The following is a 72,089-nucleotide window of genomic DNA, read 5'->3' on the forward strand; positions in this document are numbered from 1 at the left end:
GCAAACTATCATGACCCATGGATTTATTGGCCTTCAATCCCATCAATTTATCAAACACAATTTCCCTTCTGACAAGGATATCCTTCAGTTCCTCCTCCTCACTAGACCTACTCTTCCCTATTACATTCGGTAGGTTATTTGTGTCTTCCTTCGTGAAGACAGAACCAAATTATTTGTTCAATTGGTCTGAAATTTCTTTGTTCCCCATTATAAATTCACCAGAGTTCGACAGCAAGGGGCCTATGTTTGCCCTCACTAATCTTTTTCTCTTCATATAATTATAGAAGCTTTTGCAGTCAGTTTTATGTTCCCTGCAAGCTTTCTTTCGTACTATATTTTCCCCATATTAATTAAACCATTAGTCTTCCTCTGTTGAATTCTAAATTTCTCCCAGTCCTCAGGTTTGTTGCTTATTCTAGTCAATTTATATGCCTCCTCCTTGGTTTCACTATCCTTGATTTCCCTTGGTAGCCATGGTTGAGCCACCGTCCCTATGTTATTTTTACTCCAGACAGGGATCTACAATTGCTGAAGTTCATCCATGTGATCGTCAAACGTTTATCATTGTTTATCCACCGTCAACCCTTTAAGTGTCCTTTGCCAGTCTATTCAAGCCAATTCATGCCTCATACCGTCAAAGTTAACTTTCCTTAATTTCAGGATCGTAGTTTCCGAATTAAGTGTGTCACTCTTCATCTTAATAAAGAATTCTAACATATTATGGTCACACTTCCCCAAGGGGCCCCGCACAACAAGATTGCTAATTAGTCCCTTCTCAATACATATCACCCAGTCTAGGATGCCCAGGTCACCAGTTGGTTCCTCGACATATTGGTCGAGAAAACCATCCCTATTACACTCGAAGAAATCCTCCTCCACTGCATTGTTACCATTTTGGTTAGCCCAATCAACATGCAAATTAATGTCGCCCATGATAACTGCTGTATCTTTAGTGCACACATCCCTTATTTCTTGGTTGATGCTGTCCCCAACCTAACTACTACTGTTTGGTGGTCTGTACATAGAAACATAGAAAATAGGTGCAGCAGCAGGCCATTCGGCTCTTCGAGCCTGCACCACTATTCAATATGATCATGGCTGGTCATTCACCTCAGTACCCATTTCCCGCTTTCTCCCCACACCCCGTGATCCCTTTATATGTAAGGGCCACATCTAACTCCCTCTTGAACATTTCCAATTTTCTGGCATCAACGACTCTCTGCGCCACGGAATTCCACAGGTTAGCAACTCTCTGAGTGAAGAAGTTTTTCCTCATCTCAGTCCTAAATGGCCTACCCCTGATCCTAAGACTGTGTCACCTGCTTCTGGACTTCCCCAACATCGGGAACATTCTTCCCGCATCTAACCTGTCCCATCCCGTCAGTATCTGATACATTTCCACGAGATCCCCTCCCCTCCTTCTAAGCTTCAGTGCATAAAGGCCCAGTTGATCCAGTCTCTCCTCATATGTCAGTCCAGCCATTCCTGGAATCAGTCTGCTGAACCTTCACTGCACTCCCTCAATAGCAAGAACGTCCTTCCTCAGATTAGGAGACCAAAACTGAACACAATATTCCAGGTGAGGCCTCATCAAGGCCCTTTACAAATGCAGTAAGACCTTCCTGCTTCTCTACTCAAACCCGCTTGCTATGAAGGCCAACATGCCATTTGCCTTCTTCACCGCCTGCTGTACCTGCCTGCCAACTTTCAATGACTGATGACCCATGACACCCAGGTCTAGTTGCACCTCCCCTTTTCCTAATCTGTCGCCATTCAGGTAATATTCTGCCTTCGTGTTTTTTCCACAAAAGTGAATGACCTCACATTTATCCACATTATACTTGCATCTGCCGTGTATTTGCGCTTTCTCCGAACCTGTCCGAATCACATTGCAGCCTCTCAGCATCCTCCTCACAGCTCACACCGCCACCCAGTTTAGTGTCCTCTGCAAACTTGGAGATATTACCCTCAATTCCTTCATCCAAATCATTAATGTATATTATGAAGAGTTGGGGTCCTAGCACTGAGCCCTGCGGTACTCCACTAGTGGCTGACTCCCATTCTGAAAACGACTCTTTTATCTCGACTCTCTACTTACTGCCTGCCAACCAATTCTCTATCAACGCCGTTACATTATCGCCAATACCATGTGCCTTGAAGTTGCACAACAATCTCTTATGTGGTTACTTGTCAAAGGCCTTTTGAATGTCCAAATACACCACATCCACTAGTTTTCCCTTGTTGACTATCCCAGTTATCTCCACAAAAAATTCCAGAAGATTGGTCTAGCATGATTTCCCTTTCATAAATCTATGCTGACTTGGACCTATCCTGTCACCGCTTTACACATGCGCTGCTATTTCATCCCTAATTATAGATTCCAACATTTTCCCCACTACTGACGATAGGGTAACCAGTGTTTCACTACCCGTTTTCTCTTTCCCTCCTTTTTTAAATTGTGGTGTTACATTTGCTCCCCTCCATTCCATAGGAACTGATCCAGGGTCGATCAACTGTTGGAAAATGATTACCAATGCATCCACTATTTCTTGGGCCAGCTCCTTAGGTTCTCTGCGATGCAGACAATTAGGCTCTGGGTATTTATCGGCCTTCAATCCCATCAATTTCCCCAGAACAATGTCCCACCTAATAAGGATATCCTTCAGTTCCTCCTTCTCACGAAAGCCTCGGTCCCCTAGTACATCCGGAATGTGATTTGTGTCTTCCTTCGTGAAGGCAGAATCAAAGTATTTTTTCAATTGTTCTGCAATTTCTTTGTTCTCCATTATTAATTCACTTGAGTCCGACTGCAAGGGACCTATGTTTGTTTTCAGCAAGCTTTTCTCTTCACATATCTATAGATGCTTTTGCAGTCAGTTTGTATGTTCGTGGCAACCTCCCTCTCGTGCTCTATTTTCCCCGTTCTAATAAAATCCTTTGTCTTCCTCTGCTGAATTCTAAATTTCTCCCAGTCCTCAGTTTTGCGCCTTTTTCTGGCCAATTTGTATGTCACTTCCTTGGATCTAACACTGTCCTTAATTTCCCTTGTTAGCCATGGTTGAGCCACTTTCCCTGTTTTAATTTTTACTCAAGACAAGGATGTACAACTGTTGAATTCATCCATGTGATCTATAAATGTTTGCCATTGACTATACACCGTGAACGCTTTAAGTATGATTTGCCAGTCTTTTCTAGCCAATTCACGCCTCATGCCATCGAAGTTAGCTTTCCTTCAGTTTAGGACCCTAGTTTCTGAATTAACTGGGTTATTCTCAATCTCATTAAATAATTCTACCATATTATGGTCACTCTTCCCTAAGGGGCCTCGCACAACACTATTGCTAATTGTCCCTTCTCATTACACATCACCCAGTCTAGAATGGCCAGCTCTCTAGTCGGTTCCTCCACATATTGGTCAAGAAAACCATCCTTAATACACTCCAGGGAATCCTCCTCTACCGTATGCTACCAGTTTGGTTAACCCAATCTATATGTAAATTAAAGTCGCCCATGATAACTGCTGTACCTTTATTACACACCTCCCTTATTTCTTATTTTATGCTTTCCCCAAACTAACTACTCCTGTTTGGTGGCCTGATCACAACTCCCACTAGTGGCTTCTGCCCTTTGGTATTCCACAGCTCCAAACATACCGATTCCACATCATCCAAGCGAACGACCTTCCTTACTGTTGCATTATTTTTTTCTTTGATCAGCAACATCACCCTGCCTTCTTTTCCTCTCTGTCTATCCGTCCTAAATGATGAATACCACTCGATGTTGAGTTCTCAGCCTTGGTCACCCTGGAGCCACGTCTCTGTGATGCCAATTACATCGTATCCATTAACTGTTATCAGCAGTTAAATCGTCCACCTTATTCCGAATATTCCTCGCATTGAGGCACAGGGCCTTCAGGCTTTCCTTTTTAACACACCTTGCCCATTTAGAATTTGGCTGCAATGTGGCCCTTTTTGTTTTTTGCCTTGGGAATCCCTGCTCCCCACTTTTACTATTCTCCTTTCTATCTTTTGCCAATTTCTTCCTTTCATTTTTCTCCATCTCCCTGCATAGGTTCCCATCCCCCTGCCACATTAGTTTAATTCCTCCCCAACAGCATTAGCAAACACTCCCCCTAGGGCAGTGGATCTATACCTGCACAGGTGCAGACCATCTGGTTTGTACTGGTCCCACCTCCACAGAACCGGTTCCAATGTCCCTGAAATTTGAATCCCTCTTTTCCGCACTACTGCTCAAGCCACGTGTTCATCTGAGCTATCCTGCGATTCCTATTTTGACTAGCACGTGGCTCTGGAAGCAAACCTGACATTACTACTTTTGAGGTCCAACTTTTTAATTTAACTCCAAGCTCCCTAAATTCTTCTCGAAGTATCTCATTCCTTTTTTTACGCATATCTTTGGTACCGATATGAACCACGATAACTGGCTGTTCACCCTCCGTTTTCAGAATGTCGTGCGCTCGCTTGGAATCATCCTTCACTCTTGCACCAGAGAGGCAGCATACCATCCGGGAGTCTCGGTTGCGGCCTCAGAAACGCCTATCTATTCGCCTTACAATTGAATCCCCTATACTATCGCTCTCCCACTCTTTTTCCTGCCATCCTGTGCAGCAGAGCCTGCCATGCTGCCATGAACTTGGTTGCTGCTGCCCTCCCCTGATGAGTCATCCCCCTCAACAGTACTCAAAGCGGTCTATCTGTTTTGCAGGGAGATGACCACAGGGGACTCCTGCATTACCTTCCTTGCACTACTCTTCCTGTTGGTCTTCCATTCACTATCTGGCTGTGGACCCTTCACCTGCGGTAACACCAACTCACTAAACGCGCTATTCACGTCATTCTCAGCATTGTGCATGCTCCAGATTGAATCCACCCGCAGCTCCAGTGATGCAATGCACCGTCAGGAGCTGCAGCTGGATATACCTCCTGCACACGTTGTCGTCAGGGACACAGGAATCGTCCCTGACTTCCCACATAATACAGGAGGAGCATAATACGTGTCCGAGCAGTCCTGCCATGACTTAACCCCTATATAAACTTAAATTGCAACAACAATGCTAAAGGTTACTTACTGATCGAGAAAAGTAAAAGAAAAACTACTTACCAATAACCAGCCAATCACTTACCCGCTTGGCTGTGACGTCACCTTTCGATTTCTTTCTACTTCTTTTCTGCCACCCCGCTGCAGCCTTTGCAGGCCGCTGCCCCTCCAGCCCCAGAACTCCCGCCTCTGCTGGACTCTCCGACGCCTCATCGACTCTGTGCCTTTTGTAGGCCGCTGCCGCTCCGACCCAGGAAATATCGCCTCTCCAGGACACTCCGACGCCTCACCGACGCCCCGGTCAGCGAGTTATTAGGACTTGAGATCCGAGGCAATGAGAAACTAGGCAGCGAGATCTAAGGCAGCGAGACCTTCGGCAGTGAGATCCCGGGCAGCGAGTCCCTGGGCAGTGAGAACCTATGCAATGAGACCCGAGGCAGCGAGACCCTGGCAGTGAGACCTTAGGCAGTGAGACACTGGGCAGTTAGACTCTAAGCAGCGAAACCCTATGCAGCGAGACCCTGGGCTGCGAGACCCACTCCAGCGAGACCCTCGGCAACAAGTCCCTAGGCAGCGAGACCCATGCAGCGAGACACTAGGCAAGAAGACCCAGGGCAGTGAGACGCCAGGCCACGAGTCCCTGGGCAGCAATACCCTGGGCCGCGAGATTCTGGGTTGTGAGATCATGAGCAGTAAGTCCCTCGGCAGTGAGACCCTGGGCAGCTAGCTCCTCACCAGAAAGACCCTGGACAGCGAAATCCTTGTCTGCAAGATCTAGGCAGCAAGACCCTGGAAAGTGAGATCGTTGAACCCGATATCCTGGGCAGTGAGTTCCTGGGCAGCCAGAACCTGGGCAGCGCGACACGGGGCATCCAGACTATGGGAGGGAGAGCCTAGGCACCGAGACGATGGGCAGCGAATCCCTAGGCAGCAAAAAACTGTGCAATGAGACCCTGGGCAGCGAGAGCATCGGCAACTAGACCCTCAGCAGCGAGACGCTAGGGAGCGATACCCAAGGCAGCGAAACTCTAGGGAACGCGACCCTGGGAGCGACAGCTTCGGCACCGAGATCCTGGGCAGCTAGACCCTGGGCAACGGGACCCGAGGCAGCGAAACCCGGGCAGCGAGACTCTCGGTACCGAGACCTTGGGAAGCGAGACCCGAGGCACCGAGGCCCTGGACAGCGAGACACTGAGCGACGTGAACGAGGCAGTGAGACCGTAGGCAGCGAGACCCTGGGCAGCGAGACCCTAGGCAGCTAGACACTTGGCAATGAGATCTTGGGAGCGAGACCCTGGGCAGCGAGAGCCGAGGCAACTAGATCCGAGCCAGCGAGACCCTGGACAGCGAGACCCTGGGCAGCGACACCCTGGGCAAAGAGACCCTAGTCAGCGAGCCTGTGGACAGCGAGAACCGAGGCAAAGAGAACCTGGGCAGCGAGACCAGAGGCAACGAGAGCCTGGGCAACGAGAACCTAGGCAGGGCCACCCGAGGACCCGAGACCGTAGTCAATGAGACCCTGGCCAGCTAGACCGAAGGCAGTGAGACCCTGGACAGTGAAAACATGGAAGGCAGCCCCGAGGCAGCGTGAGGACTGGCATCGTGTCCCTGGGCTGTGAAAGACTGGGCAACAAGACCCTGGGCAGCTAGGCCCTAGGACCCGAGACCGGGTGCTGCGAGACACTAGGCAGTGAGTCCCTCGGCTGCGAGACCCTCAAAACCGAGACTGTCGGCACGGAGAGGCTTGGCAGCGAGTCCCTGGGCAGTAAAAGGCTGGGCAACGAGGCCCTGGGAAGCGATTACCTAGGTCGACATCCTAGGCAGCGAGACTCCAGGCAGCGAGAGCCTAGGCAGGGAGATCCGAGCCAGCGAGACCTTGGGCAGCGAGTACTTGGTCATCGAGACCCTAGGCAACGAGTCACTGAGCAGCGAGACACTAAGCAGCGAGATCCGGGACAGCGCGATCCAGGGCAGTGGGACCCTCGGCAACGAACACCTGGGAAGCGAGACACAAGACAGCGAGAACCTGGACAGGGAGACCCTAGGCAGCGAGATCCTGGGCAGCGAGCCCCTGGGCAGCCAGGGCCTCGGCAGCGAGAACCTGGGTAGCTAGACACGAGACAGCGAGACCCTGCGCAGAGAGTCATTGGGAAGCAAGTCCTGAGGACCCGAGACACAGGCAACGAGGTCCCAGGCAGCGAGATCCTTGGCAGGGAGATCATAGGCCGTTAGAACTTGCGCAGCGAGAACTTGCAGCGAGACCCTTGGCAGAGAGATTCTAGACAGCAAAACCCGAGCCAGTGTGACTCGAGGCAGCGAGATGCTGGGCAGCGAGAACTTAGGCACTGAGACCCTGGACAGCGAGACTGTGAGAACCGAGACTGTCAGCAGCGAGAGGCTTGGCAGCGAGTCCATGGGCAGTGAAGCACTAGGCAACGAGGCCCTGGAAAGCGAGTCCCCAGGACCCCACATCCTAGTCAGCGATGCCCCGGGCAGCGACAGCCGAGGCAGGGAGATCCAAGGCAGCGAGACCTTGGGCAGAGAAACCCTTGGCAGCAAAATCCTAGGCAGCAAGACACGTAGCAGTGAGATCCTGGGCAGCGATACCCAGGGCAGCGAGAGCCTGTGCAACGAACCCCTGGGCAGCGAGAGACAAGTCAGCGAGAACCTGGACAGGGAGTCCCGAGGCAGCGAGACCTTGGGCAGCGAGCCCCTGGGCAGCGAGACGCTAGGACCTGAGACCCTAGGCAATGAGACGTTAGGACACGTGACCCTGGGCAGCGAGACCCTAGGCAGTGAGACCCTGGGCAGCAAGACCTCGGCAGCGAGACACTGGGCAATGAGACACTGGGCAGCGAGACAATAAGCAGCAAGATCCTGGGCAGAGAGACCCTAGACAGCGTGTCACAGGGAAGCGATACCCTGGGCACCGAGGCACGAGGTCGGGAGATCCTAGGCAGTGAGAGCCTGGGCAGCGAGACCCCGGGCAGCGAGACCACGCGCAGCGAGACCCTAGGCAATGAGGCACTAGGCAGGGAGACCCTAGGCAACGATATCTCTGGCAGCGAGACCCTGTGCAGCGAGAACCGTGGCAGCGAGACGCTCGGACCTGAGACCCTTGGAAGCGAGGTCCTAGGCAGCGAAACCCTAAGATCCAAGACCCTAATCACTGAGACTCAAGGCAGCGAGATGCTATGATCAGAGACAGTCGGCAGCGAGAAACTAGGTAGCGAGACCCTGGGCAGTGAGAAGCTAGGCAGCGACACCTTCGGAACCGAGACCCTGGGCAGCAAGAACCAGGACAGGGAGACCCTAGGCAGCGAGAGGCTTGGCAGCGAGTCCCTGGGCAACGAGGCTGTCAGAACCGAGACGCTGGGCAGCGAAAACCTGGACAAAGAGACCATAGGCAGTGAGAGGCTTGGCAGCGAGTCCCGGGGCAGCGAGACAGTAGTAACCGAGACCCTGAGCAGCTAGACCTTGGGCAACGGGACCCAAGGGAGCGAGACGCTGGGCAGCGAGACCTTGGGCATCGAGACCCAAGCAGCGAAACCTGGGCAACGAGCCCCTAGGCAGCGAGCCGCTAGGCAGCGAGACCTGAGGCAAGGAGAGCCTGGGCAGCGAGACCCTAGGTAGGGCCATCTTGGATGTGAGACCCTGGTCAATGCAACCCAGGGCAGCTGGAACCTGGACATGTAGGTCCGAGGCAGCGAGAGGATTGGCAGCAAGTGCCTGGGCAGTCAAAGGCTGGGCAAAGATACCTTGGGGAGCGAGGCCCTCGGTCCCGAGACCCTGGGCAGCGAGACCCTAGGCAGCGAGACACTAGGCCACGAGACACTAGGCCACGAGATCCCGGGCAGCGTTACCCAGGGCAGCGAGCCCCTTGGCAGGGAGACCCTGGACAGGGAGATCATGGGCAGATAGTCGCTGGGAAGCAAGTCCCTAGGACCGAGACCCAAGGCAACGAAGCTCCAGGCAGCGAGAGCCTCTGCAGGAAGATCCTAGGCAGCAAGGTATTGGGCAGCGAGAACTTGGGCAGCGAGACCCGCCGAAACGAGATTCTCGACAGCGAGAGGCTTGGCAGCGAGTCCCTGGGCAGTGAAAGACTGGACAACGTGGACCTGGGATGCAAGTCACGAAGATCCGACATCTTAGGCAGCAAGGCTGCAGGCGACGATAGCCTAGGCAGGGCGATCCTAGGCAGCAAAACCCTAGTCAGCGAGAACTGGTCAGTGAGATCCTAGGCAGCAAAACCCTAGGTTGCGAGACCTTGGGCAGCGAAATGTTTGGCCAGGGAGAACTTGGTCAGCGAGGCCCGAGGCAGCGAGACCCTGCACAGCAAGACCCGAGGCAGCGAGACACTAAGCCATGAGATCCGGGGCAGCGAAACCCAGGGCACCGACACACTGGGCAACGAACCGCTGAGCAGCGAGACACAAGACAGTGAGAACCTGGACAGGGAGACACTTGGCAGCGGGAACGTTGACAGCGAGCCCCTGGACAGCGAGACGCGTGGACCTCAGACCCAAGACAATTAGATGCTACGACACGAGGCCTTAGGCAGCAAAATCCTAGGCAGCATGACACTGGGCAGAGAGACACTGGGCAGCAAGCTCTTGGCAGCGAGACACTGGGCAGTGAGACACGAAGCAGCAATAATCTGGACGGAGAGGCCCTGGGATGCGTGTCCCTGGGAAGCGACACCCTGGGCAGCGAGACACGAGGTTGGGAGATCCTAGTCATTGAGAACCTGGGCAGCGTGACCCCGGGCAGCGAGACCACGGGCAGCGAAACCCTAGGCAATGCGACCATAGGCAGCGAGCCCCTAGTAAGGATATCCTAGACAACGAGATCTCGGGCAGCGAGACCGTGTGCAGCGAGAACCAGGGTCGCGAGACGTTCGTACCTGAGACGCCTGGAAGCGAGATCCTTGGCAGCGAAATCCTAGGATCCAATACACTAGGCTCTGAGACTCAAAGCAGCGAGATGCTATGAACAGCGACCCTGGGCAGCGAGACCCTGGCCAGCGAGGCGCTAGGCAGCTACGCCCTCAGAAGCGAAACCCTGTGCAGCTCGAATCTGGACAGGGAGACCCGAAGCAACGAGGGGATTGGCAGCGCGTCCCTGGGCAGTGAAAGGCTGGGTAGCAAAATCCTAGGTCGCGAGACTTTGGGCAGCGAGATGTTGGGCAGCGGGAACTTGGTCAGCGCGACCCAAGGCAGCAAGAGCCTGGGCAGCGAGATAATGGGCAGATAGTCGCTGGGAAGCCAGTCCCTAGGACCGAGACCCAAGGCAACGAAGCTCCAGGCAGCGAGAGCCTCTGCAGGAAGATCCTAGGCAGCAAGGTATTGGGCAGCGAGAACTTGGGCAGCGAGACCCGCCGAAACGAGATTCTCGACAGCGAGAGGCTTGGCCGCGAGTCCCTGGGCAGTGAAAGGCTGGACAACGTGGACCTGGGATGCGAGTCACGAAGATCCGACATCTTAGGCAGCAAGGCTGCAGGCGACGAGAGCCTAAGCAGGGAGATCCTAGGCAGCAAAACCCTAGTCAGCGAGAACCAAGCAGTGAGACCCTAGGCAGCAAAACCCTAGATTGCGAGATCTTGGGCAGCGAAATGTTGGCCAGGGAGAACTTGGTCAGCGAGGCCCGAGGCAGCGAGACCCTGCACAGCAAGACCCGAGGCAGCGAGACACTAAGCCATGAGAACCGGGGCAGCGAAACCCAGGGCACCGACACCCTGGGCAACGAACCGCTGAGCAGCGAGACACAAGACAGTGAGAACCTGGACAGGGAGACCCTTGGCAGCGGGAACATGGACAGCGAGCCCCTGGGCAGCGAGACGCGTGGACCTCAGACCCAAGACAATTAGATGCTACGAAACGAGGCCTGAGGCAGCAAAACCCTAGGCAGCATGGCACTGGGCAGCGAGACCCTGGGCAGCAAGCTCTCGGCAGCGAGACACTGGGCAGTGAGACACTAAGCAGCAATAATCTGGACGGAGAGGCCCTGGGATGCGTGTCCCTGGGAAGCGAAATCCTGGGCACCGAGACACGAAGTTGGGAGATCCTAGTCATTGAGAACCTGGGCAGCGAGACGCCGGGCAGCGAGACCACGGGCAGGGAAACCCTAGGTAATGCGACCATAGGCAGCGAGACCCTAGTAAGGATATCCTACACAACGAGATCTCGGGCAGTGAGACCGTGTGCAGCGAGAACCAGGGTAGCGAGACGTTCGCACCTGACGCCTGGAAGCGAGATCCTAGGCAGCGAAACCCTAGGATCCAATACACTAGGCTCTGAGACTCAAAGCAGCGAGATGCTATGAACAGAGACCCTGGGCAGCTAGACCCTGGCCAGCGAGGCGCTAGGCAGCGACGCCCTCTGAAGCGAGACCCTGTGCAGCTCGAATCTGGACAGTGAGACCCGAGGCAGCGAGGGGATTGGCAGCGAGTCCCTGGGCAGTCAAATGCTGGATAACGAGACCCTGGGCAGCGAGGCCCCAGGACCCGAGACCAGGGGCAGCGAGACCCTAGGCAGCGAGATACTAGGTCGCGAGATCCTGGGCAGCGTGACTCTGGGCAGCGAGACCCTGGGCAGCGAGACACCAGGCCGCAAGACCCAAGGCAGCGAGACACTAGGCTGGGAGACCCTGGGCAGCGAGACCCTGGGCAGCGAGACCCTGGGCAGAGAGTCGCTGGGAAGCAAGTCCCTGGGACCCGAGACCCGAGGCAGCGATGCCCCAGGCAGCGAGACCCGAGGCAGGGAGTTCCGAGGCAGCGAGAACTTGGGCAGCGAGAACCTGGGCAGCGAGACGCTGGGTAGCCAGACCTAGGCAGCAAAACCCTGGGCAGTGAGACTCTAGGCAGCGAGATGTTGGGCAGTGAAAACTTGGGCAGCGAGACCCTCCGACCTGAGACTCTCGGCAGCGAGAGGCTTGGCAGCGCGTCCCTGGGCAGTGAAAGGCTGGGCAGCAAAATTCTAGGTCGCGACACTTTGGGCAGCGAGATGTTGGGCAGCGGGAACTTGGTCAGCGAGACCCAAGGCAGCAAGAGCCTGGGAAGCAAGACCCTAGGCAGCAAAACCCTCGGCAGCGAGATACTAAGCAGCAAGATCTGGGGCAACGAGATCCAGGGCAGCGAGACCCTTTGCAACGAACCGCTGGGCAGCGAAACACAAGACAGCGGGAACCTGGACAGGGAGACGCTAGGCAGCGGCACCCTCGGAAACGAGTCACTGGGCAGCGAGAACATGGACAGGGAGTACCTAGGCAGCGAGAGGCTTGGCAGCTAGTTCCTGGGCAGCCTGGCCCTCGGATCCGAGACACTGGGCAACGAGAACATGGACAGAAAAACCCTAGGCAGTGAGAGGCTTGGCAGCGTGTCGCTGGGCAGCGAGGCCCTAGAACCCGAGACCCTGGGCAGCGAGACCCTTGGCAGCGAGACACTAGGCCGCGAGACCCTGGGCAGCGAGACCTTGGGCAGTGAGACCCTGGTAACCGTGACCCTGGGCAACTCGACTTTGGGCAACGGTACCCGATGGAGCACGACCCTGGACAGCGAGAAGCTGGGTACCAGGACCCTGGGCAACGGGACCCTAGGAACCGCGCCTCTGGGCAGCGAGACCCGAGGCAAAGAGAGCCGAAGTAGCGAGACACTAGGCAGGACTAGCATCGGATCCGATACCCTAGTCAATGAGTCCCTGGGCATCTAGACGTAAGGTAGCGAGACCCTTGACAGCGAGAACCTGAACAGTGAGACCCTAGGACCCGAGACCCTGGGAAGCAAGACCCTAGGCAGTGAGACACTTGGCCGCGAGACCCTGGGCAGCGAGACTCTGGGCAGTGAGGCCCTAGGCCGCGAGACACTAGGCCGCAAGACCTTGGCCAGTGAGACACTAGGCCGCGAGACCATGGGCAACGAGACCCTGGGCAGCGAGAGGGTAGGCAGCGAGACCCTTGGCAGCGAGACCCTGGGCAGGGAGACCCTGGGCAGAGAGTAGCTGGGAAGCAAGTGCATAGGACCGGAGAACCGAGGCAGCGAGGCCCAAGGCAGCGAGAACCTAGGCATGGAGATGTGAGCCAGCGAGATCTTGGGCAGCAAGTTCCTGGGCAGCGAGACCCTGCGCAGCGAGACCATGGGTACCGAGATCCTGGGCAGCGAGACCGTGGGAAGCGAGTCCCTATAACATGAGACTCTAGGCAGCAAGACCAGAGGCAGCAAGACCCTGGGCAGCGAGACATTGGGCAGATGGATAGTAGGCAGCAAGATCCTAGGACCCGCGACACAAGGCAGCGAGTCCAGAGGGAGCGAGAGCCAAGGCAGCGAGAAGCTAGGAACCAAGACGCTAGGCAGTGAGACCCTGTCCATCAAGACCCCGGGCAGCGAGACCATAAGGAATTGAGACCGTAGACAGTGAGACCCTGGGCAGCGAGATCCTGGGCAGCGTGACTCTCGTCAGTGACATCCCAGGCAGTGAGACCCTGAGCAGCAAGACGTTAGGCAGCGAGATCCCAGGTAATGAGAGCCTGATACAAGGAGCCGAGATCCTTGGCAGCGAGACCTTGGGCTGTAAGACCCGAGGCAGTGAGATACTAGGAAGCGAGACCCTGTGCAGCGAGAACCTAGGACCCGAGACCCTAAGCAGCGACACACTAACCAGCGAGACCCTAGGCAACGAGACCCTAGGACCCGAGACACAAGGATCGTGACACGAGGCAGTGAGACCTTAGGCAGCGAGATGCTTGGGACCGAGACAATATGAAATGAGAACTTTGGAAGCGACGCACTGAACAGCGAGATCATGGACAGCGAGATCCTGTGCAGCGTGACCTTCAGACCTGAGACCCTAGAAGCCAAGAGCCTCTGCAGCGAGACCCTGGGAGGCGAGACCTTCGACAGCGAGACCCTGGGAGCGAGACGCTAGGCAGCGAGACATTGGGCAGCATAACCCTGGGCAGCGAGATCCGAGGCAGCAAGACCCTCGGCAGTGAGACTTTAGGCAGCTAGACACTGGGCAACGACACCATAGGCAGCGAGACCCTCGGTAGTGAGACATTGGGCAGTGAGACACTTGACAGCGAGATGCGAGCAGCGTGACCCTTGGACCCGTAACGCTAGGCAGCCAGATTCTCGGCAGTTAGACCCTCGGCAGCAGGATTCGAGGCAGCGAGTCACTCGGACATAAGACCATATGAAGTGAGAACCTGGGAAGCGAGACACCAGGCAACAAGACTCTCAGCAGCGAGACACTGGCAAGGAGACTCTGGGCAGAGAGAGCTCCACAGCGAGAGCCTGATAAGCTAAACACTAGGACCCGAGGCCCTAGGCAATGAGACCGTCGGCAGCAATACCATGGGCAGCGAGACCCTAGGCAGCGAGACCGTGTGCAGCAAGACCATAGGCATGGAGAACCTGGGCAGCGAGTCATTAGGACTCGAGACCCGAGGCAATGAGACCCTGGGCCGCGAGACCCTGCGCAGCGAGACACTGGGAATCGAGACCCGAGTCAGCGTGACTCTGGGCAGCGAGACTCTTGGCAGCGAGACCCTGGGCTGCGAGACCCTAGGCAGTGAGACCCAGGGCTGCAAGATCCTAAGACCCGAAACACTAGCCAGTGAGACGATCGGAAGTGAGACACACAGCAGCGAGACTATTGGCAGCGAGACGTGCGGCAGCGAGACCCGAGGCAGGGAGATTTTGGGCAGTGAGACATTTGGCAGCGAGACGCAGGGCAGCGAGACGTTGGGCAGTGAGACCCTAAGCAGCGAGACAATGTGCAGCGAGAACCTCGACAGCGAGACGCTATGCAGCGTGACACTGGGCAGTGAGACGCTAGGCATCGAGGCCCTAGGCAGCGAGACACTGGGCAGCGGGACCCTAGGCAGTGAGACCCTGGGCTGCAAGATCCTAAGACCCGAAACACTAGCCACTGAGACGATCGGAAGTGAGACACACAGCAGCGAGACTATTGGCAGCGAGACGTGCGTCAGCGAGTCCCGAGGCAGTGAGATTTTGGGCAGTGAGACATTTGGCAGCGAGACGCAGGGCAGCGAGACGTTGGGCAGTGAGACCCTAAGCAGCGAGACAATGTGCAGCGAGATCCTCGACAGCGAGTCCCTATGCAGCGTGACACTGGGCAGTGAGACGCTAGGCATCGAGGCCCTAGGCAGCGAGATACTGGGCAGCGGGACCCTCGGCTGCGAGACCCAAAGACCCAAAAACCCAGGGAGCGATACCCTAGGCACCGAGACCCTAGACATCGAGGCATTCGGCAGCGAGTTGCTCGGACCTGAGACCCTAGGAAGCGAGACCCTGGTCAGTGAGACCCTGGGCAGCGAAACCATGTGAAATGAGAACTTTGGAAGCGATGCACTGGGCAGCGAGACCATGGGCAGCGAGACCATGTGCAGCGAGACCCTCAGACCTGAGACCCTAGAAGCCAAGAGCCTCTGCAGCGAGATCCTGGGAGGCGAGACCTTCGACTGCGAGATCCTGTGAGTGAGACTCTAGGCAGCGAGACATTGGGCAGCATGACGCTGGGCAGCGAGATCCTCGGCAGCAAGATTCTCGGCAGCGACACTTTAGGCAGCTAGACCCTGGGCAACGAGACCCGAGGCTGCGAGACTCTAGGCAGTGAGACATTGGACAGTGAGACCCTTGGCAGCGAGACGCGGGCTGCATGACCCTCGGACCTGTAATGCTTGGCAGCCAGATTCTCGGCAGTTAGACACGAGGCAGCGAGACCCTCGGCAGCGAGACACTCGGACGCAAGTCCATCGGGAGTGAGAACCTGGGAAGCGAGGCACCACAATTGAGACTCTCGGCAGCGAGACACTAGACAGGGACAACCTGGGCAGTGAGACCTCGGCAGCGAGAGCCTGATAATCTGATCTCTAGGACCCCAGACCCTAGGCAACGAGAAACTAGGCAGCAAGACCCTGGGCAGCGAGTCATTAGGACTCGAGACCCTGGGCAATGAGACCCTAGGCAGCGAGACCCTGCGCAGCGAGACACTGGGAATCGGGACCCTCTGCAGCGTGACTCTGGGCAGCGAGACTCTAGGCAGCGAGAACCTGGGCTGCGTGACCCTAGGAAATGAGACCCTGGACTGCAAGACCCTAAGACCCGAGACGCTAGCGAGCGAGACGATCGGCAGTGAGACCCACGGCAGCGAAACAATAGACAGCCAGACCCGAGGCAGCAGAGACCCTAGGCAGTGAGACTCTGGGCAGAGGGACATTTGGCAGCGAGACACTGGACAGCGAGACGTTGGGCAGTGAGACCCTTGGCAGAGAGACAATGTTCAGCCAGACCCTAGACATCAACACGCTCGGCAGCGAGACAATGTGCAGCGAGACCCTAGAAAGCGAGACACTAGGCCGCGAGACACTCGGAAGCGAGACCCGAGACAGCGATACATTGGGCAGCGAGACACTCGGCTGCGAGACCCAAAGACCAAGAACCCAGGGAGCGAGACCCTAGGCAGCGAGACCCAGGGCAGCGAGAATCTAGGCAGCGAGACACCAGGACCTGAGACCCCAGTCAGCGAGACCCTATGCATCGAGACAATAGGCAGCGAGATGCTCCGACTTGAGGCCCTAGCAAGCGAGATCCTGGTCAGTGAGAACCTGGGCAGCGAGACCATGTGAAATGAGAACTTTGCAAGCGACGCACTAGGCAGCGAGAGCATGGGCAGCGTGACCCTTTGCAGCGAGACCCTCAGACCTGAGAACCTAGAAGCCAAGAGCCTCTGCAGCGAGACACTGAGAGACGAAACATTCGACAGCGAGACCCTGGGAGCGAGACACTAGGCAGCGAGACATTGGGCACCATGACCCTCGGCAGCAAGATCCTAGGCAGTGAGACCCTAGTCAGTGAGACATTGGGCAGTGAAAACCTTGGCAGCGAAACGCGGGCAGCATGACCCCAGAACCCGTAACGCTAGGCAGCCATATTCTTGCCAGTTTGACCCTAGGCAGCGAGACCGGAGGCAGCGAGACATTGTGCCGCAAGACCATAGGGAGTGAGAACCTGGGAAGCGAGACACCAGGCAGCTAAACTCTAGGCAGCGAGACACAGGGCAGGGATACCCTGGGCAGTGAGACATCGGCAGCGAGAGCCTGATAAGCTAGACCCGAGGACCCGAGACCCAAGGCAATGAGACCCTAGGCATCAAGACCCTGGGCAGGGAGACCCTGGGCAGCGAGTCATTAGGACTCGAGACCCTAGGCAATGAGACCTTATGCTGCGAGACCCTGCGCAGCGAGACACTGGGAGTCGAGACGCTAGGCAGCGTGACTCTGGGCAGCGAGACTCTAGGCAGCGATAACCTGTGCTGCGAGACCCTATGCAGTGAGAGCCTGGGCTGCAGGTTCCTAAGACCCGAGACACTAACCAGCGAGACCATCGGCAGCGAGACCCACGGCAGCAAGACTATAGGCAGCGAAACCCTAGGCAGCGAGACCGTAGTCAGTGAGGCCCTAGGCTTCAAGACACTCGGCAGCGAGACCCTCGGCAGCGAGACCCTGGGCAGCGAGTTCCTAGAACCCAAGACACGAGGCAGCGAGACCCTCGGAAGTGAGACACTAGGACGCGAGATGATAGTGAGTGAGACCCTAGGCAGCGAGACCCTGGGCAGCGTAGACCGTGGGCAGCGAGACCCTAGGACACGAGACACAAGCATCGAGAACCTACGCAATAGGATGCACGGAACTGAGACCCTAGGAAGCGAGATACTGAGCAGCGAGACTCTAATCATCAATTCCCGAGGCAGCGATACTCTCGGCAGCGAGACCCTGGGCAGAGAGCCACTAGCCAACGAGAGCCTGGGCAGCGAGACCCTAAGCATCAAGAGCCTAGGCAGCGGATCCCTCGGCAGTGAGACCCTGGGCAGCGAGCACCAAGGCAGGGAATCCCTACGCATTGAGACCCGAGGATCCGAGGCCTTAGGCAGCTAGACCTTGGGCAACAGGACCCGAGTCTGTGAGACCCAAGGCAGCGAGAAGCTGGGCAGCGAGACGCCAGGCATCCAGACCCTGGGCAACGAGACCCGATGCAGCGATAAGAGACCCTCGGTAGCGGGACCCTAGGCAGCAAAACCCTGAGCAGCGAGAAATTGGGCAGCGAGACCCTGGGTAATGAGACCCTAGGACCCGAGACCCTCGGCAGCAAGACACTGGTCAGCGTGACCCCAGGCAGCGAGATCATAGGCAGCGAGACCCTCGGCATTGAGACGCAGGGCAGAGAGACCCTGGAAAGAGAGTCCCTAGTACCAGAGACCCGAGGCTGTGAGAGCCTCGGCAGTGAGTTCCTAGGCAGCGACACCCTCGGCACCTAAACTTTAGGACCAGAAACCCGAGGCAGTGACACCCTAGGCCGTGGGACCCTGGTCAGCGAGATCACAGAAACATAGAAACACAGAAAATAGTTGCAAGATTAGGCCATTCGGCCCTTCGAGCCTGCACCGCATTCAAAAAGATCATGGCTGATAATTCCCTCAGTAATCCTTTACTGCTTTCTCTCCATACCTCTTGATCCCCTTAGCCGTAAGGGCCATATCAAACTCCCTCTTGAACATATCCAATGAACTGGCATCAACAACGCTCTGCAGCAGGGAATTCCATAGGTTAACAACTCTCTGAGTGAAGAAGTTTCTCCTCATCTCAGTCCGAAATGGCTTACCCCTTATCCGAAGACTTTGTCCCCTGGTTCTGGACTTCCCCAACATAGGGAACATTCTTCTCGCATCTAACCTGTCCAGTCCCGTCAGAATCTTATACGTTTCTATGAGATACCCTCTCATCCTTCTAAACTCCAGTGAATAAAGGGCCAGTTGATCCAGTCTCTCCTCATATAATAGACCAGCCATCCCTGCAAGCAGTCTGGTGAAGATTTGCTGCACTCCCTCAATAGCAAGAACGTCCTTCCTCAGATTAGGAGACCAAAACGGAACACAATATTCCAGGTAGGCCTCACTAAGGCCCTGTACAACTGCAGTAAGACCTCCGTGCTCCTGCACTCAAATCCCCTAGCTTTGAAGGCCGACATACTATTTGCCTTCTTCACCACCTTCTGTACTTGCATGCCCACTTTTAGTGACTGATGAACCATGACACCCAGGTCTCGTTGCACCTCCCCTTTTGCTAACCTGCCGCCATTCAGATAATATTCTGCCTTCGTGTTATTGCCACCAAAATGAATAACCTCACATTTATCCACATCACAACTGCATCTGCAATGCATTTGCCCACTCACCTAACCTGTCCAATTCAACCTCCAGCCTCTTTGCGTCCTCCTCGCAGCTCACACCGCCACCTAGTTCAGTGTCATCTGCCAACTTGGAGATTTTACACTCAATTCATTCATCTAAATCGTAAATCTATATTATAAAGAGCTGAGGTCCCAGCACTGAGTCTTACGGCACTCCACTAGTCACTGCCTGCCTTTCTGAAAATAATCCGTTTATCCTGACTCTCTGCTTCCTGTCTGCCAACCAGTTCTGTATCCACTTCAGGACATTACCCCAATAACATGTGCTTTGAATTTGCACACCAACCTCTTTTGCGGGACCTTGTTAAAAGCCTTTTGAAAGTCCAAATAAACCACATCCACTGGTTCTTCCTTGTCCAATCTGTTAGTTACATCCTCAAAAAATTCCAGAAGATTCGTCAAGCATGATTTCCGTTTCATAATACCATGCTGACTTGGTTCAATCCTGTCACCGCTGTCCAAATGCGCTGCTATTTCATTCTTAATGATTGATTCTAACATTTTCCCCACTACTGATGTCAGGATAACCGGTCTATAATTACCCATTTTCTCTCTCCCTCCTTTTTTTAAATGTTGTTTACATTAGCAACCCTCCAGTCCATAGGAACTGATCCAGATTCAACAGACTGTTGGAAAATGATCATGAATGCATCCACTATTTCTAGGGCCACTTCCTTATGTACTCTGGGATGCAAACTATCAGGTCCCAGGGATTTTTCGGCCTTCAATCACAGCAATTTCCCAAGCACAATTTCCCGGTTGATAAGAATATACTTCAGTGCTTCCTCCCACGAGACCTACTGTCCCCTAATGCATTCTGTAGGTTATGTGTGTCGTCCTTCGTGAATGCAGAACCAAATTATTATTCAATTGGTTTGCGATTTCTTTGTTCCCCATTATAAATTCACCAGAGTCCGACAGCAAGGGGCCTATGTTTGCCCTCACTAATCCTTTTCTCTTCACATATTTATAGAAGCTTTTGCAGTCAGTTTTTATGTTCCCTGCAAGCTTCCTTTCGTACTCTATTTTTCCGTTCTTAATTAAACCCTTAGTCTTCTTCTGTTGAATTTTAAATTTCTCCCAGTCCTCAGGTTTGTTGCTTATTCTAGTCAATTTATATGCCTCCTCCTTGGTTTCACTATCCTTGATTTCCCTTGGTAGCCATGGTTGATCCACCGTCCCTATGTTATTTTTACTCCAGACAGGGATCTACAATTGTTGAAGTTCATCCATGTGATCGTCAAACGTTTATCATTGTTTATCCACCGTCAAACCTTTAAGTGTCCTTTGCCAGTCTATCCAAGCCAATTCATGCCTCATACCGTCAAAGTTACCTCTCCTTAATTTCAGGATCCTAGTTTCCGAATTAACTGTGTCACTCTTCATCTTAATAAGAATTCTACCATATTATGGTCACACTTGCTCAAGGGGCCCCACAGAACAAGATTGCTCATTACTCCCTTCTCAATACACATCACCCAGTCTAGGATGCCCAGGTCACCGGTTAGTTCCTCGACACATTGGTCCAGAAAACCATCCCAATTACACTCCAGGAAATCCTCCTCCACCGCATTGTTACCAGTTTGGTTAGTCCAATCAATGTGCAGATTAATGTCGCCCATGATAACTGCTGTACCTTTAGTGCACACATCCCTTATTTCTAGGTTGATGCTGTCACCAACCTCACTACTACTGTTTGGTGGTCTGTACATAGAAACATAGAAACATATAAAATAGGTGCAGGAGTTGGCCATTCGGCCCTTCGAGCCTGCACCACTATTCAAAATGATCATGGCTGATCATTCACCTCAGTACCCCTTTCCCACTTTCTCCCCACACCCCTTGATCCCTTTAGCCGTAAGGGTCACATCTAACTCCCTCTTGAACATTTCCAATGAACTGGCATCAACGACGCTTTGCGGCACGCATTCCCACAAGGTAACAACTCTCTGAGTGAAGAGGATTTTCCTCATCTCAGTCCTAAATGGCCTACCCCTGAACCTAAGACTGTGTCCCCTGGTTCTGGACTTCCCCAACATCGGGAACATTCTTCCCACATCTAACCTGTCCCATCCCGTCAGAATCTGATAAATTTCCACGAGTACCCCTCTCATCCTTCTAAACTTCAGTGGATTAAGGCCCAGTTGATCCAGTCTCTCCTCAAATGTCAGTCCAGCCATCCCTGGAATCAGTAAGGTGAACCTTCACTGCACTCTCTCAATAGCAAGAACGTCCTTCCTCAGATTAGGAGACCAAACTGAACACATTATTCCAGGTGAGGCCTCATCAACGCCCTATACAATTGCAGTAAGACCTCCCTGCTCCTATACTCAAATCTGCTAGCTATGAAGGCCACTATGCCATTTGCCTTCGTCACCGCCTGCTGTACCTGCATGCCAACTTTCAATGACTGTTGAACCATGACACCCAGATCACGTTGCACCACCCCTTTTCCTAATCTGTCGCCATTCAGATAATATTCTGCCTTCGTGTTTTTCCACCAATGTGAACAACCTCACATTTATCCACATTATCGTGCATCTGCCATGTATTTGGCATTCTCCTAATCCGTCCAAACCACCCTGCAGACTCTCACATCCTCCTCACAGCTCACACCGCCACCCAGTTTAGTGTCATCTGTAAACTAGGAGATATTACCCTCAACTCCTTCATCCAAATCATTAATGTTTATTGTGAAGAGTTGGGGACCCAGCACTGAGCCCTGCGGTACTCCATTAATGACTGCCTCCAATTCTGAAAACGACTCGTTTATCCCGACTCTCTGCTTCCTGCCTGCCAACCAATTCTCCATCCACGCCAGTACATTTCCCCCAATACCATGTGGCTTGATGTTGTACAGCAATCTCTTATGTGGTACCTTGTCAAAGGCCTTTTGAAAGTCCAAATACACCACATCCACTGGTTTTCCCTTGTCGACTCTCCCAGTTCCATCCTCAAAAAATCTAGAAGATTGTTCAAGCATGATTTCCCTTTCATAAATCCATGCTGACTTGGACCGATACTATCACTGCTTAACAAATGCGTTGCTATTTCATCCCTCATAATAGATTCCAACATTTTCCCACTACTGATGATAGGGTAACCGGTCTTTCACTACCCGTTTTCTCTTTCCCTCCTTTTTTAAATTGTGGTGTTACATTAGCTACCCTCCATTTCATTGGAACTGATCCATGGTCGATCGACTGTTGGAAAATGATTATCAATGCATCCACTATTTCTCGGGCCAGCTCCTTAAATAATCAGTATGCAGACAATCAGGTCCTGGGGATTTATCGGCCTTCAATCCCATCAATTTCCTACCAGTAGAATTTCCCACCAAATAAGGATATCCTTCAGTTCCTCCTTCTCACGAGACCCTTTGTCCCCTAGTACATCCGGAATGTGATTTGTGTCTTCCTTTGTGAAGACAGATTCAAAATATTTGTTCAATTGGTCTGCCATTTCTTTGTTCCCCATTATTAATTCACTTGAGTCCGACTGCAAGGGAACTACGTTTGTTTTCACCAATCTTTTTTTCTTCACATATCTATAGATGCTTTTGCAGTCAGTTTTTTATGTTCGCGGCAAGCTCCTTCTCGTACTCTATTTTCCCCCTCCTAATTAAACCTTTTGTCCTCCTCTGCTGAATTCTAAATTTCTCCCAGACCTCTGGTTTGCGACTTTTTCTGGCCAATTTGTATGCCTCTTCCTTGGATTATCATTAATTTCCCTTGCTAGACACGGTTGAGCGACCTTCCCTGTATTATTTTTACTCTAGACAGGGTGGACAACTATTGAATTCATCCATGTTATCTGTAAATTTTTGCCATTGCCTATACACCGTCACCCCATTAAGTATGATTTGCCAGTCTATTCTCGCCAATTCACGCCTCATGCCTTCGAAGTTAGCTTTCCTTAAGTTTAGGACCCTAGTTTCTGAATTAACTGTGTCACTCTCAATCTCATTAAAGAATTCTATCATATTATGCTCACTATTCACTAAGGGGCCTCGCACAACAAGATTGCTAATTGTCCCTTTTCATTACACATCACCCAGCCTGGGATGGCCAGCTCTCTAGTCGGTTCCTCCACATATTGGTCAAGAAAACCATCCTTAATACACTCCATGAAATCCTCCTCTACCGCATTGCTACCAGTTTGGTTAACCCAATCTATATGTAAATTAAAATCGCCCATGTTAACTGCTGCACCTTTTTCACACAACTCCCTTATTTCTTGATTTATGCTTTCCCCAACCTCACTACTACTGTTTTGTGCCCTGTTCACAACTCCCACTAGCGGCTTCAGCCCTTTGGTATTCCATACAACAACCATATCGATTCCACATTATCCAAGCCAATGTCCTTCCTTACTATTGCATTAATGTCTTCTTTGACTAGCAACGCCACCCCACCTCCTTTTCCTCTCTGTCTATCCGTCCTAAATGCTGAATACCACTGGATGTTGAGTTCTCAGCCTTGGTCACCCTGGAGCCACGTCTCTGTGATGCCAATTACATCGTATCCATTAACTGATATCTGCAGTTAAATCGTCCACCTTATTCCGAATATTCCTCGCATTGAGGCACAGGGCCTTCAGGCTTGCCTTTTTAACACACCTTGCCCCTTTAGAATTTGGCTGCAATGTGGCCCTTTTTGTTTTTTGCCTTGGGAATGCCTGCTCCCCACTTTTACTATTCTCCTTTCTATCTTTTGCCAATTTCTTCCTTTCATTTCACTCCATCTCCCTGGATAGGTTCCCATCCCCCTGCCACATTAGTTTAACTCCTCCCCAACAGCACAAACAAAGACACCCCTTGGGACAGAGGTTCTATTCCTGCCCAGGTTCAGACCGTCCGGTTTGTACTGGTCCAACCTCCCCCAGACCCGGTTCCAATGTCCCTGGAATTTGAATCCCTCTTTTCCGCACTACTGCTCAAGCCACGTGTTCATCTGAGGTATCCTGCGATTGCTATTCTGACTACCACGGGCACTGAAAACAATCCTGACATTACTAATTTTGATGTGCTGCTTTTTAATTTAAATCCAAGCTCCCTAATTTCGTCTCATAGTACCTCATCCGTTTTTTACCTATATCTTTGGTACCTATACGCACCACGATAACTGGCTGTTCACCCTCCCTTTTCAGAATGTTGTGCGCTTGCTCAGAATCATCCTTCACCCTTGCACCGGGGAGGGAGCAGAGCATCCGGGAATCTCAATTGCGGCCGCAGAAACGCCTATCTATTCCCCTTACAATTGACTCCATTATTACTACCGCTCTCCCCTCTCGTTTTCCTGCCCTCCTGTGCAGCAGTGCCTGCCACGCTGCCATGAACTTGGCTGCTGCTGACCTCGCCTGATGATTCATCCCCCTCAACAGTGCTCAAAGCGGTGTATCTGTTTTGTAGGGGGATGACCACAGGGGACACCTGCATTACCTTCCTTGCACTACTCTTCCTGTTGGTCTTCCATTCCCTAACTGGCTGTGGACGCTTCAGCTGCGGTAAGAACAACTCACTAAATGCGCTATTCACATCATTCTCAGCATCGTGCATGCTCCAGAGTGAATTCACCCACAGCTCCAGTGATACAATGCAGCGTCAGGAGCTGCAGCTGGATAAACTTCCTGCACACGTTGTCGTCAGGGACACTGGAAGCGTCCCTGACTTCCCACAAAGTACAGCAGGAGCATAACACGTGTCCGAGCAGTCCTGCCATGACTTAGCCCCTAGATAAACTTAAAGTGGCAACATCAATGCTCAAGGTTACTTACTGATAGAGAAAAGAAAAAGTAAAACTAATTACCAATCACCAGCCAATCACTTACCCGCTTGGCTGTGACGTCACCTTTCTATTTCTTTCTACTTCTTTTCTGTCACCCCCCTGCAGCCTTTGTGACCGCTGAAGCTCTGACCTCAGAAATCCCGCCTCTCCTGGACTCTCCGACGCCTCACCGATTCTGGGCCCTTCGTAGGCCGCTGCCGCTCCGACCCTAGAACTATCGCCTCTCCTGGACACTCCGACGCCTCACCGACACCCTGGGCAGCGAGTTATTAGGACTCGAAATCCTAGGCAATGAGAAACTAGGCACCGAGATCCAAGGCAGCGAGACCTTTGTCAGCGAGATCCCGGCAGCGTGTCCCTGGGCAGTAAGAACCTAGGCAGTGAGACCCGAGGCAGCGAGACCCTGGCAGTGAGACCCTAGGCAGTGAGACCCTGGGCAGTGAGACGCTACGCAACGAAACCCTCGGCAGCGAGACCATGGGCAGCGAGACCCGAAGCAACGAGACACTCGGCAACCAGTCACTCGGCAGCGAGACCCATGCAGAGAGACACTAGGCAGCAATACCCTGGGCCGCGAGACTCTGGGTTGTGAGAGCATGAGCAGTAACACCCTCGGCAGCGAGACCCTGAGTAGCGAGCTCCTCAGCAGAAAGACACTGGGCAGCGAAACCATTGGCAGCAAGATCGAGGCAGCAAGAAACGGGGAAGCGAGATCGTTGGACCAGATACCCTGGGCAGTGAGTTCCTGGGCAGCCAGAACCTGGTCAGCGAGATCCTATGCACCGAGACCGTGGGCAGCGAATCCCTAGGCAGAGAGAACCTGTGCAATGAGACCCTGGGCAACGAGAGCATTGGCAACTCGACCCTTAGCAGTGAGACGCTAGAGAGCGAGACCCAAGGCAGCGAAAATCGAGGCAACGAGACCCTGGGAGCGAGACCCTAGGCACGGAGACCCTGGGCAGCTTGACCCTGGGCAGCTAGACCCAGGGCAACTGCACCAGAGGCAGCGAGACCCAGGGCAGCGTAACGCTCGGCACCGAGACCCTGGGCAGCGAGCTCCTAGGCACTGAGACCCTGGGCAGCGAGACACTGCGCAACGAGACCTAGGCAGTGAGACCGTAGGCAGCGAGACACTAGACAGCGAGACCCGAGGCAGTTAGACACTGGGCAATGAGATCCTTGGCAGCGAGACCCTGGGCAGCGAGAGCCGAGGCAAATAGATCTGAGGCAGCGAGACACTGGACAGCGAGACCCTAGGCAGCGAGCCCGTTGGCAGCGAGACCCGAGGCAAAGAGAGCCAGGGCAGCGAGACCAGAGGCAACGAGAGCCTGGGCAACGAGTCCCTAGGCAGGGCCACCCGAGGATCCTAGACCCGAGTCAGTGAGATCCTGGGCAGCTAGATCTCCGGCAGCGAGACCCTGTGCAGCAAGAAAATGGACAGGGAGACGCGAGGCAGCGAGAGGAATGGGATCGTGTCCCTGGGCTGCGAAAAACTGGGCAACAAGAACCTGGGCAGCGATGCCCTAGCACACGAGACGCTGGGCAGAAAGATACTTGGCAGCGAGACCCTCGGCTGCGAGACCCTGGGCAGTAAGACCCGACGCAGCGAGAGCCTAGGCAGCGAGACCTTGGGCAGCGAAATTCTGGGCAGTGAGACCCGAGGGAGCAAGAGCCTTGACAGTGAAAAGCTGGGTAGCAAGATCCTGGGCAGCGAGAATCTCTGTCGCGAGACCCTGGGATGCGAGACCCTGGGCAGCGAGAGCCTGGGCAGCGAGACCCTAGGCAGCGAGACACTAGGTAGCGAGATACTGGACAGAGAGTCGCTGGGAAGCCAGTCCCTAGGTACTGAGACACTAGGCAACGATGCCCCAGGCAGCGAGAGCTGAGGCAGGGAGATCCTAGGCAGCGTGATATTGGGCAATGAAAACTTGGACAGTGGGGCACTGGGCAGATAGACCCTAGACAGCAAAAGCCTCGGCAGTGAGACTCTAGGCAGCGAGATGCTGGGCAGCGAGAACTTGGGCAGTGACAACCTGGACAGCAATACCATCAGAACCGAGGCTGTTGGCATGGAGAGGCTTGGCAGCGAGTCCTTGGGCAGTGAAAGTCTGCGCAACGAAGCCCTGGGAAGCGATTACCTCTGACCGACATCCTAGGCAGCCAGGCCCCAGGCAACGAGAGCCTAGGCAGGGAGATCTTCGGCAGCGAGACCTTGGGCAGCGAGATGTTGCGCATCGACACCCTGGGCAGCGAGGGCCTTGGAACCGAGACGCTAGGCAGTGAGAACCTGGACAGGGAGAAGCTAGGCAGCGAGAGGCTTTGCAGCGTCCAACGAGGCAGCGAGGACCTAGAACCCGAGACCCTGCGCAGCGAGACACAAGGCAGTGAGACACTAGTCCACGATAACCTGGGCAGCGAGACCTTGGGCAGTGAGACCCTGGTAACTGAGACCCTGGAGAGCTAGACCTTGCGCAACGGGACCCGAGGGAGCGATGCCCCAGGGAACTGAGACCCTGGGCATCGAGACCCTGGGCAGCGAGACCCTGGGCAACGAGACCCTAGGCAGCAAGCCGCTGGGCAGCGAGACGTGAGGCAAAGGGAGCCTGGGCAGCGAGACACTAGGTGGGGCCACCGTAGGAACCGAGACACTTGTCAATGAGACACCGGGCAACTAGACCTAAGGCAGCGAGACACTAGGCAGCGAGAACTTGGACAGGGAGACAGTAGGCAGCGAGAGGATTGGCTGCGAGTCCCTGGGCAGTCAAATGCTGGGCAGCGAGACTCTGGGCAGCGAGACACTGGGCAGCGAGACACTAGACCGTAAGACATTGGGCAGCAAGACACTAGGCCGCGAGACACTGGGTAGCGAGACACTGGGCAGCGAAACCCTTGGCAGAAAGATCCTGGGCATCGAGATCCTGTGCAGAGAGTCGCTGGGAAGCAAGTCCCTCGGAACCGAGACACTCGGCAGCGAGGGCCTACTCTGGGAGATCCTAGCAGCGAGAACTTGGGCAGCGAGACCCTGGGCAGCGAGACCCTTGGCAAGAAAACCCTGGGCAGTGAGACTCGAGGCAGCGAGATATTGCGCAGCGAGAACTTGGCCAGCGAGACCATCCGAATCGAGATTCTCGGCAGCGAGAAGCTTGGCAGCGAGCCCCTGGGCAGTAAAGGGCTGGACAACGATGCCTTGGGAAATGAGTCACCAGGATCCGACATTTTGGGCAGCGATGCCCCAGGCGGCGAGAGTCTAGGTAGGGAGTTCCGAGGCAGCAAAACCCTAGACAGCGAGACCTTGGGCAGTGAGACCCTCGGCAGCAAAACCCGAGGTTACGAGACCTTGGGCAGCGAGATGTTGGGCAGCGAGAACTTGGTCAGCGAGACGCTAGGCAGCGAAACCCTGGGCAGCGAGACCCTCGGCAGCAAAACGCTAGGCAGCGAGACACTAAGCAGCGAGATCAGGGACAGCGCGACCCAGGGCAGTGAGACCCTGGGCAACGAACACCTGGGCAGCGAGACACAAGACAGCGAGAACGTGGACAGGGAGACCCTAGGCAATGAGATCCTGGGCAGCGATCCCCTGGGCAGCGAGGGCCTCGGCAGCGAGAGTCTAGGGAGCAAGACACTAGGCAGCGAGACGCCGCACAGAGAGTCGCTGGGAAGCAAGTCCCTAGGATCCGCGACCCCAGGCAACGAGGTCCCAGGCAGCGAGAGCCTAGGCAGGGAGATCATAGGCAGCGAGAACTTGGGAAGAGAGAACTTGGGTAGCGAGACCCTTGGCAGAGAGATCTTAGACAGCAAATCCCTAGCCAGTGAGACTCGAGGCAGCGAGATGCTGGGCAGCGAGAACTTAGGCAGTGAGACTCTGGACAGCGAGAGGCTGGGCAACGAGGCCCTGGGAAGCGAGTCCCCAGGACCCGACATCCTAGGCAGCGAGGCCCCAGGCAGCGACAGCCGAGGCACGGAGATCCTAGGCAGCGAGACCTTGGGCAGCGAGATGGTGGGCAGCGAGAACTTGGGCAGAGAATCCCTAGGCAGCAAAGCCCTCGGCAGAGAGACGATAAGCAGTGAGATCCTGGGCAGCGAGACCCAGGGCAGCGAAAGCCTGGGCAACGAAACCCTGGGCAGCGCGAGACAAGACAGCGACAAACTGGACAGGGAGACCCTAGGCAGCGAAACCCTGGGCAGCGAGCCCCGGGGCAGCGAGACGCTAGGACCTGAGACCCTAGGCAATGAGACGTTAGGACACAAGGTCCTCGGCAGCAAAATCCTAGGTAGCAAGACATGGGCAGCGAGAACCTGGGCAGCGGGACCCTAGGCTGTGAGACCCTGGGCATATAGACCACGGCAGCGAGACACTGGGCAGTGAGACACTGGGCAGCGAGACTCTAAGCAGCAAGACCCTGAGCAGACAGACCCTCGGCAGAGTGTCCCTGGGAAGCGAGACCCTGGGCAGCGAGACGCACGGATCTGAGACCCTTGGAAGCGAAGTCCTAGGCAGCGAAACCCTCGGATCCAAAATCCTAGGCCCTGAGACTCAACGCAGCGAGACCCCAGGCAGCGAGCCCCTAGGCAGCGAGACCTGAGGCAAAGAGAGCCTGGGCAGCAAGATCCTAGGTACGGCCATCTGGGACCCGAGACCCGAGTCAATCCGACCCTGGGCAGCTAGAACCTGGACATGGAGACCCTAGGTCCCGAGACCGTGGGCAGCGAGATCCTAGGCAGGGAGACACTATGCCACGAGACCCTAGACCGCGGGATCTGGGAAGCGTGACCCTGGGCAGCGAGACCCTTGGCAGCGAGACCCTTCGTTGCGAGATCCTGGGCAGATAGTCGCTGGGAAGCCAGTCCCTAGGGCCGAGACCTTAGGCGACGAGGCCCCAGGCAACTAGAGCCTATGCAGGAAGATCCTAGACAGCGAGATCTTGGGCAGCGATATCCTGGGCAGCGAGACCATTAGCAGCAAAAGCCTGGGCAGTGAGACTCTAGGCAGCGAGGTATTGGGCAGCGAGAGCTTGGGCAGCGAGACCCGCCGAAACGAGATTCTCGGCAGCGAGAGGCTTGGCAGCGAGTTCCTGGGCATGGAAAGGCTGGGCAACGAGGCCCTGGGAAGCGAGTCATTAAGACCCGACATCTTCGGCAGCGAGGGCCCAGGCAACGAGAGCCTAGGCAGGTAGATACTCGGCAGAAAAACCCTGGGCAGCGAGACCTGGGCAGTGAGATCCTAGGCAGCAAAACCCTATGTTGCGAGACCTTGGGCAGCGAGATGTTGGCCAGCGAGAACTTGGTCAGCGAGGCACTAGGCAGCGCGACCCTGGACAGCGATACCCAAGGCAGCGAGACACTAAGCAGTGAGATCCGGGGCAGCGAGACCCAGGGCAGCGAGACGTTGGGCAACGAAACGCTGGTCAGCGAGACACAAGACTGCAAGAACCTGGACAGGGGGACCCTACGCAACCAGAAACCGGACAGCGAGCCCCTGGGCAGCGATACGCTAGAACCTGAGACCCTAGGCAATGAGATGCCAGGACACGAGGCCTTAGGCAGAAAAACCCTTGGCAGCAATACCCTGGACAGAGAGACTCTGGGCGGCGTGTCCCTGTGCAGCGAGACCCCGGGCAGCGAGACCACGGGCAGGGAGACCCGAGTCAATGCGACATAGGCAGTGAGACCCTAGTAGGGAGATGCTAGGCAACGAGATCTCGAGCAGCGAGGCCGTGTGCAGCGAGAACCAGGGTAGCGAGTCGTTCGGACCTGAGACCTTTGGAAGTGAGATCCTAGGCAGTGAAACCCAAGGATCCAAGACACTAGGCTGTGAGACGCAAGGCAACGAGATGCTATGAACAGAGACCCTGGGCATCGAGACCCTGGGCAGCAAGGCGCTAGGCAGTGACGCCCTCTGAACCGAGAGCCTGTGCAGCTAGAACCTGGACATGGAGATCCGAGGCAGCGAGAGGATTGGCAGAGAGTCCCTGGGCAGTCAAAGGCTGTGCAACGAGATCCTGGACATCGAAGCCCGAGGAACCGAGACCCTGGACAGCGAGACCCTAGGCAGCAAGACACTAGGCCGCAAGTCTCTGGGCAGCGAGACTTTGGGCAGCGGGACCCTAGGCTGTGAGACCCTGGGCATATAGACCACGGCAGCGAGACACTGGGCAGTGAGACACTGGGCAGCGAGACTCTAAGCAGCAAGACCCTGAGCAGAGAGACCCTCGGCAGAGTGTCCCTGGGAAGCGAGACCCTGGGCAGCGAGACGCACGGACCTGAGACCCTTGGAAGCGAAGTCCTAGGCAGCGAAATCCTCGGATCCAAAATCCTAGGCCCTGAGACTCAACGCAGCGAGACCCTAGGCAGCGAGCCCCTAGGCAGCGAGACCTGAGGCAAAGAGAGCCTGGGCAGCGAGATCCTATGTACGGCAATCTGGGACCCGAGACCCGAGTCAATGCGACCCTGGGCAGCTACAACCTGGACATGGAGACCCTAGGTCCCGAGACCGTGGGCACCGAGATCCTAGGCAGGGAGACACTATGCCACGAGACCCTAGACCGCGGGATCTGGGAAGCGTGACCCTGGGCAGCGAGACCCTTGGCAGCGAGACCCTTGGCTGCGAGATCCTGGGCAAAAAAGCGCTGGGAAGCCAGTCCCTAGGGCCGAGACCTTAGGCTACGAGGCCCCAGGCAACTAGTGCCTATGCAGGAAGCTCCTAGACAGCGAGATCTTGGGCAGCGATATCCTGGGCAGCGAGACCATTAGCAGCAAAAGCCTGGGCAGTGAGACTCTAGGCAGCGAGGTATTGGGCAGCGAGAACTTAGGTAGCGAGACCCGCCGAAACGAGATACTCGGCAGCGAGAGGCTTGGCAGCGAGTTCCTGGCCATTGAAAGGCTGGGCAACGAGGCCCTGGGAAGCGAGTCATTAAGACCCGACATCTTCGGCAGCAAGGCCCCAGGCAACGAGAGCCTAGGCAGGTAGATCCTCGGCAGAAAAACCCTGGGCAGCGAGACCTGGGCAGTGAGATCCTAGGCAGCAAAACCCTATGTTGCGAGACCTTGGGCAGCGAGATGTTGGCCAGCGAGAACTTGGTCAGCGAGGCACTAGGCAGCGAGACCCTGGACAGCGATACCCAAGGCAGCGAGACACTAAGCAGTGAGATCCGGGGCAGCGAGACCCAGGGCAGCGAAACGTTGGGCAACGAAACGCTGGTCAGCGAGACACAAGACTGCAAGAACCTGGACAGGGGGACCCTACGCAACCAGAAACCGGACAGCGAGCCCCTGGGCAGCGATGCGTTAGAACCTGAGACCCTAGGCAATGAGATGCCATGACACGAGGCCTTAGGCAGCAAAACCCTTGGCAGCAATACCCTGGACAGACAGACTCTGGGCGGCGTGTCCCTGTGCAGCGAGACCCCGGGCAGCGAGACCACGGGCAGGGAGACCCGAGTCAATGCGACATAGGCAGTGAGACCCTAGTAGGGAGATCCTAGGCAACGAGATCTCGAGCAGCGAGACCGTGTGCAGCGAGAACCAGGGTAGCGAGTCGTTCGGACCTGAGACCTTTGGAAGTGAGATCCTAGGCAGTGAAACCCAAGGATCCAAGACACTAGGCTTTGAGACGCAAGGCAACGAGATGCTATGAACAGAGACCCTGGGCATCGAGACCCTGGGCAGCAAGGCGCTAGGCAGTGACGCCCTCTGAACCGAGAGCCTGTGCAGCTAGAACCTGGACATGGAGATCCGAGGCAGCGAGAGGATTGGCAGAGATTCCTGGGCAGTCAAAGGCTGTGCAACGAGATCCTGGACATCGAAGCCCGAGGAACCGAGACCCTGGACAGCGAGACCCTAGGCAGCAAGACACTAGGCCGCAAGACTCTGGGCAGCGAGACGCTGGGCAGCGAGACCCTGGGCAGTGAGACACTAGGCCGCAAGATCCTGGGCAGCGAGATACTGGGCTGCGAGACCCTGGGCAGCGAGACACAGGGCAGAGAATCACTGGGAAGCAACTCCCTAGTACCGAGACCCGAGGCAGCTAGGACCCAGGCAGCGAGAGCCTAGGCAGGGAGATCCTAGGCAGCAAGAACTTGTGCAGAGAGACCCTGGGCAGCGAGACACTGGGTAGCGAGACCCTAGGCAGCAACACCCTGGGCAGTGAGACTCTAGGCAGCGAGATATTGGGCAGTGAGAACTTGGGCAGCGAGACCCTCCAAACTGAGACGCTCGGCAGCGAGAGGCTTGGCAGCGAGTCCCTGGGCAGTGAAATGCTGGGCAGCAAAATCCGAGGTAGCGAGACTTTGGGCAGCGAGATGTTGGGCAGCGAGAACTTGGTCAGCGAGACCCGAGGCAGCGAGAGCCTGGGCAGCAAATCCCTAGGTAGCGAGACACTAAGCAGCGAGATCCAGGGCAACGAGATCCAGGGCAGCGAGACCCTGGGCAATGAACCCCTGTGCAACGAGACAAAAGACAGCGAGAACCTGGACAGGGATACCCTACGCAGCGAAACCCTGGGCAGCGAGACGCTAGGAACTGAGACCCTAGGCAATGAGACGCTAGGACACGAGAACCTCGGCAGCAAAACCCCAGGCAGCAAGACACTGGGCAGCGAGACCCTGGGCAGCGAGACCGTAGGCAGTGAGACCCTGGGCAGCAAGACCTCAGCAGCGAGACACTGGGCAGTGAGACCCTGGGCAGCGAGACATTAAGCAGCAAGATGCTGGGCAGAGAGACCATGGGCAGCGTATCCCTAGGAAGCGACACTTTGGCAGCGGTACACTCGGTAGGGAGATCCGAGGCAGTGAGAGCCTGGGCAGCGAGACATCGGGCAGCGTGACCACGGGCAAGAAGACCGTACACAATGAGAACCTAGGCAGCGTGACGATAGGTAGGGAGATCCGAGGCAGCGAGAGCCTGAGCAGCGAGACCCAAGGCAGCGAGACCACGGGCAGCGAGACCCCATGAAGCGAGACCCTAGGCTGTGAGACATTAGGCAGCGAGATCTCGGGCAGCGAGACCCTGCGCAGCGAGAAACTGGACAGGGAGACCATTGGCAGCAAGAGGCTTGGCAGCGAGTACCTGGGCAATGAGGCCCTCGCAACTGAGACCCTGCGCAGTGAGTACCTGGACAGGTAATCTCTAGGCAGCGAGAGGCTTGGCAGCGAGTCCTTTGGCTGCGAGGCCTTTGGAACCGAGACCCTGGCCAGCGAGAACCTGGACAGGGAGACCCTGGGCAGAGAGTCGCTAGGAAGCAAGTCCATAGGACCCGAGACCCTAGGCAGTGGGGCCCCAGGCAGCGAGAACCTAGGCAGGGAGATGCTAGTCACCGAGAACTTGGGCAGCGAGACTCTAGGCAGCAAAAAAGTGGGCAATGTGACTCTCGGCAGCGAGATGTTGGGCAGCGAGAACTTGGGCAGCGAGACGCTCCGAACCGTGACTCTCGGCAGCGAGAGGTTTGGCAGCGAGTCCCTGGGCAGTGAACGACTGGACAACGAGGCCCTGGGAAGTGAGTCACCAGGACCCGACATCTTAGGCAGCGAGAGCCCAGGCAGCGAGAGCCTAGGCAGGGATATCCTAGGCAGAAAAAACATCGACAGCAAGACCTTGGGCAGTGAGTCACCAGGCAGCAAAACCTAGGTTCCGAGACCTTGGCCAGCGAGATGTTGTGCAACGAGAACTTGAACAGCGAGACCCTCGGCAGCGAGACACTGGGCAGCGAGACCCTAGGCAGCAAAACCCTTAGCAGCGAGACACTAAACAGCGCGATCGGGGGCAGCGTGACCCTTTGCAGCAAGACCCTGGGTAGTGAGACCCTGGGCAGCGAGACCATAGGGAGCGATACCGTGGGCAACGAGCCCCTGGGCAGCGAGCCACTGGGCAGCAAACGCAAGCACCTGAGACCCTCGGCAATGAGACACTCGGACATGAGACATTCGGCAGTGAGATCCTAGGCAGCAAGACACTGGGCAGCGAGACCCTAGCCAACGAGACCCTGTGCAGCGAGACGCTAAGCAGCGAGACCCTGGGCAGCGAGACCCTGGGCAGCGAGACCCTCGGGACCGAGAACCTGGGCAGCGAGAACCAAGGCAGCGAGACCCTTGGCAGCGAGTATCTGGACAGGGAGACCCTAGTCAGCGAGAGGCTTGGCACCGAGACCCTGGGAAGTGAGAGGCTGGGCAACGTGGTCCTGTGCAGCGAGACACATGGACCCGAGACACTGGTCAGCAAGACCCTAGGCAACGAGACCGTGGGAAGCGAGATCCTGGGCAGCGAGGCACAAGGCAGCGAGTACGAGGACCTGAGACCCGAGGCAGCAAGACACTTGGCCACGAGACGCTGGGCAGCGAGCCCCTGGGCAGCGAGACCCTATGGAGTGATATGCTGGGCAGCAAGACCCTGGGCAGCGAGACCCAAGAGAGCGATACCCTGGGCAGCTAGCCCCTGGGCAGCGATACACACGACAGCGAGAACCTGACGGTCCGCGTTACGGAATTGGAGCTGAGGGTGGATTTACTCTGGAGCATCCATGATGCTGAGAATGACGTGAGTATCACGTGTTGTGAGTTGGTCTTACCGCAGGGAAAGGGTCCACAGCCAGATAGGGAATGGAAGACCAGCAGGAAGAGTAGAGCAAGGAAGGTAGTGCAGGGGTCCCCTGCGGTCATCCCCCTGCAAAACAGATACACCGCTTTGGGTACTGTTGAGGGGAATGACTCATCAGGGGAGGGCAGCAGCAGCCAAGTTCATGGCACCGTGGCTGGCTCTGCTGCACAGGAGGGCAAGAAAAAGAGTGGGAGAGCGATAGTGATAGGGGATTCAATTGTGAGGGGAATAGATAGGCGTTTCTGCGGCCGCAACCGAGACTCCAGGATGGTATGTTGCCTCCCTGGTGCAAGGGTCAAGGATGTCTCGGAGCGGGTGCAGGACATTCTGAAATGGGAGGGAGAACAGCCAGTTGTCGTGGTGCACATTGGTACTAACGACATAGGCAAAAAAAGGGATGAGGTCCTACGAAACGAATTTAAGGAGCTAGGAGCTAAATTAAAAAGTAGGACCTCAAAAGTAGTAATCTCGGGATTGCTACCAGTGCCACGTGATAGTCAGAGTAGGAATCGCAGGATAGCGCAGATGAATACGTGGCTTGAGCAGTGGTGCAGCAGGGAGGGATTCAAATTCCTGGGGCATTGGGACCGGTTCTGGGGGAGGTGGGACCAGTACAAACCGGACGGTCTGCACCTGGGCAGGACTGGAACCAATGTCCTAGGGGGAGTGTTTGCTAGTGCTGTTGGGGAGGATTTAAACTAATATGGCAGGGGGATGGGAACCAATGCAGGGAGACAGAGGGAAACAAAAAGGAGCCAAAAGCAAAAGACAGAAAGGAGATGAGGAAAAGTGGAGGGCAGAGAAACCCAAGGCAAAGAACAAAAAGGGCCACTGTACAGCAAAATTCTAAAAGGACAAAGGGTGTTAATAAAACAAGCCTGAAGGCTTTGTGTCTTAATGCAAGGAGTATCCGCAATAAGGTGGATGAATTAATTGTGCAAATAGATGTTAACAAATATGATGTGATTGGGATTACGGAGACGTGGCTCCAGGATGATCAGGGCTGGGAACTCAACATTCAGGGGTATTCAACATTCAGGAAGGATAGAATAAAAGGAAAAGGAGGTGGGGTAGCGTTGCTGGTTAAAGAGGAGATTAATGCAATAGTTAGGAAAGACATTAGCTTGGATGATGTGGAATTTATATGGGTAGAGCTGCAGAACACCAAAGGGCAAAAAACGTTAGTAGGAGTTGTGTACAGACCTCCAAGCAGTAATAGGGATGTTGGGGAGGGCATCAAACAGGAAATTAGGGGTGCATGCAATAAAGGTGCAGCAGTTATAATGGGTGACTTTAATATGCACATAGATTGGGCTAGCCAAACTGGAAGCAATACGGTGGAGGAGGATTTCCTGGAGTGCATAAGGGATGGTTTTCTAGACCAATATGTTGAGGAACCAACTAGGGGGGAGGCCATCTTAGACTGGGTGTTGTGTAATGAGAGAGGATTAATTAGCAATCTCATTGTGCGAGGCCCCTTGGGGAAGAGTGACCATAATATGGTGGAATTCTGCATTAGGATGGAGAATGAAACAGTAATTTCAGAGACCATGGTCCAGAACTTAAAGAAGGGTAACTTTGAAGGTATGAGGCGTGAATTGGCTAGGATAGATTGGCGAATGATACTTAGGGGGTTGACTGTGGATGGGCAATCGCAGACATTTAGAGACCGCATGGATGAAGTACAACAATTGTACATTCCTGTCTGGCGTAAAAATAAAAAGGGGAAGGTGGCTCAACCGTGGCTATCTAGGGAAATCAGGGATAGTATTAAAGCCAAGGAAGTGGCATACAAATTGGCCAGAAATAGCAGCGAACCTGGGGACTGGGAGAAATTTAGAACTCAGCAGAGGAGGACAAAGGGTTTGATTAGGACAGGGAAAATGGAGTACGAGAAGAAGCTTGCAGGGAACATTAAGGCGGATTGCAAAAGTTTCTATAGGTATGTAAAGAGAAAAAGGTTGGTGAAGACAAAAGTAGGTCCCCTGCAGTCAGAATCAGGGGAAGTCATAACGGGGAGCAAAGAAATGGCGGATCAATTGAACAAGTACTTTGGTTCGGTATTCACTAAGGAGGATACAAACAACCTTCCGGATATAAAAGGGGTCAGAGGGTCTAGTAAGGAAGAGGAACTGAGGGAAATCTTTATTAGTCGGGAAATTGTGTTGGGGAAATTGATGGGATTGAAGGCCGATAAATCCCCAGGGCCTGATGGACTGCATCCTAGAGTACTTAAGGAGGTGGCCTTGGAAATAGCGGATGCATTGACAGTCATTTTCCAACATTCCATTGACTCTGGATCAGTTCCTATGGAGTGGAGGGTAGCCAATGTAACCCCACTTTTTAAAAAAGGAGGGAGAGAGAAAACAGGGAATTATAGACCGGTCAGCCTGACCTCAGTAGTGGGTAAAGTGATGGAATCAATTATTAAGGATGTCATAGCAGTGCATCTGGAAAATGGTGACATGATAGGTCCAAGTCAGCATGGATTTGTGAAAGGGAAATCATGCTTGACAAATCTTCTGGAATTTTTTGAGGATGTTTCCAGTAAAGTGGACAAGGGAGAACCAGTTGATGTGGTATATTTGGACTTTCAGAAGGCTTTCGACAAGGTCCCACACAAGAGATTAATGTGCAAAGTTAAAGCACATGGGATTGGGGGTAGTGTGCTGACGTGGATTGAGAACTGGTTGTCAGACAGGAAGCAAAGAGTAGGAGTAAACGGGTACTTTTCAGAATGGCAGGCAGTGACTAGTGGAGTGCCGCAAGGTTCTGTGCTGGGGCCCCAGCTGTTTACATTGTACATTAATGATTTAGACGAGGGGATTAAATGCAGTATCTCCAAATTTGCGGATGATACTAAGTTGGGTGGCAGTGTGAGCTGCGAGGAGGATGCTATTAGGCGGCAGAGTGACTTGGATAGGTTAGGTGAGTGGGCAAATGCATGGCAGATGAAGTATAATGTGGATAAATGTGAGGTTATCCACTTTGGTGGTAAAAACAGAGAGACAGACTATTATCTGAATGGTGACAGATTAGGAAAAGGGAAGGTGCAACGAGACCTGGGTGTCATGGTACATCAGTCATTGAAGGTTGGCATGCAGGTACAGCAGGCGGTTAAGAAAGCAAATGGCGTGTTGGCCTTCATAGCGAGGGGATTTGAATACAGGGGCAGGGAGGTGTTGCTACAGTTGTACAGGGCCTTGGTGAGGCCACACCTGGAGTATTGTGTACAGTTTTGGTCTCCTAACTTGAGGAAGGACATTCTTGCTATTGAGGGAGTGCAGCGAAGGTTCACCAGACTGATTCCCGGGATGGCGGGACTGACCTATCAAGAAAGATTGGATCAATTGGGATTGTATTCACTGGAGTTCAGAAGAATGAGAGGGGACCTCATAGAAACGTTTAAAATTCTGACGGGTTTAGACAGGTTAGATGCAGAAAGAATGTTCCCAATGTTGGGGAAGTCCAGAACCAGGGGTCACAGTCTGAGGATAAGGGGTAAGCCATTTAGGACCGAGATGAGGAGAAACTTCTTCACCCAGAGAGTGGTGAACCTGTGGAATTCTCTACCACAGAAAGTAGTTGAGGCCAATTCACTAAATATATTCAAAAGGGAGTTAGATGAAGTCCTTACTACTCGGGGGATCAAGGGTTATGGCGAGAAAGCAGGAAGGGGGTACTGAAGTTTCATGTTCAGCCATGAACTCATTGAATGGCGGTGCAGGCTAGAAGGGCTGAATGGCCTGCTCCTGCACCTATTTTTCTATGGACAGGGAGATCCTAGGCGGCGAGAGGCTGGGCAGCGAGACACTAGGGCAGTGAGAACCTGTGCAGCGAGGCCCTGGGCAGTGAGACCATAGGACTTTAGACCCTAGCCAATGCGACGCTAGGACATGAGACACTCGGCAGCGAGACCCTGGGCAGCGAGACCATAGCCAGTGAGACACTGGGCATTGCGACCCTGGGCAGCGAATCGCTCGGAAGCGAAACCCTCTGCTGTGGGACTCTAGGCAGTGTGCCCTTCGTCAGCGAGACCATGGTAGGGAGATCCGAGGCAGCAAGTGTCTCGGCAGCAATACCCAGGGCAGCGAGTCCTTGGGCGGCGATTCTCTGGGCAGAGAGACCCTGGGCAGCGAGAGCCTAGGACCTGAGACCTTAAGCAGTGAGACCCTAGGCAGCTAGACACTGGGCAACGAGACCCTGGGCAGCAAGACCCTGCGCAGCGGGACCCTGGGCAGCGAAACACTGGGCAGAGAGACCCTGAGAAGTGAGAGCCTCGGCAGCGGGATCCGAGGATCCGAGACCCAAGGCAGCGAAACCCTAGGAAGTGAAACCCTAGGACCCGAGACACGAGGACCGAGAACCTTGGTTCGAGACCCAAGGTAGCGAGGCCCTAGGCAGCGATACCGTAAGACCCGAGACACCAGCAGCGCGAGCGTGGGCAGCGAGACCCTAGGCTGCGAGACCCTATGCAGTGAGACGCTAGGCAGCAAGTACCTAGGATCAACCCTCGAGAGAAGCCAAACCGTAATCTGGGAGCTTGAAGCTCGTCACCAGTCCCGGAGATTGATCACATCTGTAAACAGGTTCTACGAGCGCAAGTAGTAAGGCTTATGTGCTATTTTATACATTATTTGTACTTTTATTCTACTTTGGGAAAGAAAGTTTATTTGGCTTAAATGTAACATTTGGCTACGACTTTGTTTCAATACTCGAAGTCCCACCAAATTGTTGCAACTGTTAAATCCCCACCAAGTAAACTGTCTACAAACCTACAGTGACTTTGGACAACAAACTGGCGACCCAGGTGGGACTTTGAATTTAAAGAGTATTTAAATAAAGAAAGTAAAAATTTGAACTGATCAGGGACTAGGACTAAGGAAAGTCAGCATTTGAACTGGTCAGGAACCAGCACAAAGGATAGTCGGTATTTGAACTAGTCAGGAACCAGACTAAGATTAGTCAGTATGGTGACTAAACGGACGTTCAAGATTTAGAACAATAATTATGGACAGGGTTAAGGGCAAGAAACCTGCGATGGAGGATAGGATATCATCACCTATATTTGGAAAAGTAAATATTTCTGAACACTGAGTGCTAGAAATATTACACTCTGACTGTCCGTATAAGAAAACGCTGGAGTGGACAGGTTGTAGCGTACATAAGAAATCGAAGAAAAAGGAAATTGGCTTTATATATATGCAGAAACAAATTCTGATGCTCACGGAGCAATTTGAGCATATAGAAAAGGAGAAACAGGAATCAGAAAGTAAGGCAGGAGCGAGAGAGACAGTAGTGAACCAGCTGACAGAAGTTTTGAACATTGAAAAGCAGGAGAGAAAAACGCAGGAAGAAATGGCTAGAAACACGATAGAGTACCTGCAATTTCAGGCCACCAAAAGTAGAAGGCAGTGTCAGGCTCAGCGAGAGCAAGGAAATAGGAAATCAGAGAAAGCTGACAAGGCTGAGGATCAGTTAAAAGATATAAGCGGTGCAGACAGAGTAGCTCAAATTCGGGTATATGTAGAAGCCGATCACGGGCCCTGTAATAGAAAAATCAGTAAGCTGACCCTACCATTATCCGGGGCCAGGGGTACGGCTTGTCTTATGTCACCGTAGGAAGTTGGGTTAAATTGGGATGAAGAGAGAAATGAGCCAATTGATGGGACCCATTATAGTGAGGTCAGCCAGCTCCCGAAGCACCGGGACTGATCAATAACTGAGATGAGGATGAATTGGCAGCATTGAGCCGGCATATAGGCCTCGTTAACACCACGGATGGTCCGCTGGACGTTAATAGACGCTGGGCGCATTTTTGGAAGGGTAACCCGGAGTTGGGGGATGTGAACTTGAAGCAGATCCTCGGTAGCTGCAAAAGCAGTTTATGATATCTGAAAGCTGACAGCAAGAACTTACAGGAAAAGGTTAAACCAGGTGAGCAGATGGACCCGGCTGGATCGAAAAGGAAGAATAAAGCATGGTAGGGAAGCACTGTGTTGTAAACCGTTTGTTTAAGCGAAGGAAAAAAAAAGCATTTCTATGAATCTAAGAAAATAAAACATAGATTGTGCGACTATGGATGGTTGAAAAGTTTTGAAATGTATTGTTGTGACGTTTCAATGTGAATGGTAAAGTTAAAAGCATGTGGATGGTTTGTAACTTGTCTTTAAGTGTGTGTATCTGGATTGGTTCTTTTTTCCAACTGGCTGGTTGAAACTAGTTTGAATTAATTTGAAGTTAATCTGTGAAACCCAGACTTTTACTATGGCCATGGTGAATCATTGGTTGTTTCAAATGGTGTGCAAAAGCTGGAGGTCCAGACAGGAGGTATATTTGGTATTTTGAAATAAAACTTTTCCGACCAACTCCAGAATCTGTGACCTGTAGAGAAAAGGGAGGGAATGCAATTATGCGTGGAGTACAGAAGGTTTACAATGAATGCTATTGATATGTGTGGTGTTGCTTTATAGATTGTTGGTAAGACTGCTCTGTTTGTCAAACTTTTAAAAGGCAAAAAAAAGGAAGATAGCGCCCTGCACCAAACTTCAGAAAGCAACACCTATCTGCAGAATAAAATGTAAATATTTTGAGCATTTCATAATTTTAAGAAAATGTTAAGTTTGGAATTAGAGTGGATGTTTCCCTCAGTATCACAAAGGGGATCAGGATTGCTGAACTAACCCTTTGGACTGGCACTAAAGCCACAATGGAGTTTCTGTTTTCTTCTTCAAAGCAACACTGATGATGGTGCAAGATTATCAAGAGGGTTTGTTCCATATGGAAGTGACACCAGAGAGCAGTGCAGGCTCCAAGGTGTTACCGAACTTGAACTTTTGCTGAAACGAAGTAGAAAAGCTCCAGCAATATTCAAGAGTTTGAACTTCTTATCTGCAATGATGGATCTTAAATTTCGCAGCTTGGTGACAAAAGTGAACTCAAGGCTTTGCTTTTTAAAAAAATGCTTGGAATTAATTATTTGGAATCATGTGTTATTTTCCACGACAATCGACAGGGCAGATAAAGATCTTCCATCCAAATGTTAAATCACAAAGGCATGGATTTAGCTTACTGTGACATTGAAATCGACTAGCTAAATTGATATGAGTTGCTCCTCAAGCACTTGGGAAGGGAAATTTATCATAAATTCAAGGGGATAATTCAATCTTGTTTTTCTTGAAAAGGCCCAGTCTATGTGGTTACATTTAAACTGTGTTTAACAGGATGGTTTTGGGGGGAGTCTGTTGTGTTCTTGCAGACTGGACTGCTCTATGGAATGACAATATTTTAGGAAGGTACATTGAGAGCTTATCAGCAATCCAATTTAAGAAAGATAATCAGTAGCGCAAGGAAGAGCTTAAAACCAACGTGCTCACGTAAGCACCAAAGGAAGATAATGGTTCTGTTATTACAGACACCGACTACCCAACTCATTGTACAGACCACCACCCCCATCGCGATGACAACGCTTCGGGTTTGGATCTGCCCCAAACACAAGCCAGGTCCAAAGGGAGGTGTTGCTTTAAGACCAGCAAGAAAGTTTGTGTATGACAATATACGGTAGGAACTAGTACCCGTTGTGCTAAATAAGTTAAATATGAAATTGCCCTACTGGTGTCCAAAGGAGCAGAAACAGATCTACGCAAATTTGGTTAAGGTGATGCTCAAGCAAGAGGTAGGAGATAGTCCCACCGACGGAAAAATGCGAATGAAGAGCGGATTATTAAATTATGTAGGCACCGTGTATGGTGCCGGTATGGCTACTATAAATATCCTAGCTATAACAAATTTCAACAATAAGATTAGAACATTGACCTATCATAGAAACATAGAAATATAGCAAATAGGTGCAGGATTGGCCATTCGGCCCTTCGAGCCTGCACCACTTTTCGATAAGGTCATGGCTGATCATTCCTTCAGTACCCCTTTCCTGCTTTCTCGCCATACCCCTTTATCCCCTTAGCTGTAAGGGCCATATCAATATCCCTCTTGAATATATCCAATGAACTGGCATTAACAACTCTCTACAGTAGGGAATTCCACACGTTAACAGCTTTCTGTGTTAAGAAGTTTCTCCTCATCTCAGTCCTAAATGGCCTACCACTTATCCTAAGACTGTGTCCACTGGTTCGGCACTTTCCCAACATCAGGAAAAATCTACCCACATCAAACCTCTCCTGTCCCGTCACAAACTTGTATGTTTCTATGAGATCCCCTCTCATCCTTCTAAACTCCAATGTATAAATCCAATCGCTCCTTATATGTATGTCCCGCCATCCCGGGAATCAGTCTGGTGAACCTTCGCTGCATTCCCCCAATAGCAAGAACGTCCTTCCTCAGATTAGGAGAGCAAAACTGAACACAATATTCCAGGTGAGGCCTCACCAAGGCCCTGTACAACTGCATTAAGACCTCCCTTCTCCTATACTCAAATCCACAAGCTATGAAGGCCAACATACCATTTGCCTTCTTCACTGACCCCTGTACCTGTATACCAACTTTCAATTATAGATGAACCATGACACCCAGGTTTCGTTGCACCTCGCCTTTTCCTAATTTGCCACCTTACAGATAATATGCTCTCTTCGCGTTTCTGCCCCAAAAGTGTATAACCTCACATTTATCCACATTAACCTGCATCTGCCATGCATTTGCCCACTCACCTAACCTCTCTAATTCACCCTGCAGCCTCTTAGCGTCTCCCTCATAGCTCACACCACCACGCGATTTAGTGTCATCTGCAAACATGGAGATATTACACTCAATTCCTTCATCCAAATCATTGATGTATATTGTAAAGAGCTGGGGTCCCAGCACTGAGCCCTGCGGCCCTCCACTAGTCAATGAATGCCATTCTGAAAAGGACGCGTTTATCCCGACTCTCTGCTTGCTGTCTGCCAACCAGTTCTCTATCCGCATCAATATATTACCTCCAATACCATGTGCTGTGATTTTGCACACGAATCTCTTGTGTGGGACGTTGTTCGGCACCAGAATTAATCAGATCAAGGGAGCCCGAAAGGATTTGAACGACAATCAGCGAACTTCTTCACAGGCAGGCAAAGAAGATGCTCAGACACAGGAAGGGATTGTGAGAGCTTTTGAAGGGTATGCTCAAACCATCAGTAAAATAAACCAGGTAACTCAGAGACAGGCCAATATAATGGACAGCCGAACGTTATGTACTGTTTACAGGGACTGGGTTTTGAATTAACTAAGAGAAAATTTGACGTTAGCTAACCAGGGGCAATTACTAACCTGGATAAACAATACCCAACTGTTCAGACTAGTCAGAAGCAAGGATTATTATGATGGTCAATTTAACAATTGTGAACTGAGGAAACTTAGTAAAGTTTGGTTCAACAAGGACTGCAAGGGCAGTAGCAGCAGTCGTGCCTTGGTCCAGTTATAGCATACCAATTATGGTAGAGCAAGGGAAGATGAATTTGATGGAGGTCCAGTATATAGGGAGAATACAGCGAGTAGTCCGGCTAAGGTATAACCATCTGTTGCCATATGCCGTGGAACAGAATGATGCCTTGGTCGGCAGCAGACTTGATCAATGCGAACAAACAGAGCGAGTGGTGATATGTCCATACAAAATATATGCACCAACACCGCCAGGTGTAGGTTCAAAGTAAACCTACCCGTAAATTGCAACATGAAGATTGAAGCAACTACGAAATCAATCGTAAGAACCAGTTACCAAGGAAACAGGGCTTACTGCATCGCCATGAACGAAAAAACTTACCATTACGGGAATACAGTATGCCCCATAAAGGATCCCACCTTCTGGCTACATCCCCAAATACCGATGAGACTGGAGAATGAAGAAATCATCAACATAGAAAAAAGGCCAGCCCTGGAAATCAACGTGATTGACAAACTAAGGAAACATCTGAGAGACTACTTTGGCAAATATGATAATGATATCACACTGGAAAATGAACATTTGTTTAGGATCCACAGCCAGCTGGAATTAGTACATCAAACCTATGTAAATGTGGAACAAAATAACAAAGGAATAGGAAAAGACATAAAAAATATTCCAGTGGACACCTGGGGGGACGACATATGGAATTGTGGAAACAGCATCAACATCTGTCATGTATTCAACTGTCATTGTAATCGATGTATAAACTGACCTAAATTGTACACTGTGAGAACACTGACCACTAGGTGGTGAACTTGTGGGAGACACCCCTAACCTGGACTTTCAGGTATAAAAGGGGAAGCTCCACCCACCTTCATCTTTGGCGAATAAAGGTTACTGGTCACAGAGTGACGGTCTCTCTAGTATGGGCCTCGTGTGCATTTAAACTGTATAGTAAGGACATATTATTGGCGATGAGAAACTGGGATTAAACCACGCGAGCATGGCCACTAGAAGCACAGACGAGAGGTACTGTGTTGGTGATGATTGGGACGATTTTATTGAGAGACTACAGCAAAGTTTCTTCACTAAGGAATGGTTGGGACAGGATTCGGCCGACAAACGCAGCACTCATCTCCTGACGGTTTGTGGATCTCGGACTTACTCCCTGATGAAGGACCTTCTAGCGCCAGAGAAGCCGACGGACATGACTCTTGAAGAGCTCAGTAAGTTGATCGAGGAACACTGTAAACCGGCGAGCAGCATACACATGGCCAGACAGCGGTTTTACACGCACCGGCGGTGAGAAGGGCAAAGCGTTCCAGACTTTGTGGCAGACCTCCGGCGACTGGCGAGCCTATGTCAGTTCCCAGAGGCATGCAGAGCCGCGATGCTGCGAGAATTTTTTATTGAGGGCATTGGGCACGCTGGAGTTTTCTGGAATCTGATTGAGACCAAAGACTTGGCCCAGACATTTATCTCAGGGGAGGAACAGAACAGAATGATGTTTGAGAAAAATCTGGGTATAAATACAACAAATGGACAGGGAGTCAACATTGCTAACGCGGCACACAGTTCTCCAGGCATACAGGGGCAAGCGGACATGCCCGAGCATGTAGTCGAACCCAAAGGGGGAATTCAACAGAGACAATGGCAAGCTTAATGGCGATTCATGCCATCGCAAGCGACAATGCAGCCAGTAATGGGGACATCAACACCTGTCAATGGTGCATTTAAGGACAGTTACAGAGACAGTCAGAGACGATCGACTGGTAATGGACCTTTTGCTTCCAACAAAGGGTCATTTGGATGTGTTGAGGCAAACACCCAGCCAGAGCTTGCAGGTATCAGCAATATACCTGCAGATACTGCAACGTCAGCGGTCACTTGGCACGTATGTGCAGGAAGCCTGCAGCCAGGTTGTTGTACGAGGAGGACTGGCCCGATGTAAGCCCTACGAAGTGTAGAATTGATCAATATTTCGCAAAGATTCCTGATACCTTTCCCATGCATAGGAGAAGAGTTCCTTTCTGGACTTTTAAAATGGAAGGAAAAACTTCGGGAAACAAATGAGTTTTAAAGGTGGAGACAAGGCCTCAGCGGATAAAAGGGGATGCATTCATGGAGACCCCCCTAGTGTTTCGACTCACACGAAAGGGAATTTAATTTGGAATTATCTACCAGAAAGTTTGAAATCCTAAAGTGCACGTGGAAGAAACTACGAACTTTAATCCAATTTGGGATTTTTAAAAGGTGGATGTTGGGTCTGCAAGAAAAGGTGTGGGGTCAATCTCTAAAAGGCCAAATTGGACATTGGAACTAATCAAATTGTCTGGGAACTGTTTACCCTCGAAACTTGCCCCTAGAAAACATTAGCATTTTAAAAATCTGCGATGGAAGAAACATTATCCACCCCACTCAGAGGACCCAAATAAACATACATATTCCAACACCTTTTCAACAGGCATAGAAATACCTGGCTCAGGCCAGACTAGCACAATGGACGAGAGCTCATCAACTTCGAAAAGCCTATTAACGCCAAATTAAAACCACTTAATCAACTTTCAGTTAGCTGGGCTGCAAATTCGAAAAAAAAGAGCTGGGTTAGATTTGCTAGGAGCTTAGGAAGCCTTTTTGGGTATATCTATTCCCAGTTTTACCAGGAAAAGACACAGACTCGAACACAAACACAGGCACAAGCAGCCAAAGCTGGGGAGTGAAGAAATGGATTTGTGAAGGAAACTACGAGTAATCATCAAGAACTGACCGAGCACGATGCTCACGAAATGGAAGGTTGTCAGCCACCAAATTGACAACCACTGTACAATCTACTTCAGAACGAACAACGGGTGAGAAATTACCAAAAAGGATTAACTAAAACTATTCCTAACCAAAGAAAGTGGGAACCGACCCCATACATCCAAAACGCAACATACCGCATCAACAGACTTAACCCAACGGAAGACTATGCAGTCCGAAGTCCTTTCCTCCGTCGCTGGTACGGCTCGGCTAGAAGGTCAAGTGCAACTAGCCCCGAAACCGCAATTCATCGGCAACTGTCAAAAGGGATTGGCGAGCGTGGCCCCTGAACCCCCAGAGCTATAACTTAGTTAGTTATGGGAATTGGGAGGGGGAGACTGGGATAACTTGTATAAATGTCTCTACATACTCCTCTTTACCCCTTTTAGAGTTTAAGCTGTATTCTTTTATTTACAGGCTGTAATTTGATCTTTTATTGAATGTGTTGTACCCCTCAGTGTATATTGGTATTGCTATTCTGAGTGTGTATTTAAAGACGTGCCTTTTACTTCTTTTTAAACACAATAAAGCCATACCTGCTTCCTACCTTGAAAGCGATTGTCTGTCCAAGTCTGTCACAGTCCCTTCATAATTCCAGTATCTAGAACCAAGGGTATGGGAGCGATTCGGAACCGCTCATAGACGATCAAAAGGGAAAGCTGATACCCTGAAAAGCACCCCTTACATGATGGCGACCCAGATGGGACAAGGACCTGATAAGAGAGAAACTGGTTTCAGGAAGAGAAACAAAATGAATGAGCGGATTTCCTAGTATGTGTCAAGGAGGGTAAATGTGGCTAAGGAGTGGTTACTCGATTTTTGTATGCTGAGCGTCCAGCAGATGCTACAGCTCAATGGACAACGATCAAGGACCATAAAAAGTCGATAGAGAATGCCATTAGGCTAATTTGCCTTCAGCGACAGATCCGCCTTCTAGATGAGGAGAATGAGAAATTTAAGGGCGTATTGAGTTCGGCAGAAGAGAGGTCCAGTTCAAGCGCCACAGTCGGGGAAAGGCTGTGGACAGAGGTGGGACAGTTAAATGAAAGTAGAGAGCTCACTAAAGAAATACACAAAACCCAACTGGACCTTTTACAGTGTCAGATTATTGAAGCCAAGAATAGCGACCTGGCGTTGCGGGAAGTGAATTCCTGCCTCGCCAAGCAAGTTAAAGAGTACAGGGAGAGGGTGAGAGACCATCAGGTAGCCAATAAGGGAGCCAGTGCCAGGGAATTTGAGGCAGGAGACTACGGCCCCTGCCAGCAGAAGATCCAAAACTTGAACCTTGCTATATTCTAAAGGAATGGTGTGCCAGATAAACATGGGTTTAGCCCAGGAACACCTGGTGGAGCAAGGAGAAGTCCCTCAGTCATTTCCTGCAGCTCCTGGGAACAGGGTGTCAGCCAGATTGCGGAGCAGGCAAGAATTGCGAACTACCAACACCAGCGGCCTCGAGTTTTAACTCGGCCTGGCAGCAGGGGGAAGCGGGCGAGCCAATACAAGAAAGGCCGGAACCAGGGCCAATGCACCCGGTCCGGCAGCAGATGTTTGGCCCGCCTGACGCCAATGGGACAGCACGACCCCTACAAAGCAGCTTTGTAGTCCCCCACGACACCCAAAACCTCTGGGCTATGATAGGCCACATAAGTAAGCTCACCCAACAGGTGGATCCCTCGGTACACTTCTCTGGTTCTGTGGGAGGAGGGACTGGTACAAACCTGACGGTCTGCACCTGGGCAGGACCGGAACCAATGTCTTGGGGGAGTATTTGCTCGTGCTGTTGGGGAGGAGTTAAACTAATATGGCAGGGGGATGGGAACCAATTCAGGGAGACAGAGGGAAACAAAATGGAGACAGAAGCAAAATACAGAAAGGAGATCAGTAAAAGTGGAGGGCAGAGAAACCGAAGGCAAAAAACAAAAAGGGCCACTGTACAGCAAAATTCTAAAGGTTCAAAGTTTAATAGAAAGGCAAGCATGAAAGCTCAGTGCCTCAATACAAGGGGTATTCGGAACCCAGGAGAGGGCTCTGAGCTAGTTAGCGTGAGTGAGAGCTCAGATGAACAGGACCCCAAGAAAGAATGATGCACTGGCGGGAGGCAACAGAGCAGATTAGAACTGAGGTAAGTGTAAACCACAAGGTGATCGGAAGGGACAATATGAATGAATATAAAGAGGCTGCAGGAGGTATCAAAACTAAAAATCATGGTTTAAAAACTATTATTAAAAATCTCTACCTAAACGTCCGAAGCATTCGAAATAAAGTAAATGAGTTGACGGCACAAATCATTACATATGGGTATGATTTGGTGGCCATTACAGAAACGTGGTTGCAGGGTGGCCAAGACTGGGAATTAAACATACAGGGGTACAGGACAATTCGGAAAGATAGACCAGAAAGGAAAGGAGGTGGGGTAGCTCTGTTAATAAAGGATGATATCAGGGCAGTTGTTAGAGACGATATTGGCTCAGATGAACAAAATGTTGAATCATTGTGGGTGGAGATTAGAGATAGTAAAGGGAAAAAGTCACTGGTGGGCGGAGTTGAAAGGCCCCCAAATAATAACTTCACGGTGGGGCGGGCACTAATCAAGGAAATAATGGAGGCATGTTAAAAAGAAACGGCAGTAAACATGGGGGATTTTAAATTACATATCGATTGGTCAAATCAAATCGCTGGGATCGCCTTGAGGAGAAATTCATAGAATGCATACGGGATTGTTTCTTAGAACAGTATGTTACAGAACCTACAAGGGAACACGCCATCTTAGATCTGGTCCTGTGACAGAATAATAAACGATCTGCTAGTAAAAGATCCTCTCGGAATGAATGTTCACAGTCTGGTTGAATTTGTAATACAGAATGAGGGTGAGGAAATAATGTCTCAAACGAGCTTACTATGCTTAAACAAAGGGGACTATAGTGGGATGAGGGCAGAGTTGGGTAAAGTAGACTGGAAACACAGACTAAACGGTGGCACAGTTGAGGAACAGTGGACGACTTTTAAGGAGCTTTTCACAGTGCTTAACAAAAATATATTCCTGTGAACAAGAAGGGCGGTAAGAGAAGGGATAACTAGCCGTGGATAACCAAGGAAATAAAGGAGAGTATCAAATTAAAAACCAAAGCATATAAGGTGGCCAAGGTTAGTGGGAAACTAGGAGTTTCGGAAAACTTTAAGCGACAGAAAAGAATGACTAATAAAGCAATAAAGACAGGAAAGTTAGATTACGAAAGTAAACTTGCGCAAAACATAAAAACAGATAATAAAAGCTTTTACCGCTTTATAAAACGGAAAAGAGTGACAATGTAAATGTTGGTCCCTTAGAAGATGAAAAGTGGGATTTAATTTTTGGAAATGTGGAAATGGCTGAAACCTTAAACAATTGTTTTGCTTCGGTCTTCACAGTGGAAGAAACAAAAATCATGCCACAAATTGCTGGTCGCGGGAATGTGGGAAGGGAGGACCTTGAGATCATCCCTATCACGAGGGGGGTAGTGCTGGACAGGCTAATGGGACTCAAGGTAGACAAGTCCCCTGGTCCTGATGGCATGTATCCCAGGGTTTTAAAAGAGATGGCGGAAGTCATAGCAGATGATTCGTTATCATCTACCAACATTCTCTGGACTCTGGGGAGGTACCAGCCGACTCGAAAGCAGCTAATGTAACGCCTCTGTTTTAAAAATTGGGCAGACAAAAGACAGATAACTCTTGGCCGGTTAGTTTAACATCTGTAGTGGGGAAATTGCTCGAAGCTATAATTAAGGAAGAAATAGCGGGACATCTAGCTACGAATAGTGCAATCAAGCAGATGCAACATGAATTCATGTACGGGAAATCATGTTTAACTAATTTACTGGAATTCTTTGAGGATATAACGAGCATGGTGGATAGAGGTGTACCGATGGATGTGGTGTATTTAGATTTCCAAAAGGCATTCGATAAGGTGCCACACTAAATGTTACTGCAGAAGATAAAGGTATGCGGAGTCAGAGGAAATGTATTAGCATGGATAGAGAATTGGCTGGCTAACATAAAGCAGAGAGTCGGGATACATGGGTCCTTTTCGGTTTGGAAATCGGTGGTTAGCGGTGCGACACAGGGATCGGTGCTGGGAGCACAATTGTTTACAATATACATAGATGACCTGGAAGAGGGGACAGAATGTAGTGTAACAAAATTGGCAGATGACACAAAGATTAGTGGGGTCGCGGGTTGTTTAGAGTTCACATAGAGGCTGTAAAGAGATTTAGATAGGTTAAGCGAATGGGCTAAGGTTTGGCAGATGGAATACAATATCGGAAAATGTGAAGTCATCCACCTTGGGTAAAAAAAACAGTAAAAGAGAATATTATTTGAATAGGGAGAAATTACAACAAGCTGCGGTGCAGAGGGACCTGGGGGTCCTTGTGCATGAATCCCAAAAATTAGTTTGCAGGTGCAGCATGTAATCAGGAAGGCGAATGGAATGTTGGTCTTCATTGGGAGAGGGATGGAGTATAAAAGCAGGGAGGTCCTGCGGCAACTGTACAGGGTATTGGTGAGGCCGCACCTGGAGTACTGCGTGCAGTTTAGGTCACCTTACTTAAGGAAGGCTGTACTAGCTTTGGAGAGGGTACAGTGACGATTCACTTGGCTGATTCCGGAGATGAGGGGGTTACCTTATGATGATAGATGGAGTAGACTGGGTCTTTACTCGTTGGAGTTCAGAAGGATAAGTGGTGATCTTATAGAAACATTTAAAATAATGAAAGCGATCGATAAGATAGAGGCAGAGAGGTTTTTATGCACTGGTCGGGGACACTAGAACTAGTGGGCACTGGCTCAAAATACGGGGGAGCCAATTTACAACCGAGTTGAGAAGGAATTTCTTCTCCCAGAGGGTTGTGAATCTTTGGAATTTTTTGCCCAAGAAAGCAGTTGAGGATAACTCATTGAATATATTCAAATCACAGATATATAGATTTAAATAATAATGAAATTAAGGGTTACGGAGAGCGGGTGGTTAAGTGGAGCTGAGTCCACGGCCAGATCAGCCATGATCTTGTTGAATTCCGAAGCAGGCTCGATGGTCTAGATGGCCTACTCCTGTTATTAATTCTTATGTCCTTATATGTTCTTATTATGTACACTTCCTGCAAGTGGAACACACACGGGATATTAACGGGTGCGATGATTCAGAGCAGGCTAAGCTGTTGCCCTTCTCGCTAGACACCAAGCTGTGCCATTCCCTCTCTGCAGACAACAGAAAGTGGTGAAACACGTACGCTACGTTTGAGGAGGAGGTTCTAGAGACCATTGGAATGAACGACGGGAGTCCTTTCTCCCGAGTGGAGAAAACAGTGCAGCTCTCTGAGTAGACTCCACAGGCTTTCGCCAGCAGGTTGTGGCCGGTCTACGAAAGGGCCTGTAGTGGGGTTCTTGACCGGGCCCACCTGACCCCTAACCAGCTGGCTCACTGGCTCTGCAGCCTGGTGGCAAACAGCTTACCTGGAATAAAGGCAAAAGCCGATCCAAGAGATCCCAGAAACACCGAGGAGAGAGTGGTCAGATAGTTGACCCTGGATTACCGGAACAGTAGAGGGACAAAGAAGCCCTCCCCTAAAGGGAGGATCCGTGATATTAAACCCAGCCAAAGAAAGAGAGAGTGGCATCAGGAAGGTGGGAACCCTCCCCACAAAGAGTGCGAGTGTTTTGGGTGTGGGAAAAGTGGGCACTGGATGAAGGACTATAGGAACCCCTGGAAAGAGAATAAGGGAAAGACCACTCCAGCCCCAGCCCGTAAGGCAGGGGCAGGAACACCCGACTCATATGAGACACTCGTAGCCGCCCGACGGACAATCATAAATGGACAGGGAGCAGTTGCTGTTGCAACTGGTGCAGTAGCTGGTACGGTAAAATCCTCTGCTCCAACCCACTCAGATGCATTACTAGAGCCAGCACAGCCTGTGTATTAGTGTTCCCTAGAGTATGATGACTGAAAGAGACCATGCGTTACGATGGGTGTGGAGAAAATGAAAGGGAACTACCTGCTAGATACCGGTGCTTCCAGCACCCTTGTATATGCAGATAACCCAGCTACCTCACCTCTGTGGAACGGGGTCCCGTACAGTCTAGTGCGGTTCACAGGCAATGAACAAACTGGCTCGTTTTCCATCCCGCTCAACATTCAGTTAGGGACTCTCAAAACCAAATGGCGTGGGAACAGGAGGAAAAAGGGATCCTGGGAGCTGATTTTATCATTAGCTACCAGATCCTAGTGGATCTCAGGAATACTGTCTATGGGGAGCCGAAGGGACTGACAGGGAAGGTGAGGTGTCGGTGATCACAGAAAAAGGGGCCAAGGGAACGTTGTGTACCGTGAGTTAAAGGACGGTTACGACTTGGAATTAGTGGTCAGGAACAGCGCAGTGGAGTACCAGGCATATGTACTGGCACACCTGGCAGCATTCGCCACCCACAAACATGACTATGCGCCCAAGTTTCCACAAGAAATAAAACGTGCGCCCCTCCGAGCTGGGCGCCCGTTTTTCGAGGCTAAAACGGCGCCTAAAATAATCCTCGGTATTCTCCACCTACTTACAGGTCCTCTGCACCTCGGCGCAGCCAGCACGAGCTGTGGTGGGGAGTGTGGAGCCAGGTCCCGGCACTGAAAACAGTGCCGGGACCTCTGCACATGCGCGCTACAGTCGGCACGCAAGTGCAGTACCTCCAGGCGCCGAACTGTGTGGGAGGGGCCCGAAGCACGCAGTCCCTAGCCCTGGCTGAATGGCCTCACTGGGACTGCGTGGAAAAGATCCTCCCACGGCCAGCTCCTGCTCCGCGCCCCCGACAACACCCGACACCCGCTCCACCCCAACCCCGCCGAGCAGTCCCGACCCGACACCCGTTCCCCCCCCCCCGCCGACCAGTCCCGACCCAAAACCCGCTCCCCCTCCCCCGCCAACCAGACCCGACCCAAACCCGCTTCCCCTCCCCGCCGCCGACCAGACCCGACCCGACACCATCGCCCCCCCCCCCGCCGACCAGACATCCGCTCCCCCCCACCCCGCCCCGTCCCGAGACCCGACACCTGCTCCCCCACCCAACTGACCCGACCCGACCCGACCCGCGCTCCTGTTCCCCGACCCGACCCGCCACCCCCACCCCCCACACGGGACCCGACTCCCGACTCCCGGACTGGATCCGATCCGACCTGACCTCTCCCTTCCCCACCCCCCTCTCTCTCCACCCACCCCGCTCTCTCTCTCTCCCTCCCTCCCCCCTCTCTCTCTCCCTCCCCTCTCTCTCTCTCTCTCCCTCCCCCTCTCTCTCTCCCTCCCTCCCTCACTCTCCCTCCCTCCCTCTCTCTCTCTCTCTCTCTCCCTCTCTCTCTCTCTCTCTCCCCTCCCTCCCTCCCCTCTCTCTCCCTCCCTCCCCTCTCTCTCTCTCCCTCCCCCTCTCTCTATCCCTCCCTTCCCCTCTCTCTCTCTCCCTCCTTCCCCCATCTCTCTCTCTCCATCCCTCCCTCCCTCTCCCTCCCTCCCTCTCTCTATCTCCGCCTCCCTCGCCCCCTCTCTCTCCCTCCCTCCCCTCTCTCTCTCTCCCTCCCTCCCCCCCTCTCTCTCCCTCCCTCCCCCCCCTCTCTCTCTCTCCCTCCCTCTCTCTCTCTCGCTCCCCCTCCCGCTCAGCGACACGAACAGCTTTCTCCCCCCCCGCCTCCCACTCAGCGGCACGAACGGCTGCAGAATTCTCCCTGGCTGAAGCACTTTCACACAGGTAGGAAGATGGTTTATTTAATCTTTTCTTGGGTTATAAATGTTTATTCAGGATGGATTTATTTGTAAAATATTTGTAGATGTATAAATAAGTATTTATTGTCGAATTTTATGAGTTCCCTTCGCCCCCTTCCCCCCACCTCGTTCTGGACGCCTAATTTGTAACCTGTGCCTGATTTTTTTTTGTGTAGAACAGGTTTTTTCAGTTCTACAATAATCTTCACAGATTACATTCTACTTTAGTTTGGAGTACATTTTCACTGTGGAAAATTTCAAATCAAGCGTCAGTGGCTGGATACGCCCCCTTTTGAACAATAAATTATGTTCTAAACTAGAACTGTTCTACCTGACGAGAACTGCAGAAAATAAATGTGGAGAATTGCGATTTCTAAAATAGTCCGTTCTCCACCAGTTGCTCCTAAAAATCAGGCGTGAATCTTGTGGAAACTTGGGCCCTATGCTTGGGTAACGGTGGTGGAAGTTAGTATGAAACGCGACCACATGACCAGTCCACAGAAGCAATATAACTTCCCCAGGGAGGCAGAGGCAGACCTGGCAACGGCGCTGGGCTCACTGGTCGAGCAAGCGGTGTTATGACCGATAGCTAGCCATGTGAACACTCCACTGTGGCCGGTCAAGAAACCGGACAACTCATTGACGGCCACCGTGGACTATCGAGTACTAAATAAGAATATCCCTGCCTGTGCACCCACTGTAGCAGCCATAGCGGACCTCATGGGGAGTATTCCAGCATCCGCGACCACTTTCACGGTGCTGGACATTTCAAATGGGTTCTGGTCCATTCCTTTAAAACGGGAGGACCAGGACAAGTTTGCCGTTACCTTCAAGAGCCAACAATGCACGTGGAACTGTCTTCCCCAACAGCCCCAGCATTTTTCATCAATGCATGGCTTTAGCAGGCCCCAGCAGTTGGTGCAGTATGTGGATGACCTGCTCCTGTTTACCGCTCAGGGAGATGAGCATGGCCAACTGCTGGCCGAGTTGCTGGAGTTGCTAAAAGAAGAAGGGCTTAAAGTAAATCCCAAGAATGCACAGATCAGCCAGAAGGATGTCAAATTACTGGGGCTGACTATGCGCGCTGGGAAAAGAGCCATAGACAAGTCGAGAAGGGAGGCAGTACAGGAATTACCAGCCCCCAACGCAGTGACAGGGGTAAGATCCTTTCTAGGACTCACCGGGTACTGCAGAGATTTTATTGAGGGTTATGCAGCCACCGCAGCACCTCTGCTCAGGCTCCTACACAAGGGTGTAGCGTGGGACTGGGATGAGGGTTGCGAGGTAGCATTTAATCAGTTCAAAAAGGACTTGCAGACCATGCCAGCGATGTAGGAAAGGAGTTTTTCCTGGAGATGGCAGCCAGCGAGGACATTTTGAGCTCAGTGCTGCTTCAAGTGCGGCACGGCCATCTGAGACTGATGGTTTACTCCTCCAGGATCCTCATAGGTGTGGAGAAAGGGTACTCCAACTGTGAGAGACACCTCCTACCCACACATTGGGCAGTGAAAAGATCCTTGATCTTCACGGCAAGGTCTCCTCTAACACTGCTAACCCACCTCACACCTACTCAGAAGCTCATAGATGGGAGGATTAAGGTGAGCAGTGCCCACATTGCTCGCTGGATCTTGCTCCTCTCCCAGGTGGACCTCAGAGTAGAAGGCCTCTTGAGCCGAGGCTCGCAGCCAACATAATCTATAAGGGAAAGCCCACAGGTGCTTCATAGAAGTGGTATGGGAGGTGAACATTGGTCTTCGGGCTGGGTTACCGTCTACAGGCCGGGACATCTACGTGGACGGGTCCAGCACGGTATCTGCTGGCGAGCGACTCACCGGTTGCAGAGTCTATGCCCCAAGGGCAGGTATTTCCCTGGCAATCAATCTCCCCTGCACCATGAGCGCTCAGCATGATGAACTGTCTGCCATAATGTAAGTGGTGACACACCCCAAGGAATTCCCTGACCCGTACACATTTTGCTCGGACAGTATGTTCACCTGCAATTCATGTACGGAGTACCTGGCTATCAGGTCCCGTCGCAGATACACGTCCGCTGACGGGAGACCCCTGGCAATCAAGCCCCTGCTGGAGAAAATCATGACAGCGGTGGAGGAAGAGGGAAAGGTCTACATACTTAAGGTGAAGACCTATTCAAAAACCGAACCCCGTGCAGAGGGAAACCAACACGCTGACAAACTGACCAAAGAAGGTGCACGCACAGGAAAGTTCTGGGACCCTTGTAACACAGGCCGCATAGCAGCGGTCAAGAATAAGAACAGGCAGCAGATAGTACAGGGATAGGTTTGGCTCCGGACTTAAAAACAGTTCATTCACAGGACCCGGTCCTGAAAGCTGTCCTGAACACGCTCGCGAGAGGAGAGAGAGTAGAAGATCCGTACGGCACAGCAGCCATTACCGTTAAGGAAGGCATGCTGTTAAAAGAGGGACAATGGGTCGTGCCGCAGCAGCACCAGAGGGAATTCCTAAAACTGGCCCATGAGGATCCTGAAGCGGGACACCCCGGGCCTGAGACCACCTGGCAACGGGTGGAACAGGATGGATGGTGGCCGGGACTCAGGGTGGACGTCCGCGAGTTCTGTGTGAACTGCCTGGTGTGTGCTGCGAACAGCCCTGACCCCCAGAAAAAGGAAGGTGTCCCGACACGTCTGGAGGGCAGAGGGACCGTGGCAATCAATCCAAATTGACTACATCAGGCCACTACCCACTGCCCAGGGAGGCTACAAATACTGCCTAGTCCTGGTGGACGTGTTCTCAAAATGGGTTGAAGCCTTCCCGTGCCGAATAGCCACCGCAGTAGGGACAGCTAAGATCCCAGTGAGGAAAGTGGTCTCCCAGTGGGGACTCGCACAGTATGTGGAGCCAGACAAGGGGAACTATTTCACCGGGCAGGAAATGCAGGCAACCCTTAAGGTGCTCGGCATTGCGGGGAAATGGCACGTTGGCCACAACCCACAGTCATCGGGTATTGTGGAGCGGTTAAACTGCACCATTAAAGAAAGACTACGGAAGAAGACGGAAGACTCACCCCAAAAGTGGGTGGATATCTTACCGTTGGTCCTAATGGGGATCTGAGCCAGCCAGTCAGAGAGCAGGTGGTATTCGCCATACGAGCTCATGACTGGCCGGATCATGCAGACCCCCATGCATGTCCGCGCCCCATTGCTCACACAAGGTCAGCTCAGAGAGGTGAACCGGGACTGGTTTGTCAGGAACCTGTTTCAACACTTCAGAAAGATTCACTGGCAGGCTGCAAGTAACATGGCAGATAGCATCAGAGTGACCGTTGCGGTTGGAACCCAGCAAACATCACGAATGGGAGATAGGGGACCAGGTCATGTTGAGGAACTATGCTCGGGTAGGGGTTTTTGAAGCATTATAAATGGGGCCATACAAGATTGTCGACAAGGCAAGCCCGATGGTCTATGTCATAAAGCTGCCCCGCCGTTCTCAGTGGTTCCACATCAACCAGTGCAAGTTGTACAACCCAGGGTCAGCCATGCACAGAGGGCAGCTGGGGGGGGTGAACCATCCTCAGGACAGGGACCCTCCATTGGCGGCCCCCGACGGTGGAGGATCCATAGGGAATGTGGCAGGCTCAGAAACCGTGCCTATAGGTGCGGTAAATTGCAGAATTGGAGGAGCGATCCCACCCATCGTTTGGGATTCGGATGCATCTCCAGTAAACGAATCCCTGAGAAGGACCTTCCATAAACCACGGCCAAAGTTACCATGGTCACCGGCATCTGAGCCTCAGCCATTCTACTGTCAGAAAATGGCAGCCCGACAGGGATGGCCAAAGGTCTGATGTAAAGAGGCCGCTCAGAGTAGAGACCCCGAGCCAGCTGCCTCCAGTGGTGAGGGTCTCACAGGAGCAATAGCAACGAGCTGTCCCAGAGGCAAGGGTCTCCAGCTTACTGGCTGCGGGGAAACCGTAGCATCCAGTCGGCTATCATGCCGCACAAGGCATGGGCCAGACAGGGATTAACCTGGCCACCCGGAGATGGGTGGCGGTTGTCCATAGCTCTAATTTTTAGTTTAAGGCAGCTGACTGCACCATCTTACATTTTAAGTTTAGTTTAGAATTGAGGGTAATGGTGCAGTAATGTTTAGGTGATTGTTTTGAATTTGTCTTGTGTGTCAGCCAGCCTGAGAGCAGTTCTCAAGGGCAACATCCAGACATTACCGGGTGATGGACAAAACTCAGGAGACCAGCTGATGTTGATTAAATTTAATCTATGTTCTTCCTTCTGTAATTTGGTTGCATGTTGCCTGCATGCTGGTGAATATAATGTAACTGAAATGAAATGTAATTGTGCTGAAATGCAATTGTAGTGATGGAACCCCCTCCATGCTGGGAGGGTGCAAAGGTAAAAACTTTGTACCTGCAAAGGGAAAAGTGTGTATCTATGGTGATGTTGCACAAGTGTAATGTGTATTTTGGGTATTAATTTTGTTAATTTACGGGAAAGATTATCTCTTGGGAGTCGGGAACTTTGCTCACCTGGAAGATGATAACAGAAGTGTTATGGTATCACAGGGGTGAGTGTAGAGTTTACCAGTATTTCGCAAGGATTCCTGGTACCATTCCTCTGCAGAGGAGAAGAAGCCCTTTTCTGGCCTTTTTAAATGGAAGGAAATACTTCGGGAGACAAATGAATTTTAAAGGGGCAACGAGGCCGACAGGGGATAAAAGAGTATGCATTCATGGAGACCACCCCCTCATCCCCCCACCCCGCAGTGTTTGTACTGACAGGAAAGTGAATTTAATTTGGAACTGTACCAGAAAGTTTGAAATCCGAATGTGCACATGGAAGAAACTACAAACTTTAATCGAATTTGGGATTTTTATAAGGTGAATGTTGGGTCTGCAAGAAAATCTCCACAGGGCCAGTTTGGACATTGGAGCTAATAAAATTGTCTGGGACCTGTTTACCCTCGAAACTTGCCCCGAGAAAACATTAGCATTTAAACAATCGAACATGGAATGAACATTATCCACCCCACCTAGAGGACCCAAATGTCACATACATATTCCAACACCTTTTCAACAGGCATAGAAATATCTGGCTCAGGCCAGATTAGCACAATGGACGCGAGCTCATCAAATTCGGAAAGCCTGTTGCTGCCAGATTAAAACCACTTAATCAAGTTTCAGTTAGCTGGGCTGCAAAATCGAAAAAAAGTGCTGGGCGAGATTTGGTGGGAGATAAGGAAGCCTTTTTGGGGTATATCTTTCCCAGTTTTACCAGGAAAAGATACAGACTCGAACACAGACACAGACACAAGCAGCCGGAGCTGGGGAATGAAGAAATGGAGTAGTGAAGAAAACTAGCTGAACTTATCAAGAACTGACCGAGCATGAGGCCCACGTAATGGAAGGTTGTCAGCAACCAAATTGACAACCACTCTACAATCTGAACGACCCAACGGGTACGAAATTACCAAAAAGGACGAACTAAAATTATTCCTAACCACAGAAAGTGCGTACTTACCCCATACATCAAAAACGCTACTTACCGTATCAACGGACTGACCCCAAACGAAGACTACGCAGTCCGAAGTGCTCTCCTCCGTCCGGGGTATAGCTCGCCTAGAAGGTCAAGTGCAGTGAACCCCGAAACCGCGATTCACCGGCAACTGTCAAAAGGGAATGGTGAGCATGGCCCCTTAACCCCCAGAACGATAACTTAGTTAGTTAGGGGAATTGGGAGGGGGTAGGTTGGGATAAATTGTGTAAATGTATCTGCATTCTCCTCTTTACCCCATTTAGAGTTTAAGCTGTATTCATTTCCCCACAGGCTGTAACTTGACATTTTATTCAATGCGTGTTACCCCTCAGTGTGTATTGGTATTACTATTCTGGGCGTATTATTAAAGCTGTGCCTATTACTTATTTTTAAACATGATAAAGCCATACCTGCTTCCTACCTTGAAACCGATTCTCTGTCCAAGTCTGTCACAGTCCCTTCATAATTCCAGTGTCTAGAACCAAGGGTCTGGGAGCAATTCTAAACCGCTCAAGTAAGGTCAGCAGGAAAAGCTGACCCCCTGAACACCACCCCTTACAGAGGCCAAATGGACACTGGGGGAAATCGCAAGAAGCTGGTGTTCAGCGAGTTCATGTGGAGCACATATACAGTTCATATACCAGGACGCCACCGATAATGATGAAAGTGCTCCTCAATGGCATCCCAGTATCAATGGAGCTAGACACGGGGACCAGCCATTCTCTGATGTGTATCAAACAGTTTGACAAGTTGTGGGCGGACAAGGCAAGGAGGCCAAAATTATTGCCGATTGATGCATAGCTACTGACATGTTCAAAGGAGATCATTCAGGTGCAAGGTAGCGCCATGGTACTCATGACCCACAAAAATTGGGAGGCCAGGTTGCCACTCTGGATTGTCTTGGGGGATGGTCCCGCACTGCTGGGGAGGAGTTGGCTTGCTGTCATGATCTGCAAATTGGGCGATGTCAATGCAATGTCTTTAGCGGCGCGAATATCATATTCACAGGTCTTGGACAAATTTGACTCACTATTTCAACCCAGCATTGGAACATTAATGGGGACCAAGGTAGTGATTCACATAAACCCGGATGCCAGGCCAGTACACCACGAGGCAAGAGCGGGGCTGTACGTGATTTGGGAAAATATAGAAGGTGAATTGGACCAGCTGCTGAGGGAAGGCATCATCTCGTCAGTCGAATTCAGTGACTGGGCGAGCCCGATTGAGCCGGTGCTCAAGGCGGATGGGTCGGTCAGGATATGTGCTGATTACAAGGCCACCATCAATCGGGTGTCACTCCAAGACCAGTAACTGCAACCGAGAGCGGAGGACCTCTTTGTGACGCTATTCAGTGGCAAACTGTTTTCAAAATTGGGCCTGACATAGAAACATAGAAACATAGAAAATAGGTGCAGGAGCAGGCCATTCAGCCCTTCTAGCCTGCACCGCCATTCAATGAGTTTATGGCTGAACATGAAACTTCAGTACCCCCTTCCTGCTTTCTCGCCATAACCCTTGATCCCCCGAGTAGTAAGGACTTCAACTAACTCCCTTTTGAATATATTTAGTGAATTGGCCTCAACTACTTTCTGTGGTAGAGAATTCCACAGGTTCACCACTCTCTGGGTGAAGAAGTTTCTCCTCATCTCGGTCCTAAATGGCTTACCCCTTATCCTCAGACTGTGACCCCTGGTTCTGGACTTCCCCAACATTGGGAACATTCTTTCTGCATCTAACCTGTCTAAACCCGTCAGAATTTTAAACGTCAGAAATTTGACCTCAGCTTACATGACCCAGGAGCTGGTGAGTGAATCGAATAAGCTGACCACCATCACGACACACAAGGGTTTGATTGAGTACAACAGATGTCCGTTCGGGATTCGCTAGGCCGCCGCGATCTTTCAACAAAACATAGAAATTCTCCTCAAGTCGATTCCAAGGACGGTGGTTTTTCAAGACGACATCCTCATCATGGGTTGCAATACAAAGAACACCTCCACAACCTGGACGAGATGCTACGCAGACTGGACCGGGTTGGTCTACGAAGTGCCTCTTCCTAGCTCCAGAGGTAGAATTCCTGGGGATGAGGGTAGCAGCAGCCGGGATCTGACCAACTGTGTCCAAAACGGAAGCGATCCAGAGAGCATCCTGACCCCATAACACGATGGAGCTGCGTTCGTTCCTGGCGTTCCTGAACTATTTTGGTAACTTTCTTCCCAAATTCAGCACACTGTTAGAGCTGCTACACGTGCTCCTATGCAAAGGTCGCGAATGGGTCTGGGGGGACCCCAGGAAAGGGCTTTTGATAGAGCACGCAATTTGTTATGCTCCAAAAATCTGTTAACGCTAATGACCCATGTAGGAAACTTGTTTTAATGTGCGACGCGTCGTCCTACGTGTGCCTCCAGAAGTCTCTCCCAGGCAGAAAGAGGTTACGGAATGGTAGAAAAGGAAGTGCTTGCACGTGTATATGCAAAAATAAATTCACCCAGTACCTGTTTGCCAGGAAATTTGAGCTGGAGACAGATCACAAACCCCTAACGTCCCTTTTGGCTGACAACAAGGCCATAAATGCAAATCCGTCGCCTCGCATACAGAGGTGGGCACTCACGATAGCCAGCTCTGACTATACAATTAGGCACAGACTGGGCACTGAAAACTGCGCCGATGCAATCAGCCGGCTCCCACTAGCCACAACCGAGCGGGCAACCGAGCATGCTGCTGAGGTCGTCATGGCTGTTGAAGCTTTCGAAAGCGACGCCTCACCCCTGACAGCCCGTCAGATCAAAGTCTGGATAAATAAAGAGCCGCTACTGCCTTTAGTCAAGAAATGTGTCCAGAAAGGGGACTGGGCAGCCACGTATGGGGCATGTCCTGAGGAATTTAATACATTTCACAGGCACAAGGATGAACTCTCGATTCAGGCCGATTGCCTACTATGGCGGAACCGAGTAGTCATGCCCCAGATGGGCAGAGAGCCGGTCATCCGAGAACTCCACAATGAGAACCCGGGCATTGACATGATGAAGGCAATTGCCAGGTCACACGTTTGGTTGCCAGGGATAGATGCAGTCCTGGAACTTTGTGTTCGCAGGTGCAGCATGTATGCCCAGCTGGGCAATGCGCCTATGGAAGCCCCCCTTAGCCCCTGCTCCTGGCCCGCCAAGCCATGGTCACACATCCATGTGGACTACGCCGGTCCTTTCATGGGAAAAATGTTTTTGGTTGTCGTAGGCGCCTACTCCAAATGGATCGACTATGACATTCTCAATTCAAGCACATCCTCTGCCACGGTAGAAAGTCTACGGGAAATGTTTGCCGCCATTGGTCTACCGGACGCCTTGGTTAGCGACAATGGCCCGTGCTTTACAAGCATTGACTTCCAGGACTTCATGGCAGGAAATGGTATCAACCATGTCAGAACGGCACCGTTCAAACCGGCCTCAAACGGCCAGGCAGAACGAGCAACGCAGATAATCAAACAGGGGATGCTCAGAATCCAAAGGGGTTACCGACAAAGCCACTTTTCACGCCTCCTGTTGGCCAATAAATCCCGACCACACTCGTTCACAGGGGTTCCACCCGCAGAGCTGCTAATGAAAAGGACGCTCAAAACCAGGATATCCCTCATACATCCCACCATGAAAGAAATGGCTGAGAGCAGGCGCTGGTCAAAATGTGACTACCATGACGGGAATACGAGGGCGCTTTGCATTCATATCAATGGCCCTATCTTTGTCCTCAACTACGCTGCAGGGCCAAAATGGCTCACAGGCACTGTGATTGCCAAAGAGCGGAATAGGATTCTGATATTTATATTTACCAATGGACAAATCTACCGCAAACTCGTGGATCAAATAAAAAGTAGGTTCAGCAACCCCATAGAAGAAGCAGAGGAAGAACACGATGTAGAATTCACTCCACCACAGGTGACCTAACACCGGAACCAAGTGGAGGAGAGCTCAGTCACTGTGGGCACTTCGGACAGACCTGTGGCACCGCAATAGCAGACACTCAGGCCAGCGCCCAACAACCGGAGCCTCAACCCAACTCAGGCGCTCTACAAGGGAGCATAAATCAGCAGAGAGATTTACCTTGTGATCCCAATAAGAATTTGAGGGGGAGGTGATGTCATGTATTCAACTGTCATTGTAATCCCTGTATAAACTGACCTAAGTTGTACACCGTGAGAACACTGACCACTAGGTGGTGAAATTGTGGGAGACACTCCTAACCTGGACTTTCAGGTATAAAAGATGAAGCTCTACCCACCTTCATCACTTCAGTGCTGGCGAATAAATGATACTGATCGTAGGGTGACCTTTTATCTAGTATGGGCCTCGTGTGCATTTGTACTCTATAGTAAGGACATATTAGCATCCATCTGTGGAACAGAATATTCTCACACGTTACAGTGATCCTAATCTTGGTGGTGTGCGTATGCTTATGCGTCACATGGTGAAGTATTTTGAAACTTGAAAAGGGTCTGAAGCTGGGACTTGAGAATGCAATGGTTTATCAGGCTTTGCACAACTCAAGACCAGAGAAGCCCTGTGACAACATGAAAGGGTGATCATGATAATCTTCGATTTAACATGATCAAAGGGAGCAATGGAGAAATATTGGGCTTTGGCAACATAAGCTGGGAAGACCCGAGAGTAAGTTGAGGTTGCCTTGCACGTAAAATGAATTAGCAATTGAAATGTGATTAGTCATTCTTCCTTAGCATCGCCAGTAACTCGAATAACCCAATCACCAGGACACAGTCAAATGTTGTCAAAGAGATGGAACACATTATAACAGAGTATAAACAAGCAAGGGAAATCCCACAGAAGCAGCGAGAACCTAGCAGCAACATTCGAGAAGCAGGAACCTTAGGCCAGGGGCTCAAAGCAGGATACCAGTGGTGGAGACTGATCAGCTCTGTTAACAGATAATACCAGCACAAGTAGTGATGATTATGTGCTATTTTATACATTGTTTGTACTTTATTACTACTTTGGGAATCGATTGAACTTTAGTTCTACTTTGGGAAATAAAGTTTGTTCAACTGAAACATAACGTTTGTCGACGACTTTCTTTCAATATTCGAAGTCCCACCAAATCGTTGCAACTGTAGTGACTGATTACCTACTATTTAAACAGTCTTCAAACCCACTATGTGTTTTGGGCAACAATATATTTCATCATACACGAGCTGCATATTAAGGGAGTAGAAGCCTTTTCCGTTCCTGTACATTTCGGAATCCTCCAAAAGGTGCTCGCAAGGCGATGTGGGTGCAATCAATGCAGCCTGTATCTTTGGGAAGCCAGCATTCCTGGAAAAGCCCACAGCCCGGTCATGGATTGCCTGGGCGGTCATGGGGAACTTTACGAGGTAATAGCTCCGTGCATATACTGCAGCAGTCACCTGTCGAATGCAAACATATCTTACATCTTTAGTTGTGGCCTTGAACAATCCAGATGCATAGAATGAAAGTGCAGCTGTAACCTTCTCTTCAACTGACAAACCAGTCCTGCTGACACTTCTAGGTTACAGGTCTGCTTTTACTAACTCACAGGTCTAAGTTACAACTTCTTTGCAGAAACGCAGTCTTCTGACATCGTCTGCCTCACTCAGGTGCACGATGTGGGTAAGGCCTCCTGCCCAACATCCTATGTGCTCTGAGGTTCCTCATGCGATGATGTCGAATCAATCCTCTCCTCCACAGCACCATCATGCAGAAGGCTTGCTCGAGTTATGGCATTGTCAGTATTGCCCCCATGAGAAAATTGTGCCTTTACAAGAAGCTCAAACAGCAGGTAGGACAAGCTACTTTGTTGTCTTTCTCCCCAAGGTCGATGCCCCAGTATGGACCACACCAGGTCTGAGCATGCGTAATAGGTTTGCTTAGATCAGGAAAAAGCACGCCTGTCCCGCCCCGCCACCCGCCCCGCACCCCCCACTTCGTTTGATGCTGCTTGCTGCAGAGTCTAAGGGTTCTCTTCTCTTCAGTTCGGCCTCCACAACCTCCCAGCCCCCATTTCCCTGGGATTCTTTCGAAGCCAACCCCTGTGTGCGGGTGAGGGACCGATTCCACCGAACCAGGTTTGGAGATGTTCGATATTGGCATGGCACTTTTTTTTTAAATCCAAAATTATAGATTTGTCTGCAACTTCCATTTTATGTGTTTTCAGTTGGAAAAAATGAAGCTTGATGATGCATATTTTATGTGTTCTTGACTCCCTCCAAAATTTACATAAAAACAATGGCGTATTTCTGCACCGATATTTTGATGTGCGCTGGTTTTTCTCAAGTGCGCAGAATATTTTTGGGGAATGGTCACATACACCGTCCTAGGAGAAATGTACTGAAATGTGAAAAACTGGCGAATATATCAGGTTCCGCCCCCATGACCCAAAATAAGCGAACCTAAAAAATGGTAACGAACTGAGTTACGCCTGCCGTACAATCATTGGGGAAACTTCAATTGTTTAATTTAGTCCAAAAAAAGCACTGCAATTCACTAGGGTAAATTCAACCCTTTTAAACTGAGAAACTCCAGAGCAGGGCCGAAGCCCAGAGTGCTGAAGTCCCTCAAAGTTTAGAAAGCATGAGAGAAACATTGAAAAATCAGGAGCGAACGGTTAGGTGAGCCAGACTGGCTTTCAAAAGCTAGATTTATTTTAATGAAAACACAGGACAGGATGTGGACGTCGCGAGCAAGGCCATCATTTATTACCCATCTCATTTTGCCCTCAAGAATGTGGTGAACCGCTTTTAGAATACAACTGAGTGTCTCGCTCGGCCATTTCACGGGGCAGTTTATGGTCACATATCGGCCAGACCGGGTAAGAATGGCAGATTTCCTTCCCTGTAGGGCATTAGGGAACCAGATTGTGTTTTGTGACAATCTGAGAATGTCATGGTCACCATTATCCCCCAATGCCTGCCCACAACCAAGCCTTGGACCAACTACCACCAAGGGTGCTACCCAGCGCTGAGCCTGCGGAGAACACCTCGCTGTCGGCAATTAGGCTCATATAGCAGTGCCTGGTCTCCAGTCGTCCTGGACCCCCTTGCCACTGGACCAAGACCTTGCTCAGCTGAACCCATGTGGTAGCCGGTGTACAACGGCCACCCCACGTTAAAAGAACTCACGTAGAGGCATCTTCCACTCCGTTAACAAGAAGTTCGGGACCTGGAAAATCAGGACCCTCATGGACAACCCCAACAGCGACAGACTGGAACGCCGCACCGCCATAATTGCCCGAGTACTTAAATGCTTTGATATCGACAGCGCAGCCCTAAACGAGACCGGGCGAGCAGGGGAAGGCCAGCTCAAGGAACAAGATGGAGGTTACACCTTCTTCTGGAAAGGGAAACAAGAGGCAGAACGCTGTCTCCACGGAGTCAGCTTCGCCCTCAAAAACGAGGTGGTCCACCGCCTCAAAGACTCCCCCTGTGGGGTTAACGCCTCATGATGCTTCGACTCACCATATCCCAGAACCAGTGCGCCACAGTCATCAGTGCGTACGCCCCAACACTCCTAGCAACGGATGAGGCCAAAGAGGGTTTGTACTCCAACCTCGAAAAATTCCTGACCTGCGTCCCCGCGGGCGACAAACTGAACCTCCTCGGCGACTTCAACACGAGTGTCTGCAGGGACACAGACCTCTGTGGACGCGTGAATGGCAGAGAGGGGGTAGGGAAAGCCAACTCCAGAGGTACCCTACTCCTGACCAAATGTCTAGAGCACGAACTTGTCATCACCAACACCTTGTTGCGCCAGAGGGATAAATGCAAGGCATTGTGGGTAACACACTCGCTCCAAATACTGGCACCGACTCGACTATATCATCGTCCGAGCCAGGGATCGCAAGGATGTGCGCAGCACCCGCACCATGACAGGTGCTGAGGATTGCTGAACCGAACACTGCCTAATCAGATCTATCATTGACATCAACATAACCCCAAAGCGAAGGGGGCAGCAGAAGCAATGTCTCAAAAAAGTCAATGGCGGGTCACTTAAAGACCCAGCTAAGAGTGCCCTTTACAGTCAGCACATCACAGCTAACCTGGCATGCCTTGATGACCTCGAGACGCAGAATGCTCACAGCGCTTGGTCTGCCCTCCAGGCCTCCATAACTAGTGTCTGCAAGGCGGTGCTCAGTCACTCAACCAGGAAACACCAGGACTGGTTTGGTGAGAATGATCAGGAGATTCAAGAACTAATTGATTGCAAGCGCAGGACATTTCTGAGCCTTAAACAGCTACCCAACTCGAGAGCAGCAAAGCAGCGTTACAGAAGGCTAAAGGCGAAAGTCTAACAAAAAATCAAGGACCTAAAGAACAGGTGGTGGATGGCGAAAGCACAGAACATACAGCAGCTGGCTGACAGCCATGATTTGCGAGGTTTCTTCATCGCAGTCAAGGCCACATGCGGTGCAAACTCCCAAGGCTCCACCCAACTCCTGGCCAAGAATGGGGAGACACTCATCAAGGACACCGAGGCAATCAGGGCCCGCTGGAAGGAACAGTTCGAAGATCTCCTCAACCGAGACTCTGCTTTTGATTCGCGTGTTCTCGACTCCATCCTGCAGCATGCTACCCGCCACCTCCTCATTGAGACCCCAACACTGCATGAGGTTGAATGGGGAATATGAAAGCTAAAAAATAACAAGGCTACGGGAGCGGATGGAATCCCTGCTGAGACACTGAATTAGAGCGGAGAGGCACTACTGGCGCGAATACAAGTCCTCATCTCTCTGCTCTGGAGGGAGGAGAGCATGCCGGGAGAGCTTAGAGATGCAGTAATCGTTACCATTTTAAAAAAGGGGACAAGTCTGACTGCGGCAACTACAATGGAATCTCCCTGCAATCAACCACTGGGAAAGTCGTCGCGAGTGCCCTCCTCAACCGCCCTCTCCCCATGGCCGAGGAGCTCCTCCCAGAGTCGCAGTGTGGATTTCGTCCCATCCGGGGCACAATGGACAGGATTTTTGCAGCGCGACAGATGCAGGAAAAATGCAGGGAACAGCGCAAGCCCTTAAACATGGCCTTCATCGATCTTACAAAAGTCTTTGACACTGTCAACCGTGAGGGTCTATGGAGCGTCCTCCTCCGTTTCGGCTGCCCCCAAAAGTATGTCATCATCCTCCGCCTGCTCATCGACGACATGAAAGCCATGATCCTAACCAACGGAACCATCACAGACCCAATTCACGACCGGACTGGGGTCAAGCAGAGTTGCGCCATTGCCCCAATCCTCTTTTCAATCTTCCTCACTGCCACGCTCCACCTCACAGTTGATAAGCTCCCCGCTGGAGTGGAACTAAACTACAGATCCAGTGGGAAGCTGTTTAACCTTCGCCATCTCCAGGCCAGGTCCAAGACCACTCCAAACTCTGTCGTCTAGCTACAGTACGCGGACGACGCCTGCATCTGAGTACACACAGAGGCTTAACTCCAGGACATAGTCGACGTATTTACCAAGGTTTATGAAAGCATGGGCCTTACACAAGCATCCGTAAGACAAAGATCCTCCACCAGCCTGTCCTCGCTGCAAAGCACTGCCCCCCAAACATCAAGATGCACGGCGTGGCCCTGGACAACAGGGAACAATTCCCCTATCTCGGGAGCCTCCTGTCAAGAAGAGCACGCATCGACGATGAGATCCAACACCGTCTCCAATGCAGCCTTCGGTTGCCTGATGAAAAGAGTGTTTGAAGACCAGTCCCTCAAAACTGTCACCAAGCTCATGGTCTATAGGGCCGAACTGATACCCGGCCTTCTGTATTGCTCAGAGACGTGGCCCATGTACAGTAGACACCTCAGGTCGCTGGAGAAATACCACCAGCAATGTCTCCACAAGATCCTGCAAATCCCCTGCGAGGACAGACTCATCAACATTAGCATCCTCGTCCAGGCCAACATCCACAGCATTGAAGCACTGACCACACTTGATCAGCCCCACTGGACAGGTCACATAGTTCGTATGCCAGACACGAGACTCCCAAAGCAAGCGATCTACTCGGCACTCGTCCATGGCAAACAAGCCAAAGTTGGGCAGAGGAAACGTTACAAGGACACCCTCAAAGCCTCCCTGATAAAGTGCGACATCCCCACCGACACCTTGGAGTCCTTGGCCTCCCTAAGTGGAGAAAGAGCATCCGGGAGGGCGCTGAGCATTTCGAGTCCCATCGCCGAGAGTAAGCAGAAATCATGCGCAGGCAGTGGAAGGAGCGTGCGGCAAACCAGAATCCCCACCCATCCTTTCCCTCAATGACTATCTGTCCGACCTGTGACAGAAACTGTGCTTCTTGTATTGGACTGTTTAGCCACCTAAGAGCTCATGCTAAGAATGGAAGCATGTCTTCCTCAATCCTGAGGGACTGCCTATGATGATGTTGATGATACTGATGGCATTTCTATTCCACATTTTATTGAACTGAATTTAAATTCTCCAGTTGCTTTCATGGGATTTGAAATCATGTCGCCAAATCATTAGTGCAGGCCTCTGTATTACTGGTCCAGTAAAATAACCATTGTGCTACCGTGCCAAAAATTGTAGGTTTGTAGGAGGGTGGGTTTTTTCAAGGGTCCTGAGCAATGACGCGCCAGTGCAGTAAATCATGGGGCCCTAAATTGCGCGTCTCCTGAATGCCTGTTAGCACAACAAATCGGCGGCCCCGCTGTGGAGAGCGTTGGCCACCAGTTTTTAGTGGATTGCCGGCCTATATCCCAATTACCCTTCCGTCGTTTCCCGGTGGTGTGCAACAACTCTCTCCTCTCCCCCCCCCCCCGCGCCCCCCATCCCACAAACCCAACGTCCCTAGCGGGGACGGACAGCGCCCGAAGTGCATCATCACTGTGTGCATTACCGAGGCCCTGGGACGGAAGCCACATGGCCTGTTAAACGTGCTCCGGCCGTGGGGCGGGGCCAC

General features: G+C 51.7%; 1 protein-coding gene across 1 annotated transcript; it reads left to right on the top strand.

Moving 5' to 3' along the window:
* Positions 1 to 14,404: 14,404 nt before the first annotated feature.
* Positions 14,405 to 30,281, top strand: LOC139269200 (mucin-22-like). Its single transcript, XM_070888292.1, has 9 exons — positions 14,405 to 15,393; positions 15,856 to 15,908; positions 15,950 to 16,268; positions 17,316 to 18,001; positions 25,213 to 25,297; positions 26,534 to 26,949; positions 27,264 to 27,547; positions 28,034 to 29,343; positions 30,008 to 30,281. Exons 1-9 carry the CDS (start codon positions 14,405 to 14,407, stop codon positions 30,279 to 30,281), a joined length of 4,416 nt encoding a protein of 1,471 aa, XP_070744393.1.
* The last annotated feature ends 41,808 nt before the right edge of the window (positions 30,282 to 72,089 follow it).

Source organism: Pristiophorus japonicus, chromosome 8 (genome assembly GCF_044704955.1).
Source record: "Pristiophorus japonicus isolate sPriJap1 chromosome 8, sPriJap1.hap1, whole genome shotgun sequence".
NCBI classification, from domain to species: domain Eukaryota; kingdom Metazoa; phylum Chordata; class Chondrichthyes; family Pristiophoridae; genus Pristiophorus; species Pristiophorus japonicus.

Excerpts from the sequence above, each read along its gene's own strand:
- LOC139269200 (XM_070888292.1), top strand. The coding sequence starts at position 14,405 with ATGGGCAGCGAGACCCTAGGCAGCGAGACCGTGTGCAGCAAGACCATA. Across the intron at positions 18,002-25,212 it reads CCGAGGATCCGAGGCCTTAG|CCTTTGTGACCGCTGAAGCT; the intron begins GCAGCTAGACCT and ends ACCCCCCTGCAG. Across the intron at positions 29,344-30,007 it reads GAGACCCTAGGCAATGAGAC|GAAGATCCTAGACAGCGAGA; the intron begins GTTAGGACACAA and ends GAGCCTATGCAG.